Source organism: Rhopalosiphum padi, chromosome 2, assembly GCF_020882245.1.
Source record: "Rhopalosiphum padi isolate XX-2018 chromosome 2, ASM2088224v1, whole genome shotgun sequence".
Taxonomy (NCBI): Eukaryota; Metazoa; Arthropoda; class Insecta; order Hemiptera; family Aphididae; genus Rhopalosiphum; species Rhopalosiphum padi.
In genome coordinates this window covers 77,429,533-77,501,621 of record NC_083598.1, presented here as the reverse complement: position 1 = coordinate 77,501,621, position 72,089 = coordinate 77,429,533, and the positions used below count along the sequence as shown (strand labels likewise).

Below are 72,089 nucleotides of genomic sequence, written 5' to 3'. Positions count from 1 at the left end.
TTTAGGACTGGTAAATGTTTAATGTTTAAATGTAATAACAAGTAACAACAAATCAAACATGGTTATGAATTTTTTTTAAATGATTTAATATGCATTATATAATACGAAATAAAACAATTATTATATTGTGTGAGTATATAATTGTTGAGCAATAGGTGACGTTTAAAACAATTTCAAACAATTTTTTTATAACAATAACCATTAACCAAAGACTCGAAGAAGACCGAAATAACATAATATCTTGTCATTGCAACTATACAGTACAGTTTTTCTTAAGCACGCGTTTTCATTGAAGATACGCGATACAGGTTTTAAAGGTATCAATAATATACAATTATAAATTATAATAATGATTAGGTACTTACATAAAAGACGTTTGGTTTATTTATTATTTACGAAAACCTAATAAAATATCATATCGATTCGGATTTCGATTTGTACAAAATGGGCTAAATTATTTTTAAAGTTTTATCGAAAAACCAAGAACCTTCTTACTCCCATTATTTATTCTATTCCCTCTAAAAATGCAGGGAGTATTTATAACTATTCCTTCGAACCTAACCGTCCTAACCTATATATATATATATATATATATATATATATATAGTATTATTCCTATTCACTCGAACAATGATATTTTCTTATTAGATTTAAATTTTAGACTTAGTCATATTATTATATAGGTACGCTATCTGCCTATATAGAAGGTCTTTTCGGGGCTGTTGGCAATAGTCCAGTGGAACGTTTTGTTTCTAATTTTAACGGTAATACTATGCAAGTTGTGCGCATATTGTACATCTATAGGCTATTGGTACAATGGTACAATATATATTATACACAAACAATATATTAACGAGGATAAGGTGTACAAGTCTCGATGGCCTGAGAATTGAAGGTCAACCTTTAATTCTTTTTCGGTTTAATAAATTTGAAATATTCGTTGGAAATTACTCAAAACAAATGCACTATCAATTTCAAATTAGGGTTGACAGTTTTTTCGGTAAACCGATTCTAATACCGCAATACTGGTATATCTGATTTCAATATCGTCAACCCTGCAAGTGCTATTACGATTATCATTTAAAATATATTGCATATATACATAGGTATACGGTATACCAAAACTATCAATCTATACATATTTCACTGCTTATTTATAAATAATTTATCTACAATATAAATAAATGATTTTAATGATTCATATAGATAAAAAATAACAACATTTTAGGAGATAGGTACACTGATCCAACGAATCTATGAACTGCGAATCGTTTTAAACGTTGAAAGATCGTGCCATATACAAAGTATTTTACGTTTAGTAAAAAAGTCTTATATTTTTGATGATTGGTAAACCCTGCATGTGGAAATACAATGAATATTTTGAATGTATACTATACATATATTTATAAAAAAAGAAAGGGAAATGTGGTAACCGTCATGCTGTACAGTAAGTGTTAGGAGGATCTTGTAATAATTGAATAAGTCACTGTAATATATGTGTTAGATTTGAATTCATTGATAAATCATTGTATAAGTCTAGATGAAAAACGATTCTAACTTTTAAACATGTTATACAGTCTGTTGCAGCCTATATTACTAAGTATATTTTATGATATATTTATAATTTATCATTTGTGTGACATTGTGTTTATAAAAAAAATGTGCTTATATATTTCTTAGTATTCAATTTCTTAGTCTCATTTGTTCTTTTGTCCTATAGCTAGCTGTAAAAGTGAAACATTTTATTAATTTTTAACCACAAAACAATTTGTAAATTTTCATTATTTTGTAAACATTTTAATTTTAAATGCATATTAAAAAAAAAATCATATTTTTAATATTTAAAATAGCCTACAACTAGGTAAAGCAATCGACATGGAAAGGACCTAAATTGTATTATATTTCAAGCTTTTTGTCGTTTTTAACCCAGTGAATTTTATTTTTATCGATAAAAAATAAAAAATAAAAATGTATATAAATAGCTCAAAAAGAGTTAAAATATTGAGAAGATTATACCTTTTCTAAGGAATGATAATATAAACATTTATACTGATAGGTTCATGCCGTTCATGGTATTATTTCTCGGATCTATCATACGAGTATTATTATAATAATATGATACTCATTATTAGTCATTATTAGAGCCCGAATTTGTATGTTTTTGCATATTTTTTTAAAATTTTTGTCAATAATCTTGACGAATCATACTATTTGGAATTCATTGCTAAATTTTTATTTTGTATATTTTTGCACATTTGACCGTAAATGCATATTTGGCTATAAATGTTTATTCGTTGCATATTTCAATGAATGCGCTGTCACGGAAAAATTTCGTTCGGTAGGACTTCGAAGTAGTTACACAATTCTAGCTATCTTAATTTAAAATACGTATTATAATATGTAACATATATATATTAGAAATGGTCGAGGTAATCCCATCATATATTAAAATAAATAGCTCACCGCTCACCTGCTGCAATCTAATTTTTATATCGTATAGTTTTCGATATAATACATTTAATTTTATAATATTATACCAACAGGCTATGAAATGAAGATTTAGTAAATTATTCTTGAGTTACAACTGTGCTGGCAATTTGTTTAGTTATCGTACTATTAAAAATATACTAATTTAAAAAAAAATTCTGAAAGTACAAAATGCCAAAAGTTATTAGTTCTTTTAGTACTAAAATACGCGAGTTTATTTCTTGTGAAAACAAAAACGCAGAATTTTTTACTTCAGATGGAAAAATAATATATTTTATAACGCATGTGGACAAAATATAGTTTGTGAAAGAAAATCACAGTTAGATCGACATAAAAATAGGTACTTCATTAATTTAAACAATTAATTTAATTATATGCTAGTGTAATATAATCATAGTAAATTCTTCGAAAGGTTTTTTTTATATTATAGTTATATGCATGTGTGATGTGTCTGCAATTAAAAGAACATTTCAAAAACAACATTTAGTTTTGACTAGCTCCCCAACCAATTCCACTTTTTTTTTGAAGATTTATGTTTCGCTATATGGTTTCATCCGAGATACCTTTATATAAATTACAAAGCAAACTATTTAGAAATTTCTTATCAAAATATTCTCATGATAACTATTTACTTTACCAATTGTATTGGATTTTTTTGCAGTGGTATAATTGTGATTGATTGTTTTAAAGGTTTATTTATTTTTTTTAAATGTAGCAATAACTTTTTGAAACTTTTTTTATTATTGAAGGTAATGGATTATTATATAAATGTAAAAAATGTATTTATTATTTTTGTTTTGATTCTCATATAATTATAAATATAATATATATATATATTATATTTTTGTATTTTTGCTCATTATCATGCAATCATGCACAGTATCAATTTTTTTGAAATGTTTAATTTTTTTTTGTTTAATGTTTTCATTTTTATTATGTTTGAATCTTATAGGTATACCTAATAAATTGTTGTATTTTCTGTACATTGAATATATACTGTTATATTTTTTGTCATATTATTCATTGTTGCAAATTTGCAATATCTTTTTATTTTTTTTATTTTATTACTTTTTTATAATGTTTTAAATCGTTAATATAATAAAAACAATATTTTCTAGAGAAATTTAGTTGATCTATTTAGAATAATAAAGTTACGACTGGTTTTGTATAATATTATACAATTATAAATTTATAACACACGTTAGGTAAGCTTAGGTTAAAAATCGATAACATTTTGAGTATTATTATAATTGACACTAATTAATAAAAAATATTTTATTATAGGTAGACTTTGGGCTACAGGACGGAACATAATCCGAAATACATTGTTTCCACGATCTTTGGATACGTCGTTTCTGCATATCGTATAATTATAAATTATAATATTATGACTTGCGAGGCACGGTGTAGCCTATACAGTTATAAACTTATAAATAGTTTCTATATAATTGCTACAGTTGAGTAGCTAGTTAAAAAAATTCGTGATTTATTAAAATTGGTGCAATTATAAAATTTATAATTCTTATCAATCATCCATGTTTATAGGTAATTTAAACTTCATTGAAATTTAAATTACTATAGTGTATAATTTATAAATTACAGTATCCAGATAATTACAAACTCTCCATATAGCTATTATCCATTACTAGTAGTAGCGCAATAACTATTAGATTCAAATGCATATTATAATTAATTTTTGTATAATTGTAGGTATGCATGTTTATTAATATACTCGTATTTACTAAAAACAATATTTATTTTATTATTTATGTATTTTATACTCAATTGTTTAACGTGGGTATATTATTTTTCTAAAAATGTATGTAAATTATTATAACAAACATTTAATTTTTCCGCGGGAAAAATAACGAAACGGTTTGATACTGTCATGCTATAGTTATGATTGACATATTATATAGTTTTCATCTAACAGGTTTTCAATCACATTTCATTAATATCATTATAATTTTAATGAAAAATTAAATTAATATTTTATAATATACAATTGTTAACAACAATTCAGAATAATAACGTTTTATACTAAAATACTACTAATGTATACTTGTAACTAATAATTAATAAGTTATATATTGTTTTTGCATACATAATTTTTTTTTTTAAACATTTAACAATTTTGTTTGCATATTTTAGATTTTTTATATGCATATTTGCATGCACGTCTAATCGGTTTTAACTATTTACTTTAACTTCCGAGCTCTAATTTATTATTTTACAAATCACGTCATTATACGATATAATAATTTGGTATTTCAGTCACGTATAGTGACAATTTCAGTTAATTGTTACAAATTACACATTAATTACAAATTTGAAATTACACAATATATGTATCAAACCACGCGAATTTGATCTAATAGTTTTAAAACATTTATTTTTTATAAATTGTTTTTGTATCAATAAAATTAGCCGTTTTGCGTACGCTATAATATTATTTATTAACATCTAATGCAAATGACAATACATTACATGCTTGCCTCCGCTACTATTAGTATATTCTAATTTATAATATAGTCGTGCGTTGTATATAGAATACTGCATGATGTAGTACGCACAGCCTTAATATTTTAAATGAGTATAAAAATCGACATCACTATTGAAGTATTGAAAGTTCAACGACACTACTGCCTTTAAATGTGTGTATAATACATCTCTTGTTAGGTCCCAATTATAGAATATGCGTCTATAATTAGGTAAACCAATGACCAAGGTCATTCGAATGAAATTGAGTGTATTCAAAACCACGTTACTCTACTACTCTATATCTGTTTAAATTATAACTTTAAACGCCTTAGCGTTTTGGTTATATGAGTAGGTATTTTGAGTATGACAGTATAGTGTCGTATAATAAATATAGCTTCTCAAAATTAATATCTTTCCAATCGATGGAAAATATTATTATAGTTTGTATTTTGTACAATTTTTAACACAAAGTTATATTATGTTAATAATTTAATATAATCGGTAGATAATCTTATATTTAGGTTACAAATATTATGCACCTAAGAATTAAGTTAAATTTGATATCATATCCGAGATTTTGGATGCAAAATTGAATTATACTTCACTTTCTCCATGAAGTACATATTTATACATATATATAATATATTATATAATATATCATAATAATTGATACCATTTGGATATTTTCGTACATGTTCATTCCCATAAAAAAGCTTTCAGTCTAAGACCAAAAATATAAAAACATTAATTTGGTGTGTATAAGACTAAAGTAATAAATTTCAATTTTTATATGATATAAAAAAAAGTTACAGTCAACATTTTTGAATTCGAGGTGATGGACCCTAGATAAAAATATAATTTAAATTTACTTGCAGTAGAAATAAAAAAATTTCTAATTAAGATTAATTTTGCACATATTAATGCATATATGTATTATTGTAATAATAAAATAATTTTAATTAATAATTATTATACCATATATGCTAACATATGGATAAAATTATTTTTAATTTTAAACATTGTTGTATGTTTTGTTGTTTAATATAGACATACAGTCTATAAAATAGATAAAATATAGCTTAAATTGTAGCTTGTAGGTATATGAAACTGTTACATTAAAATATGCCCTTATTTTGACCATTATATGTTTGTAATATTGATGAATAATGATAAATAAATAAATTACGAATTACGATAAATGTTTTAATAATTACAATTCGATATAAATCGTACATCTAAAGTCTCTAAAGATTTAGATGTTGAAATAATGTTATTAATATGTAGTCAATAAAATGCACATACATCTGAACGCGTCATTCAAAAAGTAGATTACAAATAAATGTATGTGTGTACAATGTACCTACTACCTACATACAACTTAAATACCTAATTTATTATAGTAATCAGTATATATTAGCGGACGTATACTCTAGCTTTTATATATGTATAAAGTTTCAGACTAATATAGTTTTGACGTAGTATACATTCTTTTTCATGTACACGTAAGTTGTAAATGCATACAATTTATTATAAATGGCGATTTACAAATTAAAACCAAACATTTACCGATGATCTTCTTATACCTATTTATTAGTATTTAAAATATTATTATTTATTTTTACTAATTCAAATGTTTTATATTAATGATTAACCTACTTGTTGACTGTTGAGTTATTAGATAAAATATATAATATAATATCATTATTCATTACCATTTACCATTATGACGTTTAGATGTGTACTGTATGTAGATAAGCAATTTACTAACCAGCGACATTTTTGATTTTCGTTCAAATTTATTATAGAGTAATTATAATATTTTATTAGTTAATTGATTGTGACTAAAACAATTAATGATGATATCGACATTCCAACAATTGACAGTATTGTATTAATATAATTATTATTAATTACAAATCAAAATATTAATTGCGAAATATTTGGTTATCTAAATACTAAATGTAATTATATTTAATGTATATAACATTTTGTACGAAAATAATGTCTCAGTTATTATATAAAGAAAAGAAATAAGTTTTTATTTATAGTAATAAACTTCTTAAATTCAAATTCAACACAATAATCAAAATTCGTACGCATTTTTTATATTATCTCAATAAAAATATTTTAAATAGTTTACAATTATATGCGATACAAGAATAATCATTCTTAGTTATATTGATAAAATATATTATTTACGTGTAAGGTGTAAATAATATTATTTAATATCTTAGTGACGATTTGTATAGAATTACGTAGATAATTATACCCAAGTTTTGTCAGTTTTATTAAATTAATCAATAGTCCAATAACAATTTTGAAAACATTAAAGAGATGTAAAATTGAATATGTTAACAAATTAACTTCAAATGGAGTACAATGGCACATCGACTCTATCCTCTAGTAGCATTATTTTAAATAACAAAGTAATAAACATTTGGCCAAAAATACAAGTATTAAAATTAAACAATTTAATAAAGGTAAAAGTCGATGTACCAAAATTAAATTGTTTTATTATATAAAATTAATTTTTTAATATCGATGGGACTGAAGAACCCTATTGCTGACAGTCTCCATATATTTTTAAATTTACGTCGTTTTATGAAAGAGAGTTGCGTGATATTTAAAACAAAAAAAAAAATAATTACGGTAAAGCCAACACGTAGTACCTACATAATCGTTTTCATAAAAAAAATAAATTCAAAAAAGTGAAATTTGTATAATTGAATAATAGGGCTGATGACACTTATCAGTTATCACTTATCATCGTATGTATTATTTATCGAGGAACAAATGTTGTAATTTTTTTAATGTAATGTACAGTGATATGAAAATTAGGAACTCATCGCGCGCACGAAGTAATAAAAAAATGTAAATAATTATTGAACACATAAGTAATATTATTTAAAAAAAATATATATTTAAAACACGTTGACTGCCACATGGCCGCCGGCGGTCATTCAATTGGTATTTGTTTTACGCCAAGAATATTTTTCAATGTATTCTAAATTTGTATACCCAAATATTTGAAAAAATAGAAAAATAGAAAAAAAATTGAAAAAAACGGGGGGAAAAAACGTATTATATCAAAAAAAAATTGTAATAATTCCCGCTACGCCACGGTCCTTATTTTAGTGCATTATTGTAGCGCCATAGAAAAGTTAATAATATAAAACCAAATGCATTTATGGTCGCCGGCGGTCATATGGCGTGGTAGTAATGATGAACCATGGGCGCCGGCGGTCACAAATGCATAAAATTTGAGAATTACAGATGACCGCCGGCGGCCATGTGGCAGTCAACGTGTTAATACATTTTTTTTATTTTATTAATGCATTTAAAATTTTATTTACAGATGGTGCAATTTTTTTCGAAATTACACAGGTGAAACCAGGCAATTCTATTATATAGTATCATATAATACAGTATGCACTGTCTAAATAGAATTATGCTAAATTATATTGTGCTCAATACTATATGACTTGGTAGTTAGTACAGACTACAACATGCTCGACGTGTGTTCGGGCACACCGCGTCCATACGGTCCTGGTACCGATTTCGACGAACGTGACATAACATCGACCCAATTGCGAAATCGTAAATCGGACCGAACCTAGGTGACCGGTACCTAGGTAGTAGGTGGCTAGGGGTATCAGTGGTTCGTCGGTTGAGACAGTCCAGGGCTCTAGGCCCTAGGTTGGTGTACCCACCGTACTGTGTGCGGATGGTCGACTTGTGTACAGACCGAAGGGAAATCATTACAAGCCCCGTAAACGAATATCATATTATTGTAATAATTATTGTGGTAAATATTGACAATATTGTACAAACCCGGTGACCGAGGAGAAAGACCGCTCGAAACCGGAGGCCGATTGCGCTGGTTTCGGTGACGTTCGTGCATGCGATCCTGGTACGCGTGACACTTGAATGATCTAGTGCCCCGGTGGTGTCGAGCGCGTCGAGTCGACGGGAACGCGACCCGATTGCCGAGCAGTCAAAACGCGACTACCAGCACATGATATCCTGGTACTTGATCGCGGTTTTGTGACATAACATCCGCGGTGTGGGAGAACAAGCCGCGGTTTGTTGTGCAAGGAACCGCGAGGGAAGTCATCGTATATGTTATATACATCATATTCCATAATTATATGACACCATCATCTTCCCCATCACCCCACGCCATCTTTCTATCGCCTCTACACCGCCACACCAACAGTACTACCACCACCACACCGCCACACCGATCACTACTACCACTACTACCACTACCACCAGACAACACGGACATCACTACTACCACTACTACTACCAGAAAACACGGACACCTCTACTACACTACCATTATACCTACTATCTCAACGATACAATTGCCACTGTTGTCGCCACCGATGTATATACAGACGCTGCGCACTGTAGATCACAGACCAGTGACCACGATGGCATTTTTCAACAGTTTAAATTGTTTGAAAGACTCCAAATGAGGATTGCATTTTTTTATACACAATTTACATTCACGTGTTTATAAAGGAAGACTTGTGTCAAGAAACGGGCTCGTAAAGTAATACGAAGGATTTATTATACTTATCCAATATACACATTGAAATACAAAATGTGTACTTCCGATTCCCGAATCCAAAAAAAATATTTCTATAAAACAATTATTATATACCATTGGACGACAGAGTTTGAACAATAGATTAATAGACGTGCGATGTAAAGAGGACATCTCGTATTTAGACCATAGGAGCCAATTCAGTTTTAAAATAGGGCTGCAAAAATTTTAAGCAGGCAATTTTTTTTCATTCATTAATTGGTCACCAGATCACATAAATAACAGTGAAATATATCGCTGTTTTAAAAAATAGGGCGCCCGGGCTACGTTTCTTATATACATTTTAGCCCATTTGTAAATCTCACAAACGTTTAAAAAGATTAGTTAAAAATTAGTAAAATTGGTTTTTTTTTTCAAAAAATCGTCAACAGGTAATCGTAGGCCACATAAGAAAGAAATAACTTTTTCACGTTTTAATTTACGTAATGCGTATATCGTATTAGCAACACGGTAACACTCCTAAACGTGAATGTGAAGTTTTGAAATTCAAAACTTACTCCTTCATCTTTTGACATGTTTTCTTTGTTTTACTACGTATCTTGCGTCGTTAGTTTAACTTTAAAACGTAATAGTGAATTTACCTATTCAAACTTCGGGTCATGAACATTGAACATATTATGAACATATATTTTATCTGTGTTAAAACGTTATTTTAATTTTTAAACGTCATAAGTCATAAATTCGTAAGCTATAAATACGTGAAAATGTGAAATATTGCAATATTCTAAGATTCTAACTCAAAGTTTTCATATTTGTAAGAAATCAACGTACAAACACAGATAAATGTTCTTGCCCTCAAATTTGATTATAGGCCAATGCACTCGAACTAGGAATTACTAACAACATAAGATCGGTTCTGTTGAACGGTAATATTTGTTATGCATTTGTGTTGGTGGTCATAGTTTTGAATAATTAGTAACAATTTTCAATACGTTGCCGTGTTCATGCAGCCCTGGTAGTGGTTTTCTCGAAAGTAACGTAACAGTGAAATCCATATTCTCGGTTTTGTTTTTGATTGTCATCGATGTCGACGATATTTTTGTTATTGTTATTATGATTGTTATTTTTCCGTTAAAACTCGTTTCATTTTTTAACTTTCCAAATTTTCCCTTGCTCGAATCAACATGCAAATAAATATACATAAAAATTAATAAAAATACTTTTGGAAACAACTAATAAATGGTAAATATTTTGTATGAGAAAACGTATATGAAAACATTGAAAACTACAAAATTATAAATATTAATTTATAAGTGTTTATATTTTTATATTTCCATTGTCATGTCGTTATATTGTGTTAAACTGGCAAGGACGTAAATAAAAATAAACAACGTTAAAAACTCCAAAATGTTGGTTACAACAAAAATATGTAATTACGGAAAACACTGAAAAATACTTTACCTAATAATCACGTCCGACGTGACGTAGAGAAATGTGAGTAATAATTATTAATGATTACCGTCCACGAACCGTGTTCCGCGACGCAGTTGGCGCCTGGAGATAAGTGAAATATAAAATATATGTATTGAAGGACCGAAAAGGAAAAGGATAGCGTGGGCGACTGTACGAAAATGAAACAACCACTTTCCGAGTACCAGGGCACCATGAGCATGTGACCGCGTTGCGTGCTGTATTTCATTATTTTCATAATATTATATTAATGTTGTTGTTGTTGTTGTGAGTTGTGATGGATTCGGAGTCATTTAGTTCGTAACGGATGGCGGGAATACATTATATAGTACGACGTCAAAAGCGAGTCATTTATACGACGTCCGTAGCTGTCCGACTCAAGTCAAGTCCAACCGGAGTTATGTCACATTTTGTGAATAATACTACTAGGGTCCCATGCGCCGAGATCGCTCTACGGCACGACGTTTTCGTGCCATACCACACCGCAGCGGCTAAGCGCACACCGCGCTACACCATTTCCTGTGCATTGACCGGATAGATTTTTAATATTCACAATTTTGAGTAAATTATTAATGGTTAAAAATAATTGAAATTATTTTAAATTAAAACACGATTATATCTATATAAAAAAAAATGTAAATATTAAAAATGTATCCGGTCAATGCACAGGAAATACTATTCTTTATAAAATATAAATAAATAAATAAAGGTGCTTTTGCCCTAAACTGAACCAGAGAGTCGAAATCGTGGAAATACGGAGTATCTTTGTTCCTATATTATGTGAGATAGATAGACAAAGAAAACATATTCTGGTGTAGCGGCCCTTTAATATAACAATTTAATTATTACACACATCTTCATAAACTTAAATGAAAATAAGGTTATTTTTTAACTTTTTAATATGATACTTACTTCATAGGTGTACATTTTTTAATAACTAACCATTTCGTATCAATTCATCTTACACAAAAAAAAATACAATTCATTTTTTTTTATTACAGTCTAATCAATTCTTCTGCACACTGTAATAGCTGAGGTAATTATATAGTCTAACTAAATTATTGACCCAATAAGTATTTATTTGTTTAAAATCATTGTCTACAGTGTGACTAAATAAAATATATTAGCTAAATTAACTTGTAATTTTAACCATGGTTTATAGTTTTGTATAACCATATTATTAATTTAATTATGTATCTATATTTTTTCAAATTCACTCAAAAAAGTTAAATAATTACAATGGACTATTAATTAATTAATTATTTTCATTAGAGAATTGACTAGACTAATTTAGTTTAAAAGTTTAAAGAACCAACTAAATAATTAATTAATGCTCATTTTTGCATATAAAAAAAAGTAATAGTTATAATAATAATTTACTTTAAAGTTATACATACTAATACAGATAGTACTGACTTGATTATATTTTTACTAATTTTAGAATACTACAAAACTTCAAAGTGCAGACCACTATTTATAGTGTTTACACATATTATTACAGTAAAACTACTTTACAATGGATTCACACTATAAGGCGAAAATATTTTTAAAATGGAAAAATCAATGAGTATAATGAGTGAAAAAAGAGGTTTTACTGTATATAAGTTTATTATTAATCAAGTATTTGATGTGTAGAAGAACGTCATCATGACATGTCACCTCTGTATACGTTTCTCGCTAGACTTTTAGATATAATATTATTATAATATGTAAAAGTAATTTAATTTTGAGATCCCTCCCTAAGAAAAATAAATTATCATCCATTCATGCATATTATTTACAGCCTATTATATTATTTCTATACTACTCATACAATACGTATGTTAATAATATTTAATTACATGGTTAGGTATACTGCAATAAGAATGATGTATAACAAAGTTACTATTTATTTTTTAAATAGGAAAGTATTTTTTTAAACGTTATATCTAATCTTCTTATATTTTATATAATATAATAGATAGGTACCTAAAATAAAAAATGTGTGATAAAATCCAAGGCCAATAATTTTTAATAAGCTGTGTTATTACTATAATATTATCTATCGTATTATTATTTAACCATATTATATGTTAATTTGTTTGTAACAGCAAGCACTGCTCGCTATGCATAAAATAAATTCAAAAACAAGATATTTATTATTTTGAACGAAGTCGTTATAATATGAAATAGTTTACTGTTTTACTAATTACTTGCGAAATTAAGTGAAGTTAATCAATTGAAGTTATCATTTGTACACGAGAAAACTACATAGTACTATATTTCTTGATGCATTTTTACGAGAATACATTTTTTTTCGTTATTAGTTATCTATTACAGTAATACTTACTTATTAAACATTAAATTGTTATTTATTACTTAACATAATATTATAAATTGTAGTATAGTAGGGATACCGAGATACTGTAAGTCTGTAACATATTTTGCCTTTGAAACTGATTGGTGCAAAATTTGTATTGATAATTTTAGCGCAAGAAGTGTTTTTTAACAGAATATATTTGTTTCGATCGTTTAATGTTGGTATGGACAGATGGAAAAACAATTTGTATTATCAGTAGTCTCGGAATGTTTTATCGCCGGTAAACTCAAAACCATTTTGTATAATATTATTATATTATTCAAATCCACTGACGTGACTTACTGTATGCTATACTTTAATAATACTATACAACTATAAAACATCTGTTCGAGTTTACGGCTATACATCATTATAAGATAATATACTGCACGTGTCGGCGTTCGGATGTATATTGGCTCTAAATCATCGAGATCACACAACAATCGCTGTGGTGGTGTGGAGAATAATAAGTAATAAGTTAGTATTATATAGCTAATGAAGCTATATCGCCAATCAATAGCAAACGCCGTATACTCGCATAGCAATAATAATAATAATAATATTATAATGTATAATTATAATATTATAGTAGTACTGACGTATTATATATTTGTACACGACCAACAGTTTTTCGACTTATACTGAAATCCAATTGATTTATCGACGAATAAATTACAGAATAGGTCGAGCTAACATTGATCTATATGAAAATATAAACATACTGCTCGTTCACTATTAATAAATTGTATTATAATATATTTTTGTTTAATGTTTTATAATACTGTATCTAAACGATAAATCATCGGCTGTAAATTAAACGAATAATATACATTTGATGCATGCGGGCGCACGTGTTAAAAACAAATTCAAGTCTCTCCCGGCGTTCCCACGTGCTTGTTGTGACAGTGACGCTCATCTATGTATTGTGTTTACTAAACATCTTCTGTTTTGTAATATTATATCTTAATTTATACAATATTGGGCAGAACTGCATCTACATAACAACAATATGATTATTAAACGTTGATAAGCCACAGCATTGTGTTTTTTTTTTTATGTTTATTTCGTATTAGACGTAACAATGAATAACATCACAATACTCAGACACACACGAGTCACAGACGTCATCCATTCAGGCCATTCATCTACGTTATTTTCCTTCGATCCCGGATATATTGTAATCAAGAATTCCGTATCGCACGGAATAACCTCTATCTCCAATACGTCAAACGAAATACGACACGTGTATTGAAAATATTTCCCCAAATGTACTTTGTATACATATTATAATATTATGTATTGTATTATATTGTATTATAATGGACAATATAAATATTTATTTTAAATAAAATACAATTAATACAATTCAAATAAATAAGATTCCTGTAAAAATGTTTGCCGTGAGATGATTAAATTGCGATTATTATTGATTACTGATTAATTTAATTATTAAATAAGTAACACATCATGACATTGTCATCATATTAAAATCAATAAATACATCTATTCAGAATCTAAAAGTTATTTAAGCTATTAGTTGGTACACTTATCGTATAAAATTATTGTAAACGTCTTAAACTTATTTATAAATATAATATATTTATTCTGTAAAAAAACTACAAGTTAAAGTCAAGTTTTTTGTTTTAATATTTTAAATCATAAACCAACGGTCACATGAATATTATTTAAGTATTTGCATAATAATAGTTGTACAATACGTAAAACATTAAAACACTGTAAGCACCGAACAGTGTAAAAGAAAATTCATGTTTGTAATAATAATATACTTATTATAATATGTAATAAATAAATAATAATTTAATATATTATGTATTTATCCTAATATAATAATAATATAGGGCATTTTTCATTAGTATAATGACATGATATTCGTATAACTACTCATGTCCGACAACTGTTAAATTAGTCTTCTCTTTCAGACCGCAGACAAAATGTTTGAATTCTATAACAAATAACTGCTTTCTGATGACTGATGAGTTATGGGATCAAATGGGTTTCTCCAACACGGGCTACATTGATTTCCCGAATTAATTTAGAATTCCCTTTTCTGATAATAAATTATCTATTCTTTATTCCTTTTCACCACCTAAAAAATCAATCAATAAATAGTTATTTTGATTATTTAAGTAATTAGCTAAATAATTTATATTGTGTTCTTATATATGCAGTATGTATATATTCTTTTTTTATTGACTTCAGCCTGTATAGTTATACATAAATAAATAACTATACAAATTACAAGGTGGTTTTCGGGGATTTGGTAATGTCCGTTTTTAAGGAGTTAAATATAGGCAATCTTCTAAGAGCAAGCCTGTGTACGTGTGGATGTATGCATAGTCATTGATCATTATTATAATATGACTGTACTGACTGTAGAGTGAAGTACACACGTGTCAAAAACATGCCGACGTGCCGACATTTACAACACGAATATTATTATTTATATTTTTTTTCTCTAAAATATATTTTTTTCGTCAAGAAGCGCTGATTAATTTTGTCATATTATATAATAGCTGAATTCCCGGCTTCGCTCGTGATGCGCAATTTTAAACCATGCACAATATAATTATTTATATAATGGGTAATTAATATATACTATAATTACTTTTTAACTATTTTGTGCAAAAAAATTCGTAAAATTATTCAAATTCTCCAACGAAAAACCATGACATTTAAATATAAACTTCCCCTTCCCTGCAGTGGTGTATTTAGGATTTTTCTGCCCCGGGTACACTGTACACATTTTTTTAATACCCTTTTCCTTTCGCCGATTTTTTTATAGTGGAAATTTTGCTTACCCTAAAAAAACTTACAATACATGTGATATGCTAATAGTATCAATAGTATCATGCAGTACAAATATCTATTGAGTGTCCTATAGAATGTTGAATATCGTAGGTTTTCTCAGTAGTACCCATGATAACAAAATAATCAAAGCCAATTGTAAAATTTATTCATTTATTTTATTTTCATAATATGTTTATAAAACAAACATCATTAAATTAATATTATAAAAAAAGTTCCCAGTTAAATTTGCTGCCCCCAAAAAAGTGCTGCCAGGAGAAATTTCCCCTCTTGCCCCCCCTAAATACGCCACTGCCCCTTCCCGCATTAAAAAAAAAATTAAAAAATAGGTGACGTAGGGAACTGGAGGCAATTGGAAGTGCAATGATTTAATGTTTTTCGCGTTGGTTATAGATAAATTACATAATAAAATTACCGATGACTATAAAATATAATATTATGAATGTATAAGGAAATCTACAATAATTTCAAGAATAAAAATGTTAACGTAAACGTTTTTATAATATGAACGAGTATACGACTAATCATAAAAAAAATTGAGTACTCACATAAAGTCGAATGTCATTATTTTGACATAAATATTTGTAAAGGTATGTGAGATACAATTGCATCTTCACAGAACATCGGTCGTATATGTAATATGCATAGTGCATACATCTAATAAGATAAATAATATATTATATTGTACCGTTGCAGTTTGTTCTATACCCGAATAAAATTAATTATTTAAAAATCACTTTCACTGTTTCACTGCTGCTACACTTGTCCGCGTAATCGTTTTTACTAATTTTTCATTTAGGATTTTAGGCAAATACACGTGGAAGTTTTGAACCCATATAATAGTATTGGTACATCCTAAACGACCTAAACCATTGTAGACACCAAATCTGACTTTTGTAGGGGAACAAATTAAAACTGGCACACACACACACACACACACACACACACACACACACACACACACACACACACATCGCGAGATGTATATTCGTTGCACATTCTGGACAGGGTAGATCTATGTACAATATACATTTATGTCCGGCCTCAACATCCGAGACAAATCTCCAAACATGAATCGTTATATTATATAATATCGTGATGATCAAATACTATTTTACATAGCTTGAAATAATACGACGGATTATTACGGAAACTCAACGTTCCAGAGTTTCCTAATATTTTGACAGTATTACAATTGTTATAGATTGCTATGCCGAGTAAAAAATGTAATAAATTGGCGTATCACATAAATAGTGTTTACGGACTACATGTATGAGTCAAAAATATAATTGTATAATGTATATGCCATATATGCGTAAGTATAGTTTTTAAACCATATTTATTTTAATAAGCCATAAACAGTTTGAAATATTTACTCTTTGAGTTGTACTTTCCATACACACATGTAAAGATATTTGAAAATTCACACTTGTCGTTATGAAAGTCTATGTAAATTAAATATTTTAAATCAATGTCAGTCATAAATAAAACAATTAGTTTTTATTTATACATGAAATAAATCATAATATAGGTACTTTAGTATTAATAATTGAACGATATGAAAATATAGGGTTATATTATTATCTATTTTAATCAAACATTTAATACGGTTAGGTAAGTAAATTTTTTGAATTTCAACAAGAAAAAACATTTTTAATAAGCCAATTGATTATAAAAAATACAAATAACTTACCATTTCTTATTGATTGAACACGCAATGTGGAATAATAGGAACTATAAATTCGAATAAAAATATTATAGCATTCAATATATTGCGTACAAAGTTGTTAGGACTTTGTCCGGAATAAGCGGCGGCTATATTAGATATATTATACTTTATACTAACACCCGTTATCTAGATATTTCCCAATACTGAATACAATTTATAACTATTAGAGTGCATATATTAACATTATATATATATTATATTGTATATATATATATATTGTATAATACTTTGTGTGTGCCGTATGATAAACGTACACCAGATTTAGTTAAAAAAATAAAAATGTTATAGATTATACGTATATTTATTGTTAAAATAAATATGTTCTATAACTTAAAAGTGTATCGGGGTCAAATGACAATTGGACTGAGCAACAACAACTGCCTCAAAACGACATGTCGACGTAAAATATCGCTTTTGTATATTATCTTAAAATTATAACATCAGCTTGGTTAGTATTCGAAGAATTAGAAAGAATTCAATTAAGTAAAATGTTACTAACTGAACTCCCTGTGTAATGTTTCAAATGTTTAAAAAATGATAGGGAACAATATTAAACGTGCAGATTAATTGTATAGCTTGTAAAAGTTTTCATCGAACATTGAATAAGCACAACAAATTTTTCTTCACGTAAAATACTTTATTTATATTATATATTTTTGCTATTAGGATAATAATATAATATATACTCTGTATATTCAAATTACATAATTGTTACTGTCACTGAAAAAATAAAATAGGAATTTATTTCTGAGAAGAAAATTATTATTATATATTTAATGATCTCAATTGAACATACACCGTTCAATCGTAATATAAAAAAAAAATATGTAATGATCAGGGCCGGATTTAGGGGAGGACTGAGTGGGTTGCAGCAATTCGGGGCCCCCACAATTTTATGATATTTAAATTAGGATACAGGAAACATATATTATGATGATATTACTTATACTAGTTATACTCGATTTGATTGTTTTTATAATTATTTATTAATAAATTACTACCTACTACTAAATATGATAATAAATGTTATTTAAAAAGTAAAAATATATATTTCCTTGTATATGCTGTATAAGGAGCCACCACATATATAAATCCGCCCCCTGGTAATGATCATTAAAAGACATCCCGAATCCTCTCATTCTACAAATCGTTATATGAAGACAAATTATAGAAACGAATTATTTTAAAGATATCAAACAATTACATTATAATAGGCAATAGGGAGGTACCCAATTTTTAAGATAATAAAAAATTTTTTTAATGTAGAAATAATTTAATTAAATTTAAATATTTTATTTTAAAACCTTTGTATTTATAGGTATTGATTTAAAAATAGTAAGATATTTTAAATATGAAATTATATATTTTGAGTAAGATACTACTCTAAACTACACTCTATAAGTCCAAACATTATAACAATTTAACCTTTTAAAATAATTTATGATATCTTTAATATAATTAAATATAATATCTGAATGTGTTATCACAGACTATCAATTTATTTTTACTTCTTTATTATATAATTCTATAAATTTAAGTAATCAAATAATGTACATTTCGGTTTGAATGTTTATTGTATCTTGGTACCAATATTTATGATTTTCAACGTATTTTAAATATTTTATTAGATCAAAATAAAGTATTGTAATGTTTTATAAATAATCTACATATTTTAAATTTTTTCTGAAAATTGTTGTTATTGTATTTTTAAATTTAGTCCGCGCATTCCATGCTCTTTTTATCAGTCTGTGCCTGGGTATATAATATTACACGTCAATACTAATATGATTATTATTTTAACTAATTTAAAAATGTAATACAATATCAATACAAAAAAATCTTTAATGAACGAGTTATGAATAATAAATTTTCAAAACTAGGAACAGGCCTCAGACTTTGGTCCGGCGGTGAAAATGGTGAAATGTCCGTCAGCAAAAAAATGTTCTATACTGACTATACTTGATTTGTAACCTCTCTTAGAGAAATAGTTTGTTCTGTACTGTATCCAGTTTATATACATTTTTATTGGCAGTTCTTCAACTGCATGTTTTGCAGATAGCTTTAATTATATTTTCTGTTTGTTTAATTTGTAAAAATAATAATATTAAATTAAAATGATTCAATGTATGTGTAATGTGTATAATATAAAATATTATTATATCGTAACTTTTAAGTGTTTTTATATTAACTTGTTACTAAGAGAATCTATTGCTTAAGTTATTCATTGGGAATATACATTTTATGTAGTGCTTTTCCGTCATATGTTTGGCAAATGGCTTTAATTTGTTTTATATCATTAGTACCTGCAATGCTTGATTTGGAAAAAAACTAGAAGCCGACTCAGTGGATGTTGGATGAATGAGCGTTCCATACAAAATTTACTGTCACATTACCATGGGGGACAAAGCCCCCCACACCCATCTTTAGCCACCCATAATGCTAAAAATTCATTAAATTTATTATATTAAAATATTTTAAAATAAAGAAACACTTATTTATTTATTATATCATCCAATGACATTATAATATCACAGATATATGTTTATACATCTGTGGGCATAATCAACCATATAAACTAAGTAAAAATTCAACTTAGTTTTTATGGTCGAAGGGCATAATACTTTCTTATTATTATATTTTACGGTAAAGAATTTTACAATCAATTTTTAATTTTTTTTTCATAGCCGATACAAATGTACAAATATTATGGCTATAGGTTATAGGTATACCTATTTTGCATCAGAAAAATTGATGGTTTACAAATTCACTTTTGTAAATGTTGCATTTTCCTAGCGTTATTCCGTTTCAAATAAATAGAAAGGGTATGCTAAAAAAAAATTAAAAACCCATTTCCACTCTCAATTCAAGCACTGATTAGTACAGATTTTGTTAAATAGTTAATCGCAAAAATCGGTTACGGTTAGAAAAAAAAAATTTAAAGATTGTTCTCTTTATCATAAATATTACTTTAAATTAATAGTATTATGAAATATAAAAATTATTTAATAAACATCATTTAATATAACTGATGATATTTAAAATTGTTGCACACTTTATATTATAAAAAACCATACAAGAAATATTATTTATTCTTATGTTTATTATAATATATTGATATTGTTATAAATATTTAAAAAAAAAAACATTATCAGAACATTATTTATATTTTTAACAACACTTTATTATTATTTTGAAATTACCTCAAAACAATGTTATTTTGATTTATTATTAACTGCTATAATTTTTGTATGATTATATAAACCTTATATGTACTTTTATAAAATAATTTATTTTTCTTTCTAATATAGATAAGTTATTTAATATGTTACGTTGAATTATTGAAGTAAATGATATACATTTTTAATTATCGTACCTTATTTGTGATTACATGTATTTATTTGTAATTGTTTGATTATGTTAATATTTAATAATATTCGTTGCACCACCTGTTGTTAATAATAATTAATACATACATGCATAATGATTATTGATTATACTTATACTAATATACGAATGCAGACATGCAGTTATGCTAATACTTATTATTATAGTCAATAATCATACATACCTCACTATGTTTTAAAAAGTTTTCTTTAGAATTTATTTTCTCATATTGTTTATATTTTAAAAGTATTGACACTTGACATCCAATTTATTATAAATAAAGAACACTACGTTGTAACATATTATATAGTTAAAGTTAAACAGTGTTATGTCAATCCGTGTAATAGTAATAATTTTACCTTATTTTGGTAATTATATACAATATATTTAGTATATTATGTGTTTAGTTTTTAAACAACAATTTAATTATAGGTAATTTATAATATAAGGTCTATGGATTTTTGAATATATATTATACATAGCAAGCGACCGTCATCACTATTCGTTGAAGACGATTAATAGTTGTAATAATTGTAACGAAGAAAAAAAATAAGTAAAAAATAGTTCCATTTATGTAATTTTCATGAAACACTCAAACACCTCAATACTTCCAGTTCGAAATGTGATAAACAAAATTGTATTTTCGGTAACGATATACAGCTCGTCTGTCCTTTAGATATTGCACAGCTTTGTTTTACGAAAGAGTTGATATTTACGTAAGTTGTTATTCCTATCATTTTGGTGTTTACATTTAATTTATAGACTTGAAATAAATATTTATTATTATCCGGGTGACGACGTGACGTAGATGCATATTTTATCGAACAATTTTCTATGGAAGTCGATCTTTGTTCAATGTTGATCATTGCTACACAAATATGCTTTCTATGACCAATATTTTGGAATTAGGTGATTAAAATTTAAAATAAAATAATTAAGGTTGTAAAAAAAAAATAAACATCAGTACGATAATAATTATTATAATATTTTTACATATAATAATTAGCGAAAAAACCGCTTTGTAAATTATGTCAGTCTAAAATACATTATAAAAATCTAATTTATTAAAAAATATATATTATCTTAAATGTACATAGATAAGTATATAATATATATACTTAAAAATAAGAATCAATTAATTACAATCTATAATAATAGCCATTAATGTTATTTTTCAAAATAAAAATATAACGAACTCGTATCACAATAATAATTTCATAAGGTTAATTCGATTTAAGTATCTCCAAAGGTAAAAAAAAAAAAAAAAAACAAAAAAAAAATTAAACTAGAGATCTATCTCAACAACAATTATTTTTATTTTACTAACCAATTTACGTCTATTGATACAATTTATAATAGTAGAAATAGTAAAATAAATATAGTACTTATTGAGCAATACAATTCCAAATGGTTCATCTACACCGTATGTTACATATACAAAATATTATTGAAAAATGTATTCAGCGAAGGAATGTTAAAACGGCTGAGGTTATGATGCTTGGTTCATAAAGACAAGATTAAAAAAAAGAAACTTTTGTATTTGATGTCCTGTTATTTGATTTTAATTTTTAAAAATAATGGCCGTGAGTTTGAAATCAAATAAAATTTGTTCGCACTTTACTTATAACATTGTACAGAGTGTAAGTTAAATGTTTAACATCAAAAGTATATATATATAAAAAAAAAAAATACAAAAAATATTTTTCTTTATATTTGTTATTTGTTTCGAGCGTTGCTATAAAGTCAATATAAACCATTGTTTTTGCCAAATGCATTGTGAATTTCACGCATATTCGTGTGAAATAATATAATTTTGATTGACACTAAAATACATATGATAGTATGACATAATTTGAAAACCGACCCGCGCCGTACTCGGACCGGTTGGAAACCTAAACACCTACGTTGGTAATATTATTATTATTATTTTGATTTTAAACGTCGGATTCCATTAATAAGAGTTTACAATATTAATAAAACCAAATACGATTATTTTAAAACGACAATAAAAATACTGAGTGGGCATTATCCATCCAAATTCTAAACCAACAACGCAAACAATTGTAGTTTAATGACGTGATATAGAATACTGGATTTGAGTTGTCTTATTCGTTACACGGTTTAAGAGTTCACCGAAGCAAACGCGTAATATTGATGTAATAATATAAACAATGATTGGTCGTTACTCGCGAGTGAGTGAGGTGGAAAAAACTTTTAACTACCCGACGCACGACAACCAATGGTCACCGCCATCGTTGTTGTTTTTGTTGTTGTTGTTGTTGTTACAGTTGTCGTATAGTCCGTTTTTGGTGTGGGTTGACCATAAAACCCGTGACAGAAACGAACTTAATGCTGATTGAAACGGAGGAAATCACGTCATGTGATGTATGATGTCGGACACGCTTGTGGACACGCCGATTACGAACGCGAATATGGCGATGAGAATAATCAGCAAGTTTCGTAGGCAGAATAAACCGAACCGCAAGTTTCCTTCGTCCTTGTAGACGTCGGAGAATGTCAAAAAGCTGACGATAGCTGGTAACGCGATGCCCACAGAAGACAAACAGAACGCGCCGATCAGCGAGATTAAGTGCTCCAAGTTTGGTATGGCAATGGCGAAGAAAACTGTATGAAGGAAAAAAACAAAAATAACATTTAATTAAGTCAAGTCTTGTTAATGCAACGAGAGTAACGGTTGCGGAGAGGCATGCGGCTGTATGATCGCGTTCAACCATTCATCGACTAACTCGAAACGGTTAAAGCCTCCCACACGAAACCGGGTAATTTACTTTCGATCAACAGGGATTACTTACATGTGATGATCACTATAGATGTGCGTAGTGCATACTCCCAGCAGATCCTGTGCTCATTCTTTTCCATCTTTTGTTCCATGCCCTTCCAGAGGATGTCAAATGCGACGTAGTTGGACAGAGCGTAAGTAAAGTAAATGGAAATTGACAGAAGGAGTTTCACGACTTGAGAGAGCCTGTAAGTATAATTACGATTAGTTAATTACGTTGATCTTCAATCTGGTTGATGTTTTGATGTATCATACGGCATATTTATTATACATAAAATATACGGAAAATTTAATTGGATATTTAATTATACGTTTACATTCAGTGCATAAAAAATGAAGTCACTCGCGTTCACTAACTGTATTTACAAACTCATAAAAGAAATTAAAACATTCATAATATAATCGTTCATTGAAATAATTGTTTTATAAGTGTTTAGTAATAGTAAACATACTATTTACCTATTTATACTCTAGTTATAAATAATTTTAAAAAGTTGTTTTTTGTTTATGTAATAATTAAATCTTATATAATTACAATTTAGATAATCTATTTTATATTAATTTTATAAAATTATATACCCTTTTTATGTTACGTTTTATACATATATATATATCTCCAATATTAACATAAATCACTGCAAGAGTATTGGTATTCAGTGTTCACTAGTTGGGCCAGTTGGAGTACCAAATTTATTGAAGAAAATTTATAACATTTAATATGGTATATACAATTTACTTGGAAATATTTCTGTAAGGTTAGTTATACTTTGAAATTTAAATTCTATGTAAAATCAAAATTTTCCCTTCTATACATTAATTATCAATCCTTATTACAGTTATCAATTAAAATATAAAAATAATCTGTCATATAAATTGTATTATAACATAAGTGTTAACATGCATAATAATATAATATAAGAATCAGATTTAGTAGCCTGCATTGGACGTATATACTGTAAATACCACGTATCCCTAAAATTCTATAAATATTTAAAAAAAAAATCTTAAATATTGTATAATAATGAATTTTCCGATAGGTACCTACCATTATGAAGATAAAATATCAATTTAATAACTTGATAATAATATTAAAAGTACATGTTTATAGAATAAAATTAATTTTATTTGAACGATCTAAAAATGGTTTAAATTCCTTACAAATACGGATTATATTCACGTTCCATTTTATATAAGTGAGTGACGTTCACGTGTCGTTCGAAAAATATGAACGTGAACGTATATTCTTTTTAAACACAATATATACATACGTAATATAGTGTTAAACATATTAAATAAGTAAATAATGCTCTTATACATAAAACTATGCAATATTATATTAAAAACAAAACGCCACTTATACTATATATCTAATGTCTATATACTTACACTTCGGTCTGGGGCATGTCGAGTGTTATGCTACCGGTGGTATTTTCGCCGTACTTCAGATAGCCGAGTAATCCGACAACTGTGTACAAGACAGAGATGGGCAACATGGAAGCATTAAGCACGCCAAACACACTTCCAAATTTCTTGGGGTTCTTCATTTCGTTTTCAAGTGGCAAGACCTGTAAGAAAAACCGAATAAATGCAATATTCAATATTATGGATTACTTAGTCAGATTTTATGATGGGTTAAATTTAAAAAAATTAAAGGTAGCATTAAATATAATTTTATTAAGTAAGTTAACATTGAAATTTTAAGTTATTTTGATGATTATTATACTTGATTAACCAAGAAGCAGATACGATTTTACGAAGAAAATTAACTAGAAGGCCTAACTATTCTTAGGTTCTTGGTAGAGCCAAATATCTGATCATTGTAGAATCACAGTTCTCTGATAATAGTTTAATTAATTACCAGTTGGTCGCTGGTAGATAACTTGGATTAGACTATTAATTTAAAAATAATTATCAACAGTTTTGTTGAACAATTATTCTGTCTGCTTAATGCACATTATAAATGAATATAGTTATTAGTTGGTAATTACACGTGTAAATAATTAATAAAATATATCATACTAAATAATTAAATATATTAAATATTTATTGGTTTGGTTTTATTTAAAATGGCGATGCATACAGCGCGATTAAAAAATCATTTGACTAGATAAGTTAACTAACATCAACCTGTGCAGGTTTTAAGTATTACTATGTAATATTGTATTATAATGTTGTGTTGTGTACTCACCATACCGATGGCTTCCATGGCAAAAAGTACAGTACCGAAGAACAATGGTATACTGTTGACGGTACCGACTGGTTCGCGGCCGACGAACGACGGCGCTTCCCGGAAAATGTAGTAGAAAATCAACGTAAAACTCACGATGGTCATGCAAGTCGCAATTGAGGAGAACGGCGCCAGGAGTTTAAGATTCCTTACCCAAGAGATCAATATCAGTGGGATCAACAGGTACACCATGTACATTCGCACGTCTGTGTTGCCGCCGAGATAGGCATCGCCGACCTGTAACATTTTACAAAATACTGTGAATGTCCATCCCAAAAGACCACATTTGAGTGCCACTCTCGCTTACCGCTTTGAGATTGCTAGCAATAAACACCACGTAAATACAACTAGAACCGATTTGGTACAGGACTAGGAACATGTTTGTCATCATTCTGAAAAGCAACAACGAGTGTTAAAATTGGGGTTGTTAATTTAACGGACGACAATTAAAATGTAATATAACTAGAACAATTATATTTTGGTCGGGGTTTTACCTGGCGTAAGGAGCCAATATCCTAGTGAATTTAGGACCCTCTTCGAAAGCCGCCGCCACGGTACCCGGGTACGTGAGACTGGGCACTTTCCTTTTGATGCACAGCTCGTGCGACGCGGTTATCTATTCCAAACAAACAATAATGGTTGTATTATTAAGTTGTGGGCAAAACGAACCGTTACTCGGCGCGTCTATTATTTATATTTCACACTTACCAGTAGATGTATCGTGTATGTACACAGTATTCCGATGATGATTGTACCCAACGTACCAACCACGTAACCGGCGTTTTTGAAGGCACTGGGCATGGCTAGAATTCCCGTGCCCAGACTAGCCTTTAGGAGATGTATCAAGGTGTCAAAATATCTATATAAGTATAATAGATGGACAGAATATTATAATAATATTAATTACGATCTTTTGCTATGTTATGATAAATATGTATTATTATTGTACTCACGTTGTGGGGTGTTTTACGTCGCGGTGTTGGTATGGGTTGTAGTAATTCTGTTTCTCATTCAGCTGTGCGGCGGTCTCACCTTTTGTATTGATGACGACACATTTGTTGAGACTGTCCATGTTGATGCTGTAACATCGCAAAAAAAAAAAAAAATGAAATAATATATTTATAACAATAATAATCTAATAATATATTAGTCATGTATCGTGTGTATGGACAATCTCACTGTTTGTATAATCGATTGCACACTTGAAAAATATAAAAATATATACACAAATAAAATCATCGACTCTTAACAGTGCTGTGCACTTGATAAATCGTCACGATTCGAACGTATAAGTGAACGTCTATTGAGCATACAAGTGTGCCACAAATTTAAATTGTTTGGAATTCAGTTTGGTTTAATTCTAAGTTCTCTTATAATATTATACATTTATATGTTTTTAGAAATCAGCACTCGAATCTTGTACGAACTATAATTTAGTGTACGACGAACAACGAAGATATTTTATCGTATTATATTATTACTCGTTCGTTCAGTGCGAAGTGCGAAGCACGTGATGTTTAAACTCGAATAAGATAAATAAACTTTATATTACGACTCATACTAGAATCCACAGCATTAATTATTTATTATAATATAAAGTATTGTGATTTATGTCATTCCAATGAATGAAAGCGATTTACCATTAAATGTTAAATTTTTTACGAAGAATACCCTTCGATCAATGAATTGTATTATATATTTATGTATGTTATTATGCAATATGTGTACTACTATATTATAATCGAGTTAATATACGCAACGAAAATGATGACGCTATTGATTGGTGGCATGATGAATTATAACATATATAATATGTAAGATGAAGTTAATATAAACGTTTTAATTAAAAAAAAAAAAAGTATCAGTTATGATTTAACGATAAGAATAAAAATCTAAATGATAAGAAACAAAAGAAAAACATAAATCGAGTAATCTATCGGCAATGTATACGTGGCCATACATAAAATATTATTAGGTATCAGATCATTTAATGATTATTCATAACCAACCGAAAAAAAAAACCACCCAACTAATATTATCAGATATTAATAGGTCAAGACCGTATGTTCGTATATTCTTCAAGAAACAACAAGCTACCGGTGTATATAATATCGACCATCGTAAATTAATAGTTTTCAATGATTTAAATTATGTTGGCTCGTATGTACCTATACGTATAATATATTATCTATACTGTAAATTATGCGCAATTATATATTATGCAGGTTATTTTAGATTGTCATAATTATGGTAAATTAATAAACATTTAACTCTAAGAGGACTACACAAATTTATTTTTATTTAATAATATTATAGTACATTAGTACATAGCCGACTACTTGACAATCGACTTGATGGACACTCACACTGTACATTCATATAATCACATCGATAAATAAATAATAATTGGCAACATATAGGTTTATAATATTGCCATTGGTGTATTACGGTATTTAGTATTTACACCGGAACAAATTATAATATGTACATATTTACGGTTGTACGTAGAAAAAGTGTAAAACGATGATTTTTGTTTGATTATAAACCGCAACGGTACAAATATATATCATATTGACATTCGGTTACAAATATAATAAATAAAATATATTATACGAATTATGAATTAACGTAGTCGTAAACAAGTGTTATGCAATTTTTGAAAGACTGCAGTCTTAAGTCAAAATTTTACTGAATTTAATAAAAATGAGTTATTAAACTAGAATAGTTATTATTACGATTATATATGAGTTCAGGAGTCTGTTTTTATTTTTAAACAAATATCACGAATACGTATGGATGATATGCCGATTTTTATATACGCATCATATATGCGAAGGCAGTGCAATTCTTTGAACTGTGAAATACTATTGCTAGTGTAAACCATAAAAGTAAAAACAAAGTCTGTTCGTCATTGGTCGGAAGGTTTTTCATGAAAAAAATTAATCATCTGAACTTTGAAACCGGCAGTTTAATAGAGCTGATTTAATACTTATATAGACTATACAGTTCCCCACACCACTGCGGATCTAATAGGTATACATAATATAGAGTGGCGCAACACCTTGCCCAAAAACGTTCGTTATTACTAACGTTATACATAACGTCTCGGATTCGACTCAACAGCAGATAAGCGTTTTTCATAACCGGATATATAATAAAAAAATAAAAATGATAAAACATAAAATATTCATTGAATCGACGAGTTACATTTGTCGGTGATCTGAGACGATGCAATGTCAAAACATAATATTTACAGGTGAAATATTGTTATCGTACACTATATATATATGTATATTGATAATGTGGGTATAGTTCAGATTATATACAAAAAAAAAAACACTTCAATTTAAACTTAATCTTTATAATACAAGTCAAGAATATAATATACTCACCAAGTATTTCCGTTGACGGGTTTTCCGTTGATGTCCAACTCAGATCTCAGCATCCCTTGGTTATCGTAACCGTCTACCGCTGCCATTTGCTGTAACGATAAAACAGACGGTCATTGGTTATTAATTATTAGACATATTATTACACAAAAACTGTATGGCATTATAAAAAAAAAAGAAAATTTGTCATTGCACGCGCTTATTCTCCGTTCTCCCCGCTACCCCCTTCCAGTGATATAACGAATAGCATCAATGTTATAATAATATATGGTACAGCGATGATAACCTCGGTGCACCGGCGGCTGTTTATCGGACGGAGACTTAACTGTCGGGCATTGAACGATAGCTGCAGCTGCGGCAGTCAACGAGTAAGTACGTATTATGTGATGTAAGTACACATTGATATACAGAATAAATTTCGTCGTTTAGTCTATAATAACCAAAGTGCGTGAATTATTTGTACGAGCAGTATAGCTATATTGTGATCTCTAGGCGCCTTATTTAGTGCACGGGCTATTATACCTACGGTACTTTTTACGACGACTCGACGTGCACCAGCTGTATAGTTGTAACTCGAGCCGCGCATATTGTGCGTGACAGTGAGTACGCGCGCGCGCGAAGTATTTTTATTTCGTTTTATGACAAAATATAGCTACGCCCCGGTTCGTCTTCGTGACGTATTTGATTTTCTGCGCTTTTTATAGGTGCCAAAAATCATATCTGCCACGGATATTATAATCCGACACTAATATAATTGGGCAAGATTATATGTCGGTCGGCCGGCAAAACGTCCAGAAGTCACGGCATATAATAATGTAATAGACAGAATAAGAAACCGAATTCGATATAGTTACTATAGATATTATTTGACGACATGAATTCCGATCTCGCGTATGAAATATGACCGTTAACTTATAATAACTTATAAGCTCGAGAGCGGTTAGTGCGCATTAGTCAAAGGAAAAAACGCATTCAAATATCCCGCATATTATATACCTGTTGTAAGGTGTTTTCCGAAACGCCCTAAATTTTCCCTATCGTTGATTCGTCAGAATCAATTATTTTTAGTAATATTAAAGTTATATTACCGGGTTATTTTTTCTGTGTACGAGACACGACACGTTGAAAGTGCCAAAAATTAGTCAAAAAAAAATACGTAAAACGTAAATTATCATGGTTAATGGCACGCGAATACGTATATTATTATTATTGTGGACTACTGTTTGTGGTTTTAGAACCTAATATACGGTTTAATACAGTAACCGCTACCCAAGTGTCGAGTGTACTTTATCGAAAATTATAATTTATAATGCGTGTACATACAGGTGTCGGTCGTGGATCAGGCGTGGGTATAACAAACGACACTCATAAATAATGTTTCTGAATTATGATAATATTGCGGTTATGAAAACGTAAAAACGTATTTACGAATGTTTTTTCTCTGTTCGAAGAACAATGGGTTCTTGGCCATTTCCGTTTCATTCGTTGGTGTGTATTTTAATTTTGTTTTAATGCCACGAGAGCCAAAACAGAATTATATAGGTATCTATATTGTATCGGGCGACGGGTAATAGCTAATAATATGAGAATCAAAAGTTCTAAAATTTAAAAGCTCTAAAAATGTACTAATACACTTAGATAATTTTGATTTATTTTTTTAATAATAATATTGGATTGTTATTGCATAGTTTTACATTGGAAATTATAATAAGTTTATTTCAAATTTAAGTCCTAGTAATAATATTTACGTATTTATACGTTGCGGCTCGATTACATACGACTTGTCACACTATACAGAGGTTGTAATTTGAAAACGTTAAACGGCAATAATTATTTGGTCATCGCAAAATCGTAACAACAATGATGTTTGCGTGCATGTATTTAGTTAAATAATTACACGACAGGTTCAACGCGTGCCAATAACGTTTATAATAATAATATAATATCTAATAGTTCATCGACTTTCTTCGCACATTATTAAACTGGAACGCGTAGTGTATAACTATGATACATCTCTTAAGTTTGACATGTTGGCGGGATAGAAAAAATATATAAACTTCCCTTTACTATAATGGATGATTAAATATCATTGGTTTTCATGCGTATATAGGTGACGTTCGTGGGGGGGGGTCATGGAGTATTCGGGTATGAATATAATATATGAGGTTGGAGGGTGGTAATTGTTTGTGTTTATATAATATTATTTTAACCCGTTGACCTCTTTTGTATGACTTCCTCCGCGAGTAGTACCTAGTCATAAGCAATACTGTTTCATGATTATCGAGATTCAATATTTACAGAAATCTTTGCACCGTAGACGAATTAAATATAAACAAAAGAAACGTATTCCTACAGCATTATTCGCGTTTAACTGTTTTATAATATTATCCGATCAAGGCCGTTTGCATTTTTATTATTATCATTTTTTTTTTTTTTTTGGCACGTATCGCGACGACCGCGGAGTAAAGGACGCGGCTGCAGAAGCACAATAATATTATAAACCTTCAATATATACACGACCTCTAAATACCTACTAATAAATAATCGTCGTCAAGCAGCTATAAAAACTTTTAGAAAAAATCATAAAAACGAACAAGTGCGATTCGAAAATTGTAAGGCCGGTTAGGCACAAATTGTCTCAACCTAATCTCTGTGTCTCGTGTTCTACTGCCCACCCGTCGAACTGAACCTCGACATGAGTTCGGTGTCATTATAATAATATTTTATTATTCATATAGTACGCATAGTTGTGAGGAAACTCACTTGTTTGGAGACGTGTTGTTCTGGTTTCGTAGTGGAAGGATAATTATTGAAGTTCCGCGTCATGCTGTCTGTCATTTCTACTGTCTTGAGCTGCGTGTATGCACACTAAAAACAGAAAATCAGACAAATATCATTAATTAGTTGAATTTTATAATACTTATTATTAATAAAGATTCTCATAAAAAAAATTCAATTTTCGTACATTTCTGCAAGCGTACGCGAGTCGTAAAGGGGGAGGGAGAGACGAATCAAATTTATAGACGGCGAAGATTTTAAAATTTAACTTTTGGAGAATGGGTCGACAGTTTCACGCGGGTGATGCAGTCTTTAGGACGAGCTGCAGCAGTGACCACTGTGAAGATGTCCGCGTGCGGCGGAGCGTTCTGTACGACTGCCGAACGGAGTAGAGGCGAAAACGGCGCGCGTCCGACAATCGTAATTCGATAAAGGCCGACGATCTTATCGCACTGAAACACGATACGAGTACATGTGCGTATTGCCCTGGTGCCCCACCTAATACACATACCTCGTTACCGGCCACAAAATTAAAATACTGATGATGAGTACCTATATGGTTAGTTTAAGCCTAAGTACCTACGTTTAACTCTTCGCGTCATAGGCTTTTTGTACGGTCACTGGTCATCGTTATCTGGGGGCGTAGTATGTACCTAATTATTAGAGATTGAGTTTAGTGATTGAATTCGAATTCATCACATCACCCACCCCGCAACAGAGTCCAATGTATCATTTTGGTATACATTATACAGCGTTGTTATAGGTAAGTTAAGTATAAACTTTTAAATGAATGAATAACTTCTGTGAACTCGTTTTGTATTTTGTATAAATATTAGATAAGGAGACGATAAAGTGTATAAATTAATGATTAATGTTAATTTGTGCGCAAAATTCGAACGTAATTAATAATAACGCTATCCATTTTATTAATCCTGTATACCACGGATATTTTTCATAAATATTTGCGATTGTTTATAGGTAAAAAAATATATTATGACAAAATAACGTATATAGGCTGTAAGCGGAGTTTCGTGAAATCTAATAACCGATGGAAATATAAAATAAACGAAAAATATTACCACCAACTTTCATCGCCAGCAAAAAATTCTAGTTTACAATTTGTTTCCATACATTTATAGACAATGGGACGACGACGACGATTAACGATGAAAATGATTGAAGTGATGATAATAATAATACCATTAAAAGGCATTAAATAAAAAGTCACGGCTATTTATTCTAGTTTGTCACGCTCAGCTATCAATATTCAAAGAATATAACTATTTATTTATTTTAATTTTCTTACAAAGAAAATATAGCTGGGCTTCACTGAGAAAACATTTTGAGCATTCACAAAACTATACATAATAATATATTATACATTCTGTGTGATTAAAATTGTCGTCCACTTTTGCAAGTTGTAGTTTCATATTCAGTAAGTTAATTAGTACAGTATTTATAAGTTATAAGTACCTATATTATAACGTATTTGATGGTAACTGATATTATGGTGTGTGGACGGAGGACTTTTAAGGTATCAAAATAATTATCAATATAGCAATTAAATATAGAATAGTATTATATAATTCCAGGATATTAAAATGACGGCGGTAAACAAAATTTAAGACCATGATTATAAAATGTATATTTTTGTTTTTAACGAGAAATTACGGATATTTCAGAGAGGTAACGAAACAATATGCAACCACAATGTATTTGGTTGGTTGACGCCGTTTAATGTGTATTATACCTCGTATTATACACTACAGTACTATACATACGTAGATTACGTTATTGATGAGTTATCTAGAAAATAATTGTAATACTGCACCATTTGTGTGGCCTAAATTAAATGATTGCTGTAAAATTTCGATCGAACGAACCGTTTGAAAAAACACACACAAGGTTCGCAACGATAGCAGAAGGATTTGCTACGCGTTCTCTGATGTTTTCCGGCCGGTCTGAACCTTGGCTGATTCGCGCGATCGAATCCAACCGATTAAGTCGTCGGAAAAAATCTTTTTTTTATCATTTCTTAACTATAATAGATGACAGCATTATAATTGTTTCGTAATCGTAGTAGAAACCTCACGGTCCGCACGATTCGCGCGCGTGCGGTTAACCCGACGTCAGCCTTTACCATTTCCCCAGTAACCGCGACGGTTTTCTCACGTCGTAACGACTGAACGATAACTACCGATAAAGCTGCTATAATATATAATAATAAAACGGGGTACAGGTTATGTTGATTTAGTACGAAGTTAATAATTAATATACTGCATAGTATCTGGGTAGGTTTACTTAGTACGCGTTTTTATATATATTTTTTTTCGGAAGACCTTGACGTCCATAATCGTAAATTATCTTGGACTACGAAAAGAAAAACGTTAATAAAAAACTTTGTTATATAATATATTGTACCTGCAGCCAGGTAGAACCAGCAAATTAAAAAAAATTAATGTTTAGAATAGACAGTGGGGGCTGCACATGGTTTCAAAGAAATTGCTCGTTTGCAGGGTTTTTGTAAGACACGACGTCGATAAAAAATGTAAAAAGTCAAACGTGGGCGTGTCGTGAAAAAAGATCAGAGAAATTCCAGTGAAACGTTCGGTTTGTTTAGTTTATTATTTCCTATTTCACGCTGTCACCGCAAAATATCAAAACATCTGTACGCTTAAAAAACCATTCCGTCTATCGTAAAGTTTAAATGTGAAAGAAGCGTATCGATCTGTGGTATGACATAAACGCGTTCCTTTACCGCACTAATATAATACTGATAGCAGCGAGTAGAGTGGTATCCAAAACAGCATTGCTCTAATGATTTACGACGTGCACATTTCGCGAGCAATTATAAATCATTTTCGATGAAATAATTGATCCCATTGCATACAGACAATGTGTTAAACGAATGTCTATTTTTGCAATGCAAAAAATAGATTGCCGTGGCTGTTACGCAATAGTATACATGCATATATATACCTGCCTACTTACCTACCTACACTAGCCTGCGGTTCTCGAAGTGCCTGTATTTGCTGTATTAATGTATTGTATACAATTCGCGATATGATAAGAAATGACTTTTGAATATTTTTAATCACTCAAATTTGTATTAATAAACCTCAAGGTTAGTGGTCAGAATATATAAATTATTGTGCGTGTATATTATTTAAATTTAATTATAGCAATAACTTTCCATTACTCTGCAGCGGGGCGGTTACTGCATAATATGAGCTATGAGCTATTAATATTTTACAAACATGATTATTTAATCTAATAAATTATTATCAGACGATCATTAAATCGAAATTTGCGAATAAACATCAGCGCTAAATATATATAATATTATATTGGTAGTTGCTAACTATAGCCAGTAAATTAGCAACAAATATTATGTGCCTATAAAGTCTCGTGCGTCATATTATTTTATAAATAATAAAATGTGGATAAGTTAAATTAAAATAATATATATATTATCAGTTAATATACATATTGTCTAATGATACTGATATTAAAAAAAGATCAAAAACAACAGCACTAGGGGGTAGAAAAACATTATTTTTTGAAAAACAAACACGACGGGCAATGACACCACCGCGAGCTCGTGACCTCCAAAATACAGTGAAGAATTTCTAAACGGGACCTCGGGGATTACGCTAACTCACTACTTTGTTTTTTGGTAATAATAAAATTCGTACGAATAGGTTTATGTGTCGTTTATTATAATTGTATCCATCTTTATCGACCTTCGCGCTGCAAAGCCCGGCGGGGCGTTTTTAGCGAACGCTGTAGTAGTGAGATGATAATATTATATTTTATACGCGTGTAATGATAATAATAATAGTGAATACCGTAATGTGGAACCAGTGTTTGATGTGTTAGGACAGCGGTTTTTTTTTCGCACAGAAATAAAATACGTCTGGACCGGATCCAACCCACGCGCGCCACCACCGCCGCGATATCAAGGCGTGCACAGTTTAATAAATTGTATTATAATATTAATATAATCGTTGTGTTCCGCGAGATAACACCACACAGTGCCGACCGTATATGAGCGCTGAGTGGCGTGAAAATGGTACAAAAACCTATTGATTAAGCTAAAAAGTTAAAAAAAGAAAAAACGTAAAAAAAAATTTAACAAATCCTCGATTACACACTGTACCACGTCAGAAAGTGTTCGACAATGACGATATTTGTGTAGTATTTTTTATTTTTTTAGATTCCTCTACCTAGTGATCGTTTCGGGGCGTTAGAAGTTTTTCGTGGTTCGTCCTCTTGAACTCTCAGAAATTGAAACACAGTCATTCTTATAATAATATTTTACATAACGTTTTAAAGTGTTTGTCGCCGACAATTATTTTTTTCTATTAATGTTTTTTGGTAATTTAATGTTTGTGGAAATTCTAATAGTGAATTTAGACAACTCACATTATGATTATTGTCATTCTTATGCATATTTAGTATGCACATACGTATCGTATCATATGATTATTTTTATTACGTAAACGAGCGCATTACTGAATAAATTGCCATCACGTTTACGACGAATTTGCAATATTGAGTCGATTGCGTGATCTTACTACGATCATCAGACTATCTAACTGTAGAGTACAATGTAAGCCTCCACTATCCGCGAGCGATAAAATATGAGTACTCATAAGTACTTGACACGGATTAGTTTTGTTTAAAACTTTAAGGATTTAAATTAGCTTCGGATATAGAGATTAGAGAATTAAAAATAGTCATAAAACAGTAAAAAAATAATCATTGATTATTCGTGCGGCGTCACCGCAATACCACCGACCGCTTTTTAGTATATATTATAATAATCGCAATAAGTTTTTGCGATTTAATCGCGTTAATCAGCAGTAATAAATAATTATTGAAATATCTTTGATTATTATAAAACACGAATGTCGTAAAATGGTGAATATATTATAAATCGTTTCGTTCACTATACTAACGTCCCACCGACATCAGTTTTAAAAAACGTACATTATAACAAATCTGCATTCAGTAGTTCTGATTTTATAACTATAGTTAAAATATTGGCGAGTTTTAATTTATCACTAAATAAAAAGGTAAGAAAACTATCGGGCTTCTCTTGTTAGTTTTATAAAATTTAAATTTTCATAATATTCCAATTTTAAAGTTTGATAATAGTCCAATTCGCTTTAATATTTAAGATAAAACAAAATCGGAAATGATGAAAGTAAATTTTGGCATGTTAATAGCGTTAGTATGTATAAGACCGAAACAACACAATATAATATGACGTCCATTTAATAATAAATAATAATCATGAAAGTATAAAACTTAAATCAATGTCAATGTTCACTACATGACATGATAGTAAAATATTTTATGCAGGTCAATTAAGTATATTATATGAATGTACTTATATCTGAGTGATAAATCACTGTATTTGAAAATGTATTATATGTATAGGTGGTACCTATGCTCGTTTATGAACCTCGTATGACAATAAAAGTAAATAACAGTTGCACGAAACTTGTTCAGAAACAAACGTAAAAAGTTTAACGAGACATTGACAACCGACGACACTTGAATATTATGATACGAAATTATTTTAATTAAAATATGTATATTGTACCGCAGTATAAATCCTCAAATTACTCATTAAAATCAAATGCATTTTATATAACGTAATTGATATAAAATATTGAATGTATAATTATTAAAAAATACAAATTCATGTAGTTTGCATTTACTATTTAAATACAATTTTAAAAGTACGAGTATTTTATCCATCCTTGTGTGCATTACACAAACGGAAGACGACAATTTTCATACTTTATAATTTTGTCGGCGTTTTTGTATTTTTTTTCCAGATGACAAAAGTAGGTCCATGAACTCGTTTTCTGTCTCGTCGTAATATACAGCGTAAACATCACGTGCCTGTTCTAATCGTCGACCACCGGATCTACTAGCAGTCTATGCAGTCATATTTATACCTAGGTACTGATTCCGACGTGTATACAATTGTTTGTTAATGTGTATGTTGTGTTTAGTAGTCGTTCGCCGCAAACGACTGTTAAATGTTATTAATGCACACAGTACCTATACGCAGTCAGAGATGGTATAAGAAATTATACAATTGAAATTAATACAAATTATTATCAAAGATTATAATATTTTATCTATGGTAAATTTATCACGTTGGTATGTATCAAAATCGATTATGAGAGGGTGTTACTACGCAACAGCGGAAATCAAAATGGCCATTGTGTATGGCACGTTAGACAGCTGCAGCAGCGCTTTTATATCTGCAGTCAGGAATTTATTTTATTGCAGGTATAAACCTCGCATGTCATCGTGCGTGACGGAAATTTAGACAATTTTTTTATCACCCCACTTAACTATTGTTTTGAAAACACGATCGACCTTGAACGGGCCATGCAATAAATTATAGACGGTGGGAGGAATATTATTATAATAAGTAATACATACATATTAGTAAGTACGTGCGATGTAATAATATTATTAAGACACGACCGGTTTGTAAACTACATAATATACCTACCGTATACTCGACCATAATATTATTATTTATTTTTTACAGTGATATACATATAAATATCGTCACAAATGTGGTTTCGCGCGCGTTTTGAGCGATTGTAGGGGAGAAGGACTGCCGCAAGAATACACGAATGTAGCATTCATAGAGACTTTGCCCAAAGTGTGCATTGCACGGTCCGTTGCACTCAGCACGAATTTTGAAATTTCTGTGAAAAAAGTGTCCCCGCTACGGTGGTCACCGAAAGGGGGCACCGGTGGCGAGAGGGGGTAAGCTGAAAGCACTTTCACCTAGAACGACGGCTTGTCACGAAGCGGAGGTCAAACTTGCCTTGACGGTATGTGTGTGCAGTACAGGTGTACAGCTGTGACTATATGTATAAGAGGGGTCATGGCGGGGACACGACTTGTGTGTGGAAAGTCGTTGTATCCATCCGTAGTTCGATTTTGTATTTTTTTTTTCAAAAATATTTTCGAACCACTTTTGCGAAAGTTTTGATTGGCGTTGCGTAAAATCTGATATAATTATAAGACTGCGTTAAAATTCGGCTAGTGGTGGATATTAGTGACAAAAACGAGTTTTGTTTTACTTTTACGTGTTGACTAGTTTAATTGTTGTCATTGGTCCGCTACTGTCGCGAACGATTAGTTAATGACGGATTTCATAGCTTATATCGACTTAATAGTTGCATTTGCGACGATGACAAGTGTTATATTTGTTTGGCAATCTCCCGATTTTCCGACAGGCTTAATAGTTAGGTATACGTACTGTCACGGCTCACGTGATTCGTTTCGTGAATATATTATTACAACCAGGTGAGTTGGTGAGTAGGCTTATCGGTTGGGTATTAAAGATGTACGTGAGTGTGCAGGTTTAAACTCACAGAACCCACAATCGACAACCGAAATGTGTGTGCGTGTGAACGTGGGCGCATGTGTGCGTAAGTGGTTATATTGGGTTATTATGTATGGACACGGCGTGGCGGCCGAAAAACCGGTTAGGAAAACTTCTAATGGATTTTGGAAAGCAAATAAAAACGTCGACGGAACGCCATTATAATAATATAATATAATATTACATTAATATATACAATGTAAATTATAATGAACGGGCTTAGGAGAATTCCTAATATTGTTTTATCTTCGTATTATATTATTATACATAGTACTAGTAATATGAGGTCGATTTGGTAAGAAGGGTTTGGCCGCAGAATAGATTTTGGTTTTTATGTCCAATTGGTGATTAAACGAAATAAATATGCAAGTCCAGGTGCGTTTTGAATCACGCCCATCGTCACCATAAAATATAGAAGTATTTAAAACGATGATTAATCCAAACCTAACCGTTATTGCAGCGTGAAAGGGTGTACCTACCATAGCAATAATGATGTAATTGCGTCGATAACGTGTACGATGTAGCCGATATAAATGTCAAAAATGTGAAATTCCGTCGAATTTGTTTTGCTATACGATACAAAGCGTTTTATTTGCGTAATATTGCCGGTACGAGCTTTGATGCCGCCGGTTTTTGTTTGGAAAAAAGCGATGTGAAAAACCCAAGTACACCGATATAATAATATACCACGTGTGGACTTTGATCAGTGAAATTCCAGATTAACTGTGTTCCCGGTTTCGTCGGGCATCTCGATCGGATGAATCATCCTGGGTTATTTTCATATGCGATCCGACCTACATGCGCTCCCCGCCAACGAATATAATGTACGGATAGTACGTTCTGTTCGATGCGGCTTACACGGAACGAAATTTCAAAAAAATAATAGCACTTCTATTGTCCCTTGTTTCTTAGTAAAAAGGACGTGTTTCAACACGTTCTTTTGTTAACGTCCGTAGGGGGTGGTCTGACCTTGGAAATTAGGGTTCGATAATATATACCGAACAGACCGACCTCCCTCCATAAATTTCAGAAAAAGAACCCATTCATCTTATTCCCCCCGTTGCTGTATAGTTGAATGGCGGGAATTTAGCCCGTTGACAATAAAGTATTATCCATAGCAGACAGGATTGCGTTATCACACATTTAATCTTCTACACAAAGGTATTAATACGAGGTTCCTAAATTTATCGTTATCACTGACGTAAAAATCGCGATTCGCGGCCAAACGATGTTCATGAGTTTTGTTCAAGCACAATTTATAAATTGATATTATAGGTATAGAGATTATATACACACAGAGATACGGTGAATTAATTGGACAAAGTTTATATGGAAAGACATAATGGTCCAAAATGCTCTCCCGGAGTGCTCTCTTCGATACACGGATTTTTGATAGCGTTTCGTATCGTACATTCAAGGATTACGCAACAGTTGTTTATAAATAGACTTTGCGAGACGGCGACTGCGACGACGTCATGATTACATTATACGAGTGCATAGTATAAAAAAAAAAGGTTATGATGGTCCGTAGAAAAATGTGTCGAAAATATGTTATAATTGTCCTCGCCGTAACGTGCGCGTTTGAAGCGCCGTGCTAAAAATACACGTCGCAAGTCGAAAGTCACCCCCCAGGCCAATCATCGATCTATACGTTCTATTTTGCCATCACGGAGTTTGATAATAATAATGCTAATAATAGGTAACAAAAATCGAATGTATATATACTCACATCTTCTGTGCATATGTTTCCGTGGTACGGAATTGGAATGTATTACTCGTCGCGGAGACCGAACTCACTGGTTATTGACTGGTGGTGGTGATGTTGACAATATACTGCGGATGACTTTAAAATCGGTTGTTGACGATTGCACTAAACGATCTCAGGTACGCCCGGTCGAACGTACGTGATTCGAAATTGGAAAAAAAATAAATGAATTGAATACTTTTACACCGACAAACGACTACTGTTGGTGTGATTACGGTGATTATCAGTGGTTGTACGCGGGACGACGGGACGAATATTTGAACCGGCGGCGGGCGTACGATAAACTGAACGCGGTGCTCGCCGGCCGGCCGTATATATATAAGCCGCGGCGGCGCGTGATCCGTTTCCCTTTCCACCGTAACGAACGGTACGCAGCGCCGCTACCGACCCGCCGCCGCGGGGTTGCTCGTGCTGCGGCGGTAGAGTCGAGTGGTCGAAGGGAGTCTTATGTTTCGTGGAGGGAGGGGGTTTGTGGTGAGTCGTACGTGGGCGGGGTGGTGGTAGTGGTCGAGTGGTCGAGTGGACGAGTTTTTCGTCCACAGCGCCTGCACGTGGTCTAATCATCGAGATTTTTATTGTTCCGCGTAGGTATAGTGTTATACCATATCAAATAATAAATTATTTTATTATCATAATTCGCGACATTTTACGTAAGTCACCGGCTCCGTCTTCGTCAAAGTGGCGTACCCAGTCGGCAGTCGATACAATTGGCGCGGATTTGCGGGGATTTGTCTCGCCTTTATCGTATGTACACATACGGTGGCGGCACGAGGGGAGGTTTCACGTGAGTCGTCTGTGTCACTATTATCCGAAAATCCCGTGTTGTATTTTATTATAATATATTATTACAATACGTATTGTCTGTGATTATTGTAAGTAACATCTTAAGATACCGTGACGCGATCACGGCTTTGTGCAAGTGTACCTATGCCGTCACCATCACCGAGATAGGGTTATCTGTAGACGTAACGAAAAAAGAGTGCACACAAAAGAGACCCTGAATGGCTCGTTTACCCGGCAACGGGGACTGGGGAGGGATAGCTGTATTTTTCAATGTGTATAATATTATCATAAATCCATTTCTGTGTATATCGGCAATGATAGTATGGTATACATATACGTATGATATAATCGTAACGAGGCTCACCAAATTATACGACCAGCTACTATCCTTGCTACTTGCAACAGTCTTTATCGGTCATGATGTTAAATATACGCCACCCGACAACGGTGCATTTCGTTTATGCACATTATTTATCGATAGTCTTGTACTGATAAAGTGATAAATGACAATAAGTATTTAAATATAATATTATAATGAGTTATCACTAATTGGCTCTGCTCGGATGATCCTGCAGTAGAATCGAATCAATCGTGGTCGATAAGGTACTCAAACTTTTTATAAATACTGTTACATTTTAATTCTAATAAATAAATAATAATAATGTATCATAAATGTAATATTATATTTGCATATAGTAGACTAGTAGAGTAATCCATTGTTATTATTTTAATATTACTCGTATAGTCGTACGTACTTATTGGTTTTGAAACTGACGACCTTGCAGTTGATATTATTATATAATATTATAATATTTTAATAAAACGTAATACGATGCAATTATTATATTTATATATTATTGTGTCTTATTAATCTGTATTATCTGCTGTCGTATGCATTATATATAATTTTTCAAACAAAACAAAAAGAAATATTGCAACCAATATTATACGGTTTAGTTTTTCGAGAATATCGCATAAATCTGACAATTATTTAAGTAAAAAGTATTATATAATAATAATGTAATAATGTATTATGAACCTCTTCATGTTTATATTGTATACAATATAATACCTGCCTGTAAAATAACGATTTTCACATTTCATAAGTACAATTCTATGTTATTCAGTGATCCGATTTCCTGGAAAACAATGTACGTTGAATCAATCGAAAAACAACCAAACCTTAAACCTTAAACTATTGAGCGAGTCTGTTATTGTTAGTAATATAACATTATATTATACATAAATGTTATAATAATTTGGATTTAAGATTCATCTACGGATATCATAATAATATATTATAGTTGTTTGTTATTATTTGTTTACTGTTATACCTAAATACTTATTTATTTACTTATTTACCAAACCGTATTAAATAATTATTGAAATATTGATATATAGGTATGTTTTATGAGGGTCAAAAGACAACATTTAAATGGCAAAGGATTGAAAAACGTTGACAATTATATCATATACCTATGAAATTTAATTTATAGATAGTGATTTTTTCATATTTATATTAAGTTTATTAAAAAAAAATTTTAATTAACAAGTATAATTTGAATGAAGTTAATTACAAAATGATTTCTTTTAATACCACCACGAGTAAACCATACTCTTCATTTTTATTATTTTTGTATACAATTGCATTAAATTTCATCGGAAATGCTATAAACTTAAAAAAACTTTAAGTAATCTCAAATTTAAGTTAAATAAAGGTGTTATATGTTATTCCAAAATATAAATATAAAATATACACTATAATTATATGCTATATAGCCTATATTATTTATATAATTAATATTTGTATTGTTATATTATTAATTATAGTCAACTAAAATAAATGTTTATAAGTACAGGAAAAAAAATAAGTGTATAGTATATGCACTATGGAAATAGCAACAGAAATTTTCATAATAATAATTATGTTTATGCATCATACTGGTATGTATCGTTCACTGTTCACGTTTTGAAAGTACGTGTCGACGTCATAGTGCCATAGTGGCATCATTGGCATAATTTTATGTTACAAATCAGTGTCTCTGTGATCGACATATGTCAAAATCTATACTGCTCTGGTTGACAATATATTACTTTACACTCGGACAGGATGTCTATGAGTATTGAAAAAAATGTCATCGACAAATCTCAAGCGGCGCTACCGATCGCTGACATCTAGTTTATATTTTTATTTCACGAATTTATTTATTAGTTTATTTCACTGCCAGTTTGTAAATGGCGTGCTTCAAGGTTTAATTCGAAACTTTCAATACTATTAATTTATTCTGTGGTGTGATTCTCATTTAATAAGCGGTATCGGTGCAGTAAAAAGCGTAAACTATTTAAAAGATAAATTACCATACATCATATTAATTATATTATACACCAAAAACATAGACGTATAATAAAGTCATCATGAGACTATGCTAACGGTCCATTTATTTCTGGAGAGACGTTATTCAAGTGAGGTAATACGAGTAGGTATAAAATGTTTTTTTTCATCATGTCAAATACAGCTGATTCAAAAAGGACAAGAATTCTTGTAATTTGATTGGACAGGAATTTTGAAAAGTATTTTACCAAGGATATCTATGAAATAAAATAACAATTAAGCTCCTTTTAATAGAAATGCTTTTCGACATTATAGATATATCTGTATATGTATATATTATATAATAATAAACTGTCTACAACCTATTTATAAATATAGAAATGAAGAAACGTATACGCTTTGCCCGCAACAATGTGTGTAATGTAAAAAAAAAAATTAAACAGCATAATATAGACTGTACGATGTGGTGAGTTTTCCATTTTTCCACATCTATATAAGGGTGTTTATAAAATTCATTGCATATGATAATGAATTCATATAATATTATGTACTTGATTCAAAACTGGTGGTTCGTTAACACGGTTATGTATAGATAACTGTGCTCGTTTAATACTAGACTATTCAAATCTGACGTTATACAGATATTTTCATAAGAGTAATCGTGTTTACTATTTAATAATGGATGCATATTATTAATATGTCCGCTATTACGTTTACACTTGTACCTGTAGCTTTTGCGCTGTACAAATATAATATACACATTAGGTATATAAGATGAATCGGAGGAGGTCATGTTCCAGAAAAGTTGCGGGACTAAACAATTAGCGGAAAACGAAATATTTCAGTAAATTATATTATGATATTAATACATCGTATAATCATATAATATATTATAGTGTTGTTCGCAATAAAACTACGTCAAAAATCGGTCAGATGTAAAAACTTATTCTTGGTATAATATATTGTTGTAACTTGTAAACACTTAAAGACAGATGGGATTTGGTTTACATTCCGGGAATTTAAAACAGTTTTCCTCTAGAAATAATGTTCAATATTTTATTATTTACTAGCTCACTCATATCGCGGTGTAAATATACCTATGGTTATGACTTATGAATTTATGATGCTAAATGATTTACGATGTGCAGCAGTACAGCCGCATCCACTGTAGTCTGTAGCTCATGTATAGTGTATACATACCATGATTTCTTAAGATCTCAAATTTGCATATCGATGGTTGAGGATATAATATATAGTGGCTTTTCGTAGGAACGTGTAAGTGAATTTTACGGTTGTAAAAGTATATTTCGTTCGTTATTCTTGTGTACACAATAAAATACTTTATTATTATGTATTGTTCAATGCAGCAAACGATTCCTTTGAAACAGCTATTTTATTTTGACTTTACAAACCAACAGTACGTCGAAAAATAAATTGAAAATTATTATATCGAAAGAAAAATTAACGTTCAATAATATAACGATTGCAATGAGGTTAATAAGTATCGTAAAGGAATAATTTACGAAATAAAAAAATGTACCTATCGGCATTCAGCAAAAAAAAAAAAAAAAAAAATACTATAGTGACTTTTTGGTAAAAGTAGACTTCTTTTAGTCCAACAATATTACACTTGATTTAAAAAGGTAATGTTCATGGTACATATTTTTAAAATATTATATTTATTGTACGCGTTTCCCTTCCAACAAAGTTATACTATTAACGAAGTTAAAAATAAGTGGTTTTATTGTTTGTATGAAAGCATTTTAAAATGTATACTTATAATATATGAATATCGATGAAGTATGATAAATTGATAATAATAAGTTATAACTTATAATTATAATATTATTGGGGAAATTACTGAAATTGTTGATTATATTACTTTATATTAGTCTTAATAGTCTTGCTTATTTATTACCATACACTAAAAATCGTTTACAGGGAATAAGATCATAAGGGTTGCATATAGTCGAGCTATAATTATATCTGATGTAGCTGCTGTACCACAAAATAGCATTTTGTACAAAAACAAAATATTTGTTAATCGCGTTAAATATTTTAATATATTCATAGTATAATTATAAAATGTATTCATTTAAATATTGATACACTCTTTCTAACAGTACGAGATATTCTAGGTACCGTATGAGCACGGACCAATGTTGCTGAAAACATTATCGTGCCCGTGCGGTTACAATAATAATAATAATAATAAATAATTATATATTATATTATTACTATTTATTATACGCCTTAATCCTTTAATCCTTCGACATCATCGTTTTCCCCCCGTCGTTTCGAGAACACAAAGTGTATAGTACAACAATATAATGATATAATAATTATTACCGACCGCAGCTGACGACAAACAATGAGACGGTATACGAAAAAAGATTGTTTACCATTGTAACGTATTTTCTCTAAACATAATAATAGCTAGACGAAGACTATCCTAGCTGAGCCACTACACAACACAATGCTTGTATATTAATATACATTATATAATATTATTATAGCGTCTTTAAAAAACCGAAACTTTCATATTATAATTCATAATATAATAACAAAAGTCCTGTTATGATGTATGGTGATGTAGGGTTGTATTAAGGAGTTGGATAGTGGGAGGAGAAGGCCGTGTAATAGGCCTGGGCCTCCTACGATTTTATAATTATTTAACTGTAAGCACTAGGTACACAAAAATGAAATAACACCATAAAAATATATTATACATAAAAATGTAATTATTCAAGATTATTTCGTGAGCCTGAAATATAATACAAGATCTAGTCATGTATAATATATTATATCTATAAATAATAAAAATGTAAACCGTAATACATTTGTTAAGTTTGATGGGTAGCGTCTATGTAATGAAATGTTAGGAGTTTATGACCATTAGGTATTTAACACGATAATACTGATTATAGGATTTCGTTCTAGGCATAAATACTAGAATAAAATGTACTAGTTTTTATAATTTATTTATTATCTATTGCAAACGTAAAGTACCTAAAACAACATGAAAAAGACGTATGTAATAAGAGTAAAAAATAAACATATACATCTTGCTCAGTTATTGGGGCCATCAAACATTTTTCTCTCATGGACCGTCACCACATACTTAAATCTAATCTATATAATATATGATAGTCATACCGAAATAACACATAGGTATTATCGCCATCGGTCGTTCGTAAACGGTTGTCACTGTAGGTCCATAGCAGTGTATCAAAACTAATACGAACTGAAAGAAATTAACGACTTATGCGTAGTTGTTCTGTGAGAAATTTTATACCACTCATCGGTGTATACGTGTTTGAGTGTTTCCTATTTGAAGACACGTGTAAAATGCGTCTGAAAAACAGAACGACGACCTTAATAATTATAGTCAACTAATAATGTGTGTTATAATAACTACGCAGTTATACACGTATAAATATACAACAAATGTATAACAATTATAAGAATATTCATTTATTTTTAATGTTTGCTAGTATTGCTTCGTTTCCTCGAACGCGAATGTAAAGTCATTTCGGTGCGCCGCGTTTCCAAACGTTCATATCACATTACGTATTTGAATACATAATAATATATACATTTATATACGTTTATGCGCTGTAGAAAATAAAAATATTATAATAATGACGATCGATACAGATCGACCGTGTCGCAGCTTCAATGTGCGCTTCACGGAAATTGTCTGTTTGATCTCCGTCACGCGTGTAACTAATCATCGAGTCTTTTATATCGCAAGAAATGCGTATATATTGGATTGTTTGGCATGATCAAAGTAAACGAAAATATGTCATATACTCATCTATAATATATGTGACTATTAAAGCGAAAATATTGGGAAAAATATATATTGTATTATATTACATTATCATGTTTATTTATATATTACTTCTTGACGTCCATTGCGATGGACATTTATCTCTACGCTACCCTCAAAACTAAATAAAAACGTATTTTTGTTTAGATTGATGTGATATGATTATATTACGCATTTCTACCCTCGATAAAGATATCTTATCAATGAAAACAAGTACATTAAATATGTAAAATTTATTAGCTTTTACCCTTATACCTAAATCAATTCAACGAAAATTTTTTTAAAAAAATCGAAAAATCAATACAATTTCATATGATATTACGGTTAATAGATACTGGGAGGATATAATTACGAATGTCAGAACTTGGCTGAGCTTGTCTGGAAAAGTTATCTACTTCAGCAATAAGGTATATAATTAATATTTAGAGGTCAGTAAATAACAATTTATTGATAACGATACCGGGGCCGTGTTATTGCAGGAGATGAGATAATGCAGATTGGAGCCGCACAAAATACTTAGCGTTCCCTATAATTTGCTGGACGACTTCGATTTTACTCGAATAGTGTATAATGTATATGCATATAACTGGGTGATATTGCGTATTTATGTAAGTGACTTTAAGCAAGTACTTATTATTTATAATATTTAACTGCCCCTACCCTAGTAAACACTGTTCCTGTACTTTTTGAAAACAGCTAAAAAAATGTTTAATTATTATTCATAAAAATTGTTTAAAATTTTTGAACATAAATATTAAGCAATAAATTATATATATTATAACAATAATTAAAATAATATCATGATTGATCCAAAATTTAGATCTATAGATCTGAGTAATCGTTCGTGAAACCGAAATGACTTGAATAAAATAAAAACTGATTAAACAGACTCCCTCTAAGTATGAAATCGGACACTAGACTTTGGGCGCTTGTGGTTTGTCGGATAATAGTATTTAGTACCATTGTTGATTTTGATATCACGCGATATTGCGGCGTGACAAGTGACAACCATCACGTGACTTAGTCCGTATAATATATTTTAACGGCTCACGTTTTCACGCGTGCTCACATGATATAGAGACATAGATAGTAGTGCTTTATATTATGAATTATTATCGAATTATCGTAAATCTATTATTATGTTATATCTACAGGTGCATACATATTGAGCGCCGCCGTGTGTCTGAAGGATCTCCGCAAGTCGATCCGATCCTTGAATGTGGTAATAAACCAACATTTTTATATTACGGAGAGGAACAGCGTGACGTATTGGCTCAGGCCGAGTGTTTTTTAATCTTAGCCAGCATGTTATCTTGCGTGTTTAATAACCCGGGTCGACACGCGGTAAGTCCGTGTCCGTCGCTCGTCGTTTATTTAATGTATTATGTATGTGTAATTGTGTGTATAGTATTTATTTATATGATATTCGTTTGACGTGTGCAAACCTTAAAACTTCGTGCGTAATAGTTTTCGGCCCCTAATGTATTCCACTCAACCGCTGGCCGCTGCCATATTCTCTAAATACAGTCATCCCCAACGTTGTCGTGTACTCGCGTTGATGCAAGGATTTTTTGTAAGAGTGGCACAATTATTTAAAAAATTGTAGGTATATATTATGTAGATATTTTGGTGAAACGACATTTTATTTGGAAAAAATCATACAATTTAAATAGCTCGTTTGTATATCTACGTGGTTAGGTAAAGCTAACAATGGGTAAATATTATATAATAAGAGCACCATTTATCATAACTTATTATAGTATTAAAAATTATTGTTACTACTTGTATTATATTTATTCTATCTTACCTATAACATATTATTATTGAACTATGTATATTATCATGTTTAAACTTATATATGTTATCTAAATTTTAAATTGTTGTGTAGGGATTCGCCCGTTAATATACATAAATAAATAAATAACATATAGCTCAAAAAATTTGGTGGGATGCGGCAAAAGAACTATGTCATCACGTGCACGTGTCAATAATGATACAATAATACGATTGTATACATATATATATATATATGAACTATATATTCATTTGTAAGTAAGTATAATATAATATGTATATAAAGTTATTATATAGATGAGTAAACAACCGACATAATACATGATATAATTGTATAGGTATTGCACTATTGCCAGCAACGGTGGCGCCAGAATCTTATAACGTTTTATGACATATTATATGTGATTTATACATATAAAAAACACCCCCCACAGTCCTACCACGAAAACTAAATATTTATATGATTTTTAAATATATACGTAGGTAATAGGTATATATATATAAATACATATATGTGTCAACCGCGGTCGTTGTTGTATAGTTATGATATTGTGTACATGGGTTCGGCGCCACTGTGGGGTTTATTGGCCAAAACATGACGTGGTTAATGAATCACTATTGAAAAGAAAAATGACTGTAGCAGCACGCATGGAGGGTAGACAATTTCTGAGTTAGTGAACAGTCTTTAAACACATTATACCATAAACGAAAAAGATTATCGTAATATAATAATAATCATAATCGTATATAATAATAAAGTGCAGTATTGTAAAGTGCCCCAATGCCCCATATTATGGCCTGAATTCATCTCTTTGGACCGCTCGCAGGTGTAGAGTTTTCTCATTTATTTTCTTCGTCGATTCCCTCTCCCGTCGGTGAACAAAAGTCCACCGTTATTATATGGATTTTATTCGACTATACATACTAAAATTTATACACAATTATAGTAGAAAAAGATCGAATATGTTAACTGAAAGGACGCAATTCCCGCGTTAACATTAAGCCGGTTTTCTTCTTGTGTCTTACCCACAGCATACTATACAAGTATAATAATAATAATAAAAGTAATAATAATATATTCTGTCTAGACTTCTATACCGTTAATGATAACACCCGGACAGCTACGTTTATTTGTTTATTATATTTCATCGAATTCGGTATGATCATTTTTTTATTTAGTGTTTTACTTTGTATAAATATATCATTATTTTTGAAAAAATGTCCGGAAATTGATGAAAATAACGAAGGAGGCCGTTTTCGAATTTGAATTGTAAAGCGTATTTTTTTGTGATAAACAATACTCTGATAGTTTAATGGGCGTTTTATTTAAGTAATAATCCTACTTTGTTTTGTGGCATTCACAAACAGAATACAGAAATTTCAACATTTCCACTACCTACTTGGTTGTTTTTTTACATCAACTGAAATATTATGTCATGGATAATAACTTTAATTATTCGTATTATATTTATATATATCTAATTTATATATATTTGAAATACAATTCTAAAAAAAATATCGGTGACTTCTTTAATCAATGAATTTGTGAAACAATGTTAGAAATTTACAATGGACTCTTTAATATTCAATAATAGTCTTCATATACTTGTATACATTATTTGTATAGTACTTAAACACCTTCGATTAAACGTAACTATATAAAATAATATGTCCATTACAATTATTTATTATTAGGGTAGATGACTTGTAGTTCTAAATAAGCTCTAAATATGAAAACATTTATGATGCACTTAAAACCCCATAATAGTAATGCATTTAAAAATGTTTTTAGCGAATTTATTTAAAATTATTAATAAAATAAATAGCATGTAAAACGTAAAACAATTCAAAACAATTACATAATTTAAATATATTTTATACCATAGCTAAATAAGCAAAACACATTTTTCTTAATTTTATATTTCTTTTTCTGGCAGTAATCAGTGTGGAAAAAATTGATTTATGTTAAATATGTCTCAAAAAGTATAAAATTGTAAAATATGCCATAAAAACAAAAATGACTCAAAATATGCATTTATATGCAAAATAAAATTCCAAAACTAGCTGTGTGAAAACATGAAATGTACTTGTTTCGTACTCTGCTATTTTTTTGACTACGTAAAACAAATATGCAAATGCTACAAGTCCTCTGTCCTATTTATTATTATTTTTATTATTATTGTATAAATGTATAATGTATCTTTAAATAAAGCTTTATTTTGTAAACTACAGGTATATTAATATGGGAAATGATAGTGAATTGAAAATAATAAAATTGATACTTAAACAATTTACCAATCACAATATTATTATTTATTCCTGTACAAGATAAATATTATTATTGTAAAACATGTTGTTATTTTTGAAAAAAAAATAGGATATAAAGTCTGTAAAATAAAATAATCTATACAAATTTATAGCGTTGAGATAACGAAACTTGAAGTGGGATTTGAATTTAGTTTATATATTTTATACTTATATGACTACGTCAAAACAAGAACATAAATATCAATAAAATTCCATTAAACGTTTACCTAATAAATTTAAAAATAAAAATTTTAGAATGTTCTCACGATTCTAAGATATTTTTTTTTGTACAAAATTAAATAAGAAATAATAGTTTGAAACTTTTTAAAGAGTAATTTATATACACTGTGTGTATATGGTATATGGACGTATAGTTTATCCTCATAAAACACTATATTAGGTATTTTGATAATTCATATTGGAGATTATTAAAATGTACACAGCGTTAAAGATACTGAGAATATATATTAGAATGTTCTAAGAGATTATTTCTCTTGCCATGGTTTTAAAAGGATTAAGGAGACAACATAATGCTTATCTGAAATGTTATCGCCAAGGAAAATATTATTGTTTGTTTTTTCGATTTTCAATTTCAACACTTTTTGCTTTTATCGAGAAGCGTACATAGAATATAATCCCATACATATTATCAAAAGTATCGAACCATAAAAAGACATGCTATATGAACTAGGAAATAATATTATCGGAAGTCTATACGATGCACGTTTCAACGTTTGTCCGGGTGCGGAAGTAGAGTCGAAACGTGAATTGAGAATGGAAAAGGACAACGATGATAATATTTTATTACATTACACTCTGTGAAATATGAATTTAATATATAAATGAACATACAAAATAAAAGTAAATTGACTACCGTGATTTGTTAAATAGAATTTAGTATACCTTCATTCAGTGCCTGGGCATAATTGTATAAGATACTTATACAATGTGGTCCGATTACGCTGAAGTTATATAATCGCAGTAATTTAGATATTTGATAAACTGATGTGTATTTGATAATTTAAATTTAAATAACCTTTTTAAAAAAAGGAACTAGGAAGTAATCGATTTGTATGTGAATATTGTTTTTTTTTTTTAAATAAAGGTTTTATTGTATTATCTATGTAACAATTTTTTTTCGTATAATAATGGGCGATGGAGGAATAAAATATTATAATTATATTTGTGTAAAAAATAACAGCCGATAATTATAAAGAAACCACTTATAAGTTATAGTGGAATTAATTAAACAAAAATAATAAATTACAAAACTACTTAATTAGGTACACAAGAAATAATTGTGTATTGTTCTATGAGCATATCATAGTATATATATATATATATGTATAGCATAATAGTCAATAGGTATTTAAGTCGAATAATAAAAGAAAATGATAATACGCAAATTGTTATGTTATAACTTATATGTATTGAATAAATTACTATAACTATTTACAATTGACTATAATAATTAATAGTAGTATAGGTATATAGGTATATACTATATAATATATATACTGTACTAGTATATAAAAATAATTTATATTTTATTTTATACTGATGTATGTTGGCTTAACGCCAAAATATGAATAGTTATCTATTTAAACTATAGGTGATACTTGTTTACCTTATGTATCAATATATCATGTATATATTTCTGTGCACTTGAGATACAGATTACGTTGAAATTATCTTAACAAATCTTTCTAGACGAGGAAAAAAAATTAATTTCATAAATTATTCGTGACAAGTTAAATAATTATATCTAAAACAAAAAAAAAATTATACTCATTTATAAATACCTTATGTACCTACATCATATAAACTGAACAACATCAAAACTATAATTGAATGTTTTATTGTAAATCTTTTAATCCATAATTTTATAAGCTACAAGTTTATTAAGCGTATAATTGAGAGAGTGACAACCGTTGAGGTGGGCCTTTGCCAATTTCCCGTCTATCCAGCATAGTTATTGCCTTCTGATACGAAATTTAAGTTAAATAAATATACTTGTTATAAATATTTATATATTAAATTTTTTAAAAAGATAATATATATTTATGAAATTTCACTACTATTTGTAATTATTTTTAAAATAATAATTAAGTTGTTGGGCTTTTTTGGGAAAGGAATAAATAGTAAAATTATTATCGGTAGTCTTGTAGTTTTTTGTATAAATCATAAGTTATTACTATCATAGTCCACAAGAACTAAATATGACATACTCTCAAGACAAAATATTTATAATGTACCACCAAGTTACATGCAGCAAGGAACACGGTTGATAAAACACTACAATTCAACTTGTCTTGTAAATACAATCCAATTAAAATCAAAAAACTGTGTTGCATATTAGCATATTACATAATATTATACTGTTTAATAGTATTATAATTTATTATTCTTTTCTATATTATTATTATTATTATTATAATATTGTCTATATTTAAACACGTAAAAATAATAACAATCATTTTTTAAACATCTCTACTTTATAACCGAAAATCATGTTTATGGTTTTAATAATTTTATCATTACGTTTGTATAGAATCGTAATAATTTCTATTTCAAACCGTATTTTTGCGTCCTGAGTAGCCTATAGATGTAATCATCAAAATGTACATAGTACCAACTGATTATCGACCTGTATATATATCTGCCTAATTAACGTTCATTAAAATTTCAAGGACTCCATCTACTTTGTGGTTTAGCCGAAATACTATAACAATTAACAATGTCATGATAATCAAATCACTAAATTAATGAAGTCTATGTACGTGTGGTCAATATTATTGTGCATAGTGCATACCTACATGATTCATGCCTTATGATTGTGTGGAACAACATCGCTAATCATTATTATTTTAGCAATACGCCGCGTGTACATATTAATAATTTTATTTTTATTATGTATCGTGACTAGGAATTCGTGAACTGAACCCCTATAAATACAATTTGTATATCTGACTTATGGTTTTAGGAAATGCGATAGACTAAGAAAATGTGTATACTGTAGTATGCAAGTATTATATATATTAGTGTGAAAACTAGTGTAGAACGATTCAACGGTAGGTAAATGAAAACGTTCTGAATTTGTCGTTAAGGTTATAATAAATAAAAAAGGAGCGGAAACAGTATGTTTTGGTATAGCATTATGGATTAACAACCGGTAGTATTATCGTCATATTTTTACTTTTATATTTGATATAATGGTATGAAACAAAAAGGAAACTGAAAAATTATTTGGGGCTATTGATTTAATGTATAAGTTATATTGGACTTGAATCTTCAATATTTATTAAAAATTTATACGGCTTTTTGAAATATTCAATGACTTACGTTAAGCCAATTGCTTTTTATATGACGGAAACCAAAACTATATTGCAATATTAAAGTATATTTTACACTTAAGCAGTTGTTATATAAAAAATGTTTCGTTATTTTAATTTGTATTTAATTTTAGATAATTTCATCTTTATTTTTTGATTAATCGAATTATGATATTAGTTAATATATATTATAATTTAACATTATGATAATTTCATTCAAAATATTTGTGTACAAAAAAAATTTTAAATTTAGCTGTCAGATAATTAATTATAATTAATAAGTTATGATGAAGTTATATATAAATAATTAAAAAAAAATTAAAAGTTGGATTTATGTCATGGGGTCATAATTTATGACCATAAAAAATAAAATTTTATATATATATAAGTACGTTTTAAATGCATCGATTAAATAGAAGAAGCTAAGTGAATCACCTCTGTCAAAGTAAGTATAAGTGTCCAAGTGGGTAAGTACCTATAAATATCGTGTAGTATAATAACGCTTTCAATACATAGAAAATTTACGAATGTATCGTGTATAGAAATTACAAACGAGTATAGTATTATAGTTACTTACAAAAAAAGTCTCTGTACGGTAATTCGGTAATACGCTCAGAAGACTTAATTTCATTTATGATTTAATGCTCGATAAATCCAGCTGCACAAAATAATTTAATATGATTAAAGCTTTCACTTTATTTAATATCTAATTTAAGGCGTTAAGCGGCTAAGTTGATCATCATCCGCAAGGTGTTAACGTTTTTATAAAATTATATATGTATTTATTTATTGTGTTTATATATATATTTATAGGTAGTATAGATGATCCAAATAATATTATTACTTTTACGTTTCATTAGCGTAATGCGTTTGCAAATCTTCGTAATCTTCAGTGATACATTAAACTATTTTCCCTTCGTTCTTTGTTTTTGTACGGATGTAGTTATATTATACAAATATATATATATATATATTAGTACTCAAGTATTTTAGATTCTCCTACAAAATATCTTGCGTAAACTTGGTTTCGAATTTTGTTTCAACGCCAGTTTTTTTTCTCTTAAAAATATAAACAGACATTATCAATCCACTTACGTCTACACCACGTCCACTCATTGCACCAGATAATCAAAAGTCTAATGATTTGTCAGATTGCAGGTTATTATGAAATAATTAATGGAAAAAAGAATCAATCGATACTTTAAACTGTCACTATTGTTACTAAATTAAATTATATAAAAACTAAATAATAAATCAATAAATAATGAATTATATATTAAATAGGTACTATTTAAAAGAAGTTACTAAATTCACTTATTGTCGCTTGTATAATCGGCTGTGGATACTTGCTTTTGGGGGGCCCTGATTTAATCAGGGGTCAGAGTGGTGCAGTGCGTCACTACTGCCAAAGTACCTAAATAAAAAAATTACTTTCATTTATTAGGAACATATAAAAAATATAGAAACAAATAGCTTGAATAGATAATACTATAATACGTCTATAACATTATCGAATGCAACTACAAAAAATTAACATTTGTTCGTGTTTTATAAATTTTGGAAAAAAAAATATTAAAACAAAAATACTGCAGTATACAACGGCAGTATAACATAAATAAATTATGTTGTAATACAAACAAGCCTAGACGGTTGTATGGGAGATATTAAATAAAAACATTTTCATCCGATTACAACGATAATGGACAAATATAAAATATAATACTCATTATTTGTGTCAAATACGATAACGACGACGACCTGTTGTTTGCCAGGGGAAGGCATCATCGCATATGGGTTTCTGTACATATATTTATACTTATAATAAACCCAGCCGTGTAAGTAGAAATTTAATGATTGGAACTTTTTAATACGTTTATGCATACAATTGTTGTCACGGGAAAATTCATTTTTTTTTTGATTTGTTTGTAGGTAGGTATAATAAATTATGTTGGTTTGGGTAAAATAAATTATATGAATTAGTAATGAGGATGGGTGTGCAGTGTGCCTAGATAATAGAGATACCTATGCAGTAATATTTTATTTTGATCCGGCTCTAAGTGACGCCACATTCACAGCGGTATAAATTTTTTTGGTACTACATGAGATGTGTTAAATATACACCAACAGAATAATTTATAGTATACATATGTACAATAGCGAAATCGGCGATGTTTACAAAACACGTAAACGCGGGCCCAAGAATTGGCGTAATCGCCTCCCGCGTTATTTATACCATAGCTATAAGAGGTAGATGTAGTGACGGCCTGCAGTCAGTGGGTCACGTCATGATGGCGGCCGTCATAGTATTTATTTCACGAGCGTGGGTAAAAAAACGCCGTGAAAAGTAAAAAACAAATTCGTCCTCGTTGATCACGTGCGCGTTCACGTGCAGACCATTAAACGCCTGTTATACTGTCCGTATAAATACCTGTATTTATATGTTGCTGAACACAGGGTCGTTAAATTTTATGTTACCTAAACAACATTATTTGTAATATAGCGGAGATTGAATTTTACGAATGAATATTATGACGTGATCCCCACCGAATTTGTAATGCAACATTTGGATGTAACATAGAAAACTGCAGGTAACGAGTTGGTAGGTACATGATGTACACACGTGTTTTGCGTAGTGCGTATAATTTACACAAGTCGTTATTGACAGAAAACGGGTTCCACAGAGTGAGCGTGATGTAGACGATTTTGGCGGTCTTCGAGGACTCGACGTGCGAAATCTTCGTACGGGGATTGCGTTTAATATCGAATGTTCGGTAACAATTTCGCGAGCGTCAGCGTGCGCGCGTACACACTCGTAAATATACACTAACAAACGTAAGGGCGTCAAGGGCAAGCAATTATTGAGAGTTGTGAAAGAGAGGGAAGGAGGGGGGGCAAATTAATTTTTTTATTCTTCAAAAAGGACCTTCACCTTCAGCATCGTTTTGTTTTTATAAGTGCTGTAATTTTGCTGACAAAAAATATATGTAAAATATACATTTGGGACATTTGGACACATGTACTGTCTATAACGATGGAATATACCATAATAAATTGTAAATTTTAATAATAAATCTACGCATAACACATTTTTGATGGTCGATGCAAAAGATTACACATTACCATAATCGTTTTTTACCTCTCTCTAATTTCTAGGGCAGATCCATAAACAATATCTCATCAAAGCCAAATATAATAACTTCTATAAGTTATTTAAACTTCCTTTTTTTTTTATTATTATTATTGGATAATTTTAGAACGAAAGCACAAATTTAACATGATATTATTATAGCTCGACGAAGAAAACAATATGTAGGGCATCACTGGTCTACGTGGTGTTTAACATTAAATAATTGTCGAAGTTCCAGTTAGTTATATAACTTATATGTTTACTAAATGAAAATAAATAACAAGAAAGCATTCGTTAGATTAATATTGAGATTATTGACGAGACAAATTACAAAATGAATAAAAAATGTGAAGGATGTAATATTGTTATAATTTAGTTTCTAAAATTTAATTTATTGAATGAATAATTTTATTTAAGCGCTAAAATTTTCATTTGTAAATAGTTTTAATTCATTTACTTATTATTTATAATATGAAAAACTATTATAAGTTGACAAAATGTTTATGAAATTCAGAAGAATCTCTCTCCCTCTCAATCATGGACGGACAAAGTGTAATACTAATATTTAGGGGCAGCATTATTGTGTATTACCCAGTGGTGCCAAAATTATAATTAATTTCCAGAGCATTCATCGTTGCAGCTTGCAGAATACGTCAATAGACAATAAGCGAATGGAAATTATTCACATTGACGTAATTCCCGAAACTTTATTTTATTCTCTTTCAGATGTAAATAAAAAATTAATTCTCGGTAAAAATCTCTCGTTTGCGGGTTTTTTTTCCATTTGCATTCCCATCCTTTTTTCAAACACGCTTTAATTACATATAACATGTTTTAATATATGATAAATAATTATAAACTACAACGTTATACGCAGCAGTCAAGCAGCTAAGCAGTTAGTAATTATATGTACACATAATAACACACTACACACCTAATAGTAAATAATATATTATGATAAATGGAGGAACTCTGCTGTATGACCGTTGCGGGTTTAACGAACCGTTTTAGTTGTACTCGAAAACGAATGTCGAACGTCACTAATTTTGTTCGGCATAATTTGTTATAATATAAATAATATATATATTATGCGTTCACGGTATGCTAATCATTAAAAATTGTTAACGATCGTCAAAAATTAAACGTTAGCATATTACTCTGCTTAGTTCGTTGGGAATAATGTATAGCCGGAGTTATAGTTATTGTCGTTATTGTCAGTCACTTATTAATAAACTTTATTATAATAACAGTTATTATTATTTGTCGTTATTTTTTTTTTAACTTTAGCAATGCACACGTTAATTCACACTTCCAAATTATAAAAAACTAGAAAAACACTCGAGTATTTAATTATATTATTAAATATTATATTGACAAGTTCTGTGATATCTTGTACTGTCAAAGCTCAAAGAGTCAAGAGATGAACAAATTGAATCGTTTGGCATTTAAAAAATTAAAAACATATTAAAATATATTCTTTCTTCAATATGTATAAACCATGGAGTGTAAAATGTTTAGAAATATCTCAATAACAAAAGAAATAAAATTGATTGCAGCATTAATATTCAAAATTGTATGTAGAGCAAAGATATTTTTAGCACAGTAATACATTTTATTTTTATTTTTAATTGAAAATAAATGTTTTTATAAACATTTAGCGTTGGATGAACATACACATTTGTGTTGACTATATTATTATATTTATTATATATTTATTTGGCATGTTTTAATAATTTCGATATAATTAAAAATATATAAATTAATTTTAACCTGAGAGAAAATGGTATTACAACAGTGTAAAAACCTCTCAAAGTCGAATCACGTTTAAATGCATTATTATAATATACGGCTTCCTCGAAAACAATTTAATAAAAAACCTAAATAATTGTTTTTCATCAGAAGTTCGATAATTCTATCCTTCTTGGTAGATCAATTTTTCTCTGTACTGTTAAATGATAAATACATAATTTTTTGGTATATGCAGTATATTATACTGTATACGTGCACAACTGAATACATAATATTATGCTAGTACGCAATACATCAATAACGTTTATAAAATCATAAAGATAATACATACTAATTAAATATCGCAAAATGTCGTTTTCAAAGCACATGATAGTTTTTCAAATTTACGTCTGTTGTAGTTGTACAAGCGTAACTGCGTAAGTATAGGTGCTAACTACTTACCCAGTACCGGCTACCATAATAAATTATTACGCATGATACTCTATAATAATAATACAGGTTTATCCGCGAGAGAAATGAGCGCACTTGTCTGTTATTATTATTACAGTAATGGAATATACAATTATCATTTTAAAGTACTACAGAAAAATATGTTCTATTTTGCGGTGAATGGGTACATACAATAAATATACATATACCTAATAATAATATACAGCACGCGTTAATGCGGTTAAAGGTAAACTGCCTACAATTGCGTCGCATACATATAATATAATATTATAAAAACATCGTATACCTAATATATTTTACGACGACGCATATCAAAAGAACCGTGACAGTTTTAATAAAAACGGCAAGGGAGGTCCCTCCTTTCGGCCTTGGATACAGCGCACTCTCAGTTTTCACCCAAAGCCGGACAGCAAAATACAACACGCTAATAATCCGTAGATATGATTTTATTTATTAAACTGAAAGTTAATTCCTCTGACGAATTGAGGGTATTAATGACCCCTGTTCAGAACTCAGAAAGTCTGCCTATGAATCCCAATTAGTTAGTTATAAGACTTACTATCGTATTAGTATGTACTTAGTAAACTAACTATAAAGTAATACTTATTCAATACGGTAAATAGGAAGTGGTTGCACTTATGTGTTTTTTTCCAAAAAAAGTTTTAACAAATGTACAACTGATCAAACTGCTAAAGACTAGGTACATTATTTTAAATTGTTTATGATAATATATTTTTAAAACCATCGTGACTGAATGCATATTTTATACGTTTTTAAGAGCATTAAGAACAAAGTATTAATCCCTAAATTCTGAAGTAACGAATGTTTGTGTAAGAAGAAAACTGAAATTCGATCGTGAAACACAATACTACGTAATATATGATAGGTTGCTATATTTTAATATACATAAACTGGGATGAATATTTTTAACATAAATTTCATAGAGAAAATCTTACCACTTCTACATTAATCATTAGTATTTACATAATCATATTTTTTCGTAACTGTAATAACACATATATGGTTAGCACTCTACAATATATGTTAATAAGATAAAAACTAATTCAAAGTTACAAATCGGAATGAGTAACCGACAAAATTATTAATAAACGATGTGATAACACAATTTTTTGAGTGGAAATAATAAAATAATGAACACCTATTCGTTAATATTGGTCATAGCCAGGTTGAAATTTTTTTAGAAATATAATAACTATATAATTTCATCAGTCATTTAAATAATAAAATTCGTCATATTATTATCATTTATCAAAACAATATTGTTCATCTACTAGAAATGCTTCTTAAGAGACAAAATGTTAAAATAAATTATTGAAGTTTAATTCCAGAACAATTGGTTGTCTTTTATTAATTCACTTTATTGGGACACCGGGGTACTTTATCAAAACTGGTACAGTTTTGACCAAACCAGGACGTATGGCAACCATAACATAATATTATTACGTGAATAGTGTATTAATATGCTAACCTGTTTACTCTCATATTATATTGTGTACAACAAAAAAATTAAAGTCATCGCAAAATACCTTCGCGTCCAATTGTTGACTAAGGACACAATAATATCATTTTTTTTTTATATACACATATATATATATATTCTATGTATTGCAGTTAGCCGTTAGGCACGTACCATAATAAATATATTACATTTTAATTTTTTCGTGGAATGAGGAGGGGGGGTTGAACTCCACAAACCCTATTGTATATACGTGTCTGATTTCAGCGTATAGCTGGAAGATATAATACGTCTGGAAAAAGTATAGAATAAGTAAACGTATAACATGTCTCTATATCTTACTTATTATACAGATTGAAAGATGAAAGTGCAAATTTAAAATACGTATAGCTTCGAGCTCGCGGACACCGATGATATCATAAATCGATATACCTAGAATATAGTTATATTACTTATATTTATATACAATACTTATATATTATTTTATACAGAGTGATTCACCAAACATGATCACTTCCATTTTTTATTTAATTATAAATATATTTAAATTTTGATTTTTGGAATGTTTAAATAAAAGACTATTCTATAAAATTCTTGAGATATTTTTGTACTTCTGGAGTGTCAAGTGGTGATATCAACTTCTGATTTTCATGTTAGAGCACTAATTTTTTAATTTACATTATTTAGTGAATACATATATTTTTTAAACTTGATGTAGGTGTACCTAATTAAAAATAAAACGCTTTGTAAAATACCTTGTATTTATAATATAATATATTAAGTATAGAGAATTTTTAAATTTTTCCAAATAATTTGTAGTTAAGTGTAATTATAATCTTCTGTGATACAGTTTGTGTGATATAATTGCTATGAAATAATTTATGATTCCTATGTTTTGTTGATATTATAGTTAAAGGTAGTTTCCGGTAAAGTTTGTATACAGGTAAATGGTAATGCGTATTAATTGTAAAACAGAGGTTTCAAAACTGTGGTACGAGACAGACTGAATGATTATTAACCATGGTACACTTAAGGGTTAAGACCATATTATAATTATATAATTTAGCATGGAAAAGTTATTTTTATTTTTATTGATGTTTGTGATAGATCTAATATTATTTTATATTTTGTGTAAATTATTATTAATTATTATTCTGAATTACAGAAAATACGTCAATAAACTGTAATTTATTATCAATACACACCTCGCACATATATAATTTAAAAATTATGTTTTAGTGGTACGTATCTGATTCGTAATAAATATAAGAGGTACGCCATAAACAAAGTTTGGGAACCTCTGCTGTGTCTGATTCAAGACACGCACGTTGTATAAAGACGAAATTCGACCAAAACAGGAAATTGTAATCGGAATATACGTCGTTCAGCCTAGGTCATTTGTGTAATCACTGTCGGAGCAATCTCGAGTATAAAAGTTAAACGTATAAAAATTAAAAATCGTATAACAGATGTATAATATGCGTTTTAGCCATTACTTAATCGCGGACTCGTGTACCTATAGTATAATATTATGGGAATCCATTATCCATAACGTATCCGTAACGCACCAGCTCCTCTTTATATGGCCTTCTGCCATAATATGTGAATAGCTAATATACATTTAGTTTGAAATCGTAATCTATATCACTATCACGCCGCACGGTAACTACGTGTATATACTGATAGGTCTTCTCAATTGTTGTAAATGTATATACAATAATAGTAGGCGTATAATATTATTTATTACAGTATAATAAATGCGAGTTTGTTACAACTCTTCCCACTTACCCATTAGTTGCTTAATTCAAAAACTATGAACATCGCCTTGATATTATTTTCCTACCCCGAAAAGCGAGTCGATTACGGTAAATTCTACGTTGTTTATTAATGAACTATTTAATACGAGAAAATAGTATGTAAAGCGTCTCCCTTCTCGAGTTCCGGGATTCTAAATTCAAAAAGGCGTGTAAAGATATATTTAAAACGTACCCAATAAATGTTAACTACACCGTGAGTAGTTTCCCGCGGAGCGCATTGCTTCAGGATAAAATATAATTTTAAGCGGGTGACGTATTATAAATTATAATAGACATATAGATGTAGAAGAATTGATGATTCTGCATTATTATGAAATAGTTTAGTTAAAAAAAGTTTGTTCCACTGTATTATATTATGCGGTAGTCGATATAAATTATATGTATACGTATTTTTTGGAAAAGAGCAGTGTTAAAAATATAGTTAAAAGCTATATTGCGATTCATTATTTATTATTAGGGTACCTATTATAATATTAATATCTGCGTTGTGCAATAAACGAACATTATTCGTACTATATGTCTATACAATGATTTATTAATTATTATATAATATGTGTTAATATCAAAATATGGTTTCTATATACTTATTATAGTTATTGTATTTATACCTATTATGGTCATGCAAAAAAATACCCCAGATAAAAAGTTTATGGTACAAAATATAACTAGAAAACAATGTACCACGTTGTTCAAATGTATATACTTGTTATTTTATTAATATAATTAATTAGGTTACAAATTTTATATGAAGATAATAGATGGGTATGCAGTTAACTACGAGTATTACATACTTAATAACATGGGTGAAAAACAAATAGAGTAAGAGTGATATTTGTTGAAGTTGACGAAATTAATTCTAAAAATCAAAAAATTGGTATATAGAAAAATAGAAGTTCGATTGAACATATTATGTTAACGTTTAGCTGAAGGCAGACATTCTTAACTTTTTTACATAATTAGGTTAAGACATAAGAATGAGATCTTTTTAAACTTGTTCATTATCATTTAGCGTTAATACTATGAATTTAAACCAAAATATTTGTGAAACTATCATTTTATTTTTAACACATAAATACAATAACAATACATAAAAGTATAAAACTGTAGAAATTAATAATAATTTTTTCCGATCCAAAATCTTTTCTAATGAAACTTTTTTTTGATACTCATGCTTACATAATATGATGTATGTAACTAACAATGTACTTTATTTATGAGGAATCTGAAGAATATTTTATTTTTTTCTTATAAAAACATCATTAGTAGCATGACGAGCACCAGTTAAATTACAAACGTAAATTTTATAAATGGTATAAAGAGATAATAATAACGAAGTTTAAAAACTTTTAGCGCATTTATACACGTTTCAATGACGACGAATGCAATATACCTACATCATTAATCATTCAAAAATACAATAAAATTAAAATATTACACGAAATAATTATTGCGCGTTTGCGCATTATTGTAACACGAGAGATTCTCGCGATTAATCTCGGCTTATTTTTCTTGAATATAAGTAATGCGTAAATGTTACAACGCATAATCATAGCCAACGCACAAAAAACGCGCCTACTTAATACGCATTACATAATATATATTTATATCAGATGGCTATAATGCTATATGTGCAATTAAAAAGTTATACGGGGAGTAGGTATGAATTCGTGGGTAACTGTGTAATTCGTTAGATATTTTTGGACTTGTGGTGATATTAGAAACACAAACACATATCGTATATTTCATGCTATGATTCATACCTAAATAATATTATTATATTGTTATATATAGGTTTAACGTTTAATAATAATAACAACAATTTTACGGTATCTGCATGCATGTCAGTTTATCGTGGCAAAAACAAAACTAACTCGGTCATAATTATTACAGGTAACGATTAACCATTGACATATTATTATACAATAATGATATGATGTATTATTGTGTCTATACGATGTTTACACGTATGGACGTTATCAAGATTGTCGTTGATCCCGTTTCGCATAATATGTAGTGATATTTTTTTTTCTGCTGGATAAACAAGAACAACAACACAGCGCAAAGAAAACGAAAACAACTTAATAATAATATTGTGTACATTCTATTCTTGATTGGAAAGGATGCCAAAACGTGTCAGAAACCGCGAATGTCCGTAATAACGGTTTTGACCAATTCCAGATAACATATTAGTATAAATTTATTTATTTTCTTATTTAAATATTTCAATGGAGTGGACCCAATTGAAAATAAGTTAAAGTTAAGTAGATAAATTAAAATTCAGCAAATTAATTTTTTTTTTATATGTAGGTATAATAATGAAAAAAAATTGTTAATAATACATTGAAATAAAGTAATAATAGTAAAAATTATGTATAATAATAAATCAAATGAGGAATGATGGGTCTTCGTTGATCACCTCCTTCATTCAGTATAAATAAGAGTAGTTTTTTAGATAACGTGTATTGTATTTAGTTAACATGTCCTACTGCAGTAGTAAATAGAAAAGGAATAGTAATAGCGAAAGTTTTGAAAAGGGTTATAGAAATGTATATTAATTACCATTTACTAATAATACTGAAGCATTAATCTCGGAATTAATATAATTAATCATTTTAGACAAAAATACAAGATTTTATTATTATAGCTCTCAATTTTAAGAGAACACAAATAGCAGGAGAATAATAATTATGTGATGCCATGATGAGTATTCAATTTGAAAAAAAGAAAAGCTTGCCAAGTCAAAGATCGGCATGTAAACTTTCTTAATTTTCAATTTTTAGAAATTTATTTATTTTATGCAATATATGTATATTATGCATTTTATTTTCATTTTTATTTAGTGAGATAGATCTCCAAAACCGGAGAGCGGATTTTGTTGTTTGGGGTCTTGTTAGATTCACATTGGCTAGGAAAAGTGCAGTGAAGATTTTCAGAACTTTATCTTTTATTGTTAATTCACTATATAGAGCTTCAAAAAATATTAAAACACATTTTATTGGTCTTTTTTATGTTTTTCAGCTTTATAGGTTTGTAGTGTGTTAACGGTTGAAGATAAAGTTCTGAAAATCTTTTCGGTAATCTATTACGCTAAATGAAAATCTAGCAAAAAATAACTATATTTTAACCGTAAAAAATTAAATAATTTTTTTTAGAAATTTTTAATCTCACATTTTGTATCTACTTGCTTGATAATTCCTTTTGAATGAGCTGTCAACCAACTTTTTAATTATAATAGTTTTGGAGAAAAGTTAAAAAATATCAATTTTGGGACTGTTTACGCCGACGTTTTTGTGGATTCAAATCGTTATACCACTTGGGTGTGATATTGGATCTCTCTCATTAATATTTTATGTTAAAGCTAGCTTAATTATCCACCTACTCGTTATAACTGAGTTACATTTTTATAATTTTCCTATTAAACGCAAATTCTTAAAGTTTTATAAATTCAGACTTTTTTCCTTTCAATTACCATACTTTACTTGATTAAAAATCAAGAAAGTAAAAGTAGAGAACTTGAAGAATTTCTACTTGTCACATAATAAGCCGATTTCTAGCTATCAGTATTAGTGATAGCTTCCAAGGCTATTGCTATACTATAATTCAAAATTGAATAAACAATTTAATAGTAAAGATATCATTGTAGGCTTTATAAAGCCCGTGAATTCAAGTGCTTTGCATGCAGGACATATTTTCAATGTTTGAAAGGAAACACAATTTTTATCAAAAATGAAACTTACATCAACCATTTTAAGGGTATAATAGAAATAACAATGCTATAAATAGTTTTATTTAGAGCCATAAAGGGCTGTGAATTCGTATCGAATTTAGTATTATTTTTCCCACTTACTGAAGTACAATCAAATTCCCAACTAAACAAATAAAATGTTTATTTTTCCTTTGCCGAGCTTTCTTGTATTTATCAAATTTGTTACTCGATTGTTTTAATGAATTCAATTGACGGTGATCGTTTATTGTACCACTTAATACCAATATTGTAGAAAAACTGAACGAGCACGTACAGCATATAATATAAATAATATTATAATTTGTGGTCATTAGATATTTAATAGGTTATAGATAATCATATTATGGTTAAATGATAGTATAAAACATAACTGCATCGAATGCTATTAGTCTTTGAAGTCGTTCTTATAGTGTGCTATATATATGTATAGTATGTTTTAAAGGTATACCAATTCAAATTCACCATTCATGGCCATAATATAGTAAATCATTAGAAATAATTGAATTGGGAGACTACAGTATTATAAATTATATAATAATATCGTGTTATATCGACGTGTCACTTGTCGCGTACGTATGCTGTATAAAAATTTAAATACAACTATATACAACTATTGATATTGAAAACGACAAAAAAAAAACTGTATAAGCAAGGTTTACTAGCGCCTATATGTGCGAGGTAATCACGTTTGTCACTGCCGTTATCTGTTTATGGTTTCGAAATGGATTGTATGGAAAATATAAAAAAAGTCGGAAATAATACAAACACCTCGATTGTATACGAGAATATATAATATAATATATATAGTGCACAAAGAATAATAATAATAATAATGATGTTCACAAAATAGCCGACGAATGGATACGAATTATAAGTTTACGCAATAATATAGTACTTATATGTCAAGAAGTCATCACGGAACCCGTAAAGTTGTGACGTGGGCGTACACCGGAATGAGAATCGATAGATATATTATATGTCTCACAAATATATTGTGAATAACCACAAGATACATATGTGTTAGAAATTCCAAAACCGGAAACACACTTAATATGTATATTTTTAATAAACGAATCAATAAATAATACTGTTCACGAAATACAAGTTTAATGAGTCGTAAACGGACAATAAACCAACTTGTGGTTTCTATAGCCTACAGACTGTAGACATCCAAACTTTACGATGTAACACACCATCATTGTTGTCGAATCCACACTGCAGATATTGCAATATTATTATACAACTACGGTGCATTTTTATGCAAATTTATAGTTTTTGCTTTTTTATCAAAACTATATATTATAAAATATACTTAAACACTTATTTGAAATCACATGATCACAAAAATAGGACATTATTATATTATCCCAACGGCCAACGATCGATTTGATCCATTTACGTTAATTTACACAAGCATTCTTTAAAGCCTTCAGTTTTTACTTCTATTGGATCATCACTTTTAAATTAAAAAGATGTTGATGAATCGTTCAATAATTAATTTTTGTGTACTGTCGACTAATCGGTCAGATTGCAAATCGTGTTTGATAATATATGATGTAAACTAGATGTTTTTACGTTACTGGCAGGCGCTGGGCGGACAGATTTGTAGCGGGTGGACGACAACGATCCAGCACGAAACGGACACGTGATATTAATATTATTATTGAGTACGCGATTCCTCGATACCCACGACGGCACGACCTATGTTAATAGGTTGTCCCCGCGGGCGTCACATATCGACGGCTGCGGTTGTTTTTCTCTGTCGACCTTGGTGGGGCCGCGCACGTTGAGACTGTTAATAGACAGATGCTGATATTTCGACCGGTTTTATGGACACTCGCTACAAGATGCCTCCACTCTATAACTCTATATACTTCTTATTATAGGTTTATATACAGAGTGATTCACCACAAACATGCTCAACCTAATATTTTCCTAAATTATAAGTTTATCCAAATAGTTTTTCGATTTTTAATTACGCTCATAAATACCATGTTTTTAGACATACCCATATATTTTGTTTTAAATTAGAACCTATATTTTTACTGTAAATTGTTACATTCTGTTAAATATTAATAACGTATAAATTTATCTATACAATTATATTATTGTTTAGAACCGTAGGTATATACACTATGTAGATATCATATTTAACCAAAATTATTCGTAAGAATACCTATTTGTAAACATTAAGATATGCATTTATTCTAATCTAAGTATTACATCTATAATATACCTACATCATACTTTATTTCATCTTATTATATATTGAATTATTTTAACAGCAATTTGTTTGTTAACGATAAATGTTTCATTTTTAATTGTCAATTAATTGTATGTAGTTATGAATTATTGATCTTTCAAATATCTCTTTTTAAGAAAAAAATGTGTGTGGTGTTGAATGGTCTAGCTAAAATGAGCGGTTATAAATGGTAAGTGTGGGGTTTTAAACGGCACGTCCTGTAAAAAGTTAAAGTAAAAAAGATTTTGTTATCGTTACAGAACACCTTTTAAATGGTATACAAAATAATAGTTTAAAAAAATCTATATCTACTTAACTACTTAAATGGTATCTATAAAATTATTTAAAAATTGCAAGTTGCAATTTGAATAAATGTATTGTTAAATGATTAAAAAGAAGGGAGGCATATTTGATGTATATCACTCTGTATAATATATTCAACTATACTCTGAGTATGTGCTTGTGATCTATATATTATATTATAATATAAATATATAATCTACTACTACAGCCGCCGGGCTTTTTGCGACTTTGACATAGACGGCGAAAAAAAAATTTAAAAAGAAAAAAATATAATAATAAAATAACCCGAAGTTCCCTAGGGGCCTATGCGTCGCTGACCAGTTCGTTGACACTCTATAATATTATTATAGGCACCTAATGTATATGCTATATTCAGCAGGCCATACAGATAAACGATTTATTGCGTATTAAGAAACGTTGTGAAATCAAAATAAAAATAACAAATAGACGATTCACTATCCCTCGCAGATTTCGCGTTTTGTATTTTACTGTATTCGTGTTAATATATATATATATGATTAGAGGAGACTGGTAATATTCTTGATAAACTCGGCCCTATTTAAGTACCAACATTGATATGTTGATATTGGTTTTGGTATTGATTATTTAAATATCTTATGTCTTATGAAAATCATAACAATCACGGTTAGTTATTTACTTCCATCTCATACGATATGTATTATATTATTAAATTATATAATAGTAAACATTTATACATACAAAGATAGAATTCTATAATATATTATTATTATTTTATATTATTTTCTTATGTACTAGGTATATATTTACATAATACATAATTTCAATGAGTTGTTTGTGAGAATTAAAATATTTAAAAAGTTTCAAAATTCAAATAATTGTTGGTATTTTTCATTTCTAAAATTGTATGAATTTAATATCACTGCGGTGGCAACGTGCCACCATTTTTTAATATACTGTAAATAGTAAATGTATATAATTACGTACGTTATTATTGACCTGCTCCTATCTACCTATAAATAATCGTTTTCGTGACGTCAAACGTAAATGCAGGGCATCAGGAATGGGAAAACTCGTCTTTATATTATACAGTTTCGCCGGTTATGGTTTTGTAATGTAGATAGATGTATCACACGTTTCCCATAAAAGACATTCACAAACTTAT

The 72,089-nt window shown here is 29.4% G+C and overlaps 1 protein-coding gene and 2 long non-coding RNA genes across 4 annotated transcripts in view; 1 reads left to right on the top strand and 2 right to left on the bottom strand.

The window, feature by feature from the left end:
* Positions 1-22,231: 22,231 nt before the first annotated feature.
* On the bottom strand, positions 22,232-41,950 carry LOC132919576 (proton-coupled amino acid transporter-like protein CG1139). 2 transcript variants are annotated; one of them, XM_060981281.1, is made up of 11 exons: positions 41,620-41,950; positions 32,447-32,551; positions 29,687-29,775; positions 27,248-27,373; positions 27,003-27,153; positions 26,789-26,910; positions 26,602-26,686; positions 26,256-26,531; positions 25,454-25,632; positions 24,081-24,253; positions 22,232-23,892 (listed from the first exon to the last, which is right to left on the bottom strand). In XM_060981281.1, the coding sequence occupies exons 2-11, from the start codon at positions 32,519-32,521 to the stop codon at positions 23,639-23,641; spliced, it is 1,530 nt and encodes a 509-aa protein (XP_060837264.1). In that variant the 5' UTR covers positions 32,522-32,551; positions 41,620-41,950; the 3' UTR covers positions 22,232-23,638. The 2 variants fall into 2 exon arrangements, with proteins under 2 accessions (XP_060837264.1, XP_060837265.1); XM_060981282.1 differs by lacking the exon at positions 41,620-41,950 and adding an exon at positions 32,649-32,865.
* A 15,337-nt stretch (positions 41,951-57,287) lies between these two features.
* Positions 57,288-61,566, bottom strand: LOC132921973 (uncharacterized). The gene is made up of 2 exons (XR_009660977.1): positions 61,243-61,566; positions 57,288-57,449 (listed from the first exon to the last, which is right to left on the bottom strand). It is a non-coding gene; the product is annotated as an uncharacterized LOC132921973 (long non-coding RNA).
* Positions 61,567-72,020: 10,454 nt separating this feature from the next.
* Positions 72,021-72,089, top strand: part of LOC132921667 (uncharacterized) — a 3,027-nt gene continuing 2,958 nt past the window's right edge. Inside the window, exon 1 of the long non-coding RNA XR_009660923.1 lies at positions 72,021-72,089. This exon is cut by the window's right edge and continues 47 nt beyond it. This is a non-coding gene — a long non-coding RNA (uncharacterized LOC132921667).

Coding starts and splice junctions, on each gene's coding strand:
- LOC132919576 (XM_060981281.1), bottom strand. CDS start 32,521: ATGACAGACAGCATGACGCGGAACTTCAATAATTATCCTTCCACTACG. Junction 29,776..32,446: donor AACAACACGTCTCCAAACAA/GTGAGTTTCCTC, acceptor TTATCGTTACAG/CAAATGGCAGCGGTAGACGG. Junction 26,687..26,788: donor ATATTGGCTCCTTACGCCAG/GTAAAACCCCGA, acceptor GTTGCTTTTCAG/AATGATGACAAACATGTTCC.